This window comes from Microtus oregoni, unplaced genomic scaffold (assembly GCF_018167655.1).
Source record: "Microtus oregoni isolate MIOR12 unplaced genomic scaffold, Mior012 000179F_ref0000403, whole genome shotgun sequence".
Classification (NCBI taxonomy): Eukaryota; Metazoa; Chordata; class Mammalia; order Rodentia; family Cricetidae; genus Microtus; species Microtus oregoni.
In genome coordinates, this window is record NW_024544837.1 from 238,309 (window position 1) to 307,805 (window position 69,497).

Sequence of the window (69,497 nt, forward strand, 5' to 3'; positions counted from 1 at the left end):
AAACCGGACTTGCTGAACATAGCGGACAATGAGGACTACTGAGAACTCAAGAACAATGGCAATGGGTTTTTGATCCTACTGCATGTACTGGCTTTGGGGGAGTCTAGGCAGTTTGGAAGCTCACCTTACTAGACCTGGATGGAGGTGGGTGGTCCTTGGACTTCCCACAGGTCAGGGAACCCTGATTACTCTTTGAGCTGATGAGGGAGGGGGACTTGATGGGGGAGGGGGAGGGAAATGGGAGGTGGTGGCGGGGAGGCAGAAATCTTTAATAAATTAATTAATTAAAAAAATAAAATAAGGGGGCTGGAGAGATGGCTCAGTGGTTAAGAGTATTGCCTGCTATTCCAAAGGTCCTGAGTTCAATTCCCAGCAACCACATGGTGGCTCACAACCATCTGTAATGAGGTCTGATGCCCTCTTCTGGCCTGCAGACATAAAGACAGAATATTGTATGAATAATAAATAAATAAAATAAAAAAAAAAAATAAGGGACTGGAGAGATGGCTCAGAGGTTAAGAGCATTGCCTGCTCTTCCAAAGGTCCTGAGTTCAATTCCCAGCAACCACATGGTGGCTCACAACCATCTATAATTGGGTCTGGTGCCCTCTTCTGGCCTGCAGGTATACACACAGACAGAATATTGTGTACATAATAAATAAATAAATATTTAAAAAAAATAAAAAAATAAAAACTGGTTTTTGAGACAGCGTTTCTCTGTGTAACTCTGGCTGTCCTGTAACTCACAGGTTGGCCTTGAATGCAAGAGATCTGCCTGCCTCTGCCTTCCCAGTGGCTGGGACTAAAATGTGTGCCACCATGCCTGGCTAAAAATAATTTTTTAAAAATGTCTTTGGAAGAAGTCAAGTTGCCATTGCCAAGGTCCTCCCTCATGCCTTTCAGTGTTGGAGGGCGTTCCTCCTCAGAGCTGAGTGGCTTGACAATCTCTCAGTCCAGCTGCCAAGGATCTCAAATTGTCACCTCACCTATCTTCGTGGGTCCTCAGCCCAAACTTTCAGTAAGCCACAGCCCTCCCAAGTCCACCAGAGATATCAGAAACAGTGCTGTCCGAAAATCTTATTTTTATTTAAGCACAAAAATTGAGACATGACATATACATTTGTACATGGAGGAAAATACCAGAAAGTTTACAAAACCCTGGTGGCTGTCATTACCATTCAATGGCTCTAGGGATAAATGGCTGACAGTATGAGGGTAGCCTCAGGAGGGCCCCAGTTCCCAGAGGCAGGAGGCTGGCCATCTTGGTGAACTCCTGCATCACTGACACAAGGTCAGGTTTCAACAGTGATCTAAGTGTCACTGTAGTGACACAGCTGTGGAGTCCCCAGGACAAGTGGAGATCCCTCAGAAGGATGGCTCAGCAGTCCTGCCTGCAGGACATAGTTCTGGGCTAACTTCCTCCAGCAGCCCTAAGAGTTGTAAGAGGTGAGTATTGCTGAAAATGGGGCAGGAATAAGGCTAAGGCAGAGGGGCAGAGTTCCTCAGGAGGTCAGAAGCCAAAACAAACAGGTCAGATGACATCTACCCTCTCAGAAGACTGCCAGAGGCTGGGTAGGACAACTTGAATGACTGTCTTCAGTCCCTCCCAAGTCCCAAGCAACTCCACTCAGAAGTCTGAGAAGAGCTAGTGAGGGCCCCCAGAGGGCACAAGGTGCTATTACACCATGGGACAGCATAGAGGGTCACGACTATTGTGAGGAACACCTGGAGACAATCTGAGGAGCACCTGTGCCCCTGCCCAGACCACAGCTCACCTAAAGTGGAGCCCTGGGCAGGCTTATGAAGCCTAAGCACGAAAGGTGAGACTGTGAAGGCCCCAATATAGGTCAAGCCGGCAGAGGGAAGAAGAGTCCAGGGTGTCTGGGAAATTCCTAGTGCAGTGAGCCCAGGGTTGCCAATGATCCCGTGTGGGGGCATGAACACGCATGCACATGAGTGAATTTGTTTCCAGGGGAAGCAGTCCCACTGCTTCCAGACAAAATCCACCGTCAGAAAAGAGAAGACAGCTTTGTTATTTTTTCTTTTCCCTTGTCCCTGTCCCTTCCTCCCCTTCCCTTATGGGGAAGAGAAAGCTGACTACTGAGGAAGGAACAGGGACAAGACAAAATCCCTGCCAGGTCTGTGCTGGGCAGAACCACTGTGTAAGGCACCCACGGAAAGTGCAGCTCAGAAGGCAGGTGACAGAGAGGCTGGGGTGAGGGAAGGAGAGTGGGGAAGACTAATTCCCCTGGAAGGTTCCTCGGGCAGCAGATGAGGCAGCGCTGCGGAAGGTTCTGTTGCTGAAGATGCCCTGGGAAAACTCTTCCTGAGCCTGCTGGAAGCTGGCTCCTGTTCGGCGGTAGAAGGCATGCACCTAGGAAACAAGGCTGGGGTGAGAAGAGCCCAGAGCAATCCTAGCTGTCAGGGTATTCTCCCAAAGGGGCCCCCAAGTGTTTAACCCTGCCTGCCTGACTGCCCACCCGAGTCTTGGACAAAGGTGTTGGGTTCCTTAGGACTTTAGGGACAAGGAATATTTAGATGTCCACCCAGGAGAGATACCTTTTATTTGTGTTTGCTGTTGGCTCATACCCTACTTACCCGCTGCAGGAGGAAAAGTGAGAGCCCAGCACAGAGGGTAAAGAAGCCAGCCACTACCATCATGATGATGGACACAGGTAAGTGCCCACCTTGCAGGGTAGACAGGGCTGCGAGCCAACCACTATGAAAGGAGAAACCAGGGGTGAGGTAAAACTGAGACTTGGAAGTCCCCAAGAGGAGCACTTCTCCCAAACGGCTGTCTTGGTCACCACCTGGGCATCTCCCTGCAGCACAGGGAGCCTTGTGGTTCAGTGACCTTCCTCTGTGACTGGGATGTGAGCGCTGATAGTGTGAGCCCACACTGCTCCAACATGACCTCTCCTGAAGTCTCAGAGGTGGAGTCACATGGAAATCTTCTGCCCCAGTGAGGTCTAGGAAGGAGATGTGACAACTGCCTTGTCAGGATCAACCAAAGGCTCAATGTGTGCTGCAGACTGAGGGTGGGGACGAAGAAGGCACTGGTTCTGCACAGAGGAATCTGGGACAAGGACACTGACCAGCTGTTTACCTTGTCACCTCAGCTTCCCCCATCAGGACTCTGCTTCTCGTAGTTAGGTCATTCTCACAGCCTCAGGGTCCTTAGCTATAAAGGGCTTATTCTCATGCTGCCTGACTTCAAAACTTACAACATAGCCACCGTAATAAAAACAGCGAGGGAACAGCATGAAGACAGAGCAATGCCATAGGTTTCAGAGTCCAGATACACCTGTTTTTTTAAATTTTATTGAGTTTTATTAAGCTCTACATTTTTCTCTGTTCCCTTCCCTGCCTCTCCCCTCCCCTTCAACCCTCTCCCAAGGTCCCCATGCTCCCAATTTACTCAGGAGATCTTATCTTTTTCTACTTCCCATGTAGATTAGATCTATGTCTGTCTCCCTTAGGGCCCTCATTGTTGTCTAGGTTCTCTGGGAATAGAGAGATTTTTAAAGTTACTTATTTTTATCTTTTCTGTGCATTGTTGTGTCTGTGTGAGGATGTCAGATCCTCTAAAACTGGAGTTACAGACCGTTGTTAGCTGCCACGTGGCTGCTAGGAATTAGCCAGGTCCTCTGGAAGAGCAGTTAGTGCTACTAACCACTGAGCCATCTCTCCAGCCCCAGTCTACTTTTTTTTTCTTTTAAATAAGGGTCCTAAAACCAAAGGGGACAGTGAGATGGTTGGGTGGGCAAAGGTACGTAGTATATTAAAGCTGAGTGCTGTGGCTTATACCTGTAATCTTAGCAATTGGGAGGCAGAGGCAGCAAGATCAGCAGCCTTGTATAGGAGAACTCAGTTGGTAAAGTGCTTACAGCATAAGCATTAAGACTTGAGTTTAGAACCTCAGACCCCATATAAAAAAGCCTATGCTTATCATCCCAGCCAGCACTGGAAAGGCAGAGACAGGCTCAGAATGCTAGTGTGGCCAGCACTTGCCTCACACTCTGGACGTCCTAACTGCTGCAGGGAGGGGATCAAAATAGTGCCACCCTTCCAGGCTCAAGCTCTCAGCCTCATGTCAAGTTGACATTTTTGCAATGTTCCCTGTGCACTGGGGTAGAAAGGAAAACGTCAGCCATCAGCTTTTCTTTTGGAAATTAATTCTGAGCTAAGACGCAGTTAGCCAGGAAACTCAAACCAGCTACATGTTCCAGAATGGCAAGATACCTCTCCAAGGAGGCAGGCCCCATCTCCTGCAGTCACAAGGCCTTGAGAGAAGAAGTAAGATGGGAGCTGAAGATGTTGCTCTACTGGTAGAGGGCCTGCCTAGCATGCACGAGGCCCTGGATTCCATTTTAAGTGCTACATAAGAAACAAAACCAGAAAAAAATGAAACCAAAACCAAACCAAAACACACACACACACAAAAACCAGGTACAGCTTAGAGGCAGAATAATGACCAGAAGTTCATGGTTATTTTGGGATAACACAGTGAGTTTAAGAGAGGTAAGGTGTAACTTTGGCTGCATCAGTCCCTGGAAGCGTGCTGCAGGAGAAAAGTAAGAAGCTGCCATACAGTGCCGGACACAGCCCTAAAGATTTAAGCCTAACTGGCATGGTAGCTCGTACCTGAAATCTCAGCTCTCTGGAGGCAAGCAAGAGGATCACCATGAATTTGAGACCACTCTGGGATATATTATATATAATAAATCCCAGGCTGGAGTGAGACTCATCTACACACCATAGAATGTAGAGAACAAGGAAAGACTGGTAGCTACTGTAGGATAATGGGAAGCTGGCGTATGGCTCAGAGACAGAGGATTGAGTAGCATGCACAAGGTTCTTCTGGGTCTGATCCCTAGAGTCACAAAAAAAGATGACCAGGAAAGAAGGTGTTGTATGGAATTTCCTCAGAAATTGAGACATTCTATCCTATTGGAAGCTCAAGCAGAAAGGTAAAATTCAAAACAGATTTAGGAAGTTCCTGAAACTGACCAGATTCACTAGGGCCCTCCCTGCTAGAGTAAGCAATAAAAGCTGAGAGCCCTCCTTTGCTGAAGGAGCTAAGGTGCAAAGAAGACTCTGAGACCACAGCAGATACCTGGGAATGATGTAGACAGTCACTTAAAAGGACATTCTCCAGCCTGGGGAGCAGCCTGCAGGCTATGCAGTGTGCTCTAGACTCCCAGCTTCATGGACTGTCGCCCAAGCTGGGGTGGGCTTTGGTAATGCAGCTGCCTGAGTTGTTTCTGCTCCAGTCACTATACCTCACCCATATCCTTGTAAGTAACCCTAATAAAACTTATTGGTTCACCAAGCTAGGCTTTGGTGGTATCGGTACTTTGTTGTCATGGATTCCCTATCTGGGGCAAGTAGATGTGTGCTCCGTCTTCCCAGGAGATGTTTCGTCACACAGCAGAGAACCAAGGCAGATCATAGGATACCCTCCACTCTTTCTCCACCATGGTCAAAACAGGCTCTCCAAGAGCCAGAAAATGGCAAGGAAGTTGAATCCTCTATGATACCTCAGATCTTACCTGGTCCCCAAGTTAGGCAAGCCAATCATTTGGATGAAGTAGATCCCTATTTGACAAAAAAATACAAAGAAGAACACGAAGAAGCTGAAAGAGTTGTCAGACCTGTGGAGAGAGAAGAAGTAAATCACAAGCAGGACAGTGAGACGAATCCGTGGGGAAAGGGATTTGCCACCAAGCCTGATGCTCTATGTTCAATCCTGGAACCCAAAGGATGAAAGGAGAGAACTCTCACAAGTTGTCCTATGACATACTTATGTGCACTGTGGCACATACGTATATGTGAATGTACACACACATACCAAAACCACAAACAGATAAACCTAGGGCTCGAGGGATGGTTCAACAGTTTGGAGCACTAGTTGCTCTTCCAGAAGACCTATGATTCCCGGGATCCACATGGTCCCTCACCACTGTCTCTTAATTCCAGTCTCAAGGGATCCAACACCTTCTGGCCTCTGAGGACACTGCATGCATATGGTGCATAGACATTCACACAGGCAAAACACTGACTCATACAGTCTTTAAGGCCTGTGAGTTCAATGCACTAAACTGCCCCCAACACACACACACACACACACACACACACACACACACACACACACCCTGTAGACTTCAGAAGCACGCTGCAAAGACTCCTCAAGAATTAAGGACCTCCCACACTGTGCTGTTTTGTTTTAGGTATAGACAAGGGTCTCCTGAAGCCCCGGCTGGTCTCTTAATTTCCTATGTAATCTTGAACTTCTGACCCTCTTTTCTACACCTCCCAAATGCTGGGAGTATGCCACTAAACCTAGTTTTATGTGGGGCTGTAATAGAACCCAGGCTTTGCACATCCTAGGCAAGCACTCATCAACTGAGCCATATCCTTGGCTTTGACCACTGCATCCTTGAGAATCAGAATACTATGCAAATTCAGGATCTGCCTTGCTGATACTTCCGGCTCTTCATCCCAAGACTTGGAGGACTCCCAGCCTTAAAAGCATCAAGCATGGAAATCCCTAGAGTGTCTTAGAGATACATATATTTATACATATATTTATGCTCACATATTGGCAACAGATCATAATGGTGAGCCACAGCATCTGACATCCAAAGGGCAGCACCTCAAGTCTCAGGAAGGTGCTCCCTCTTCACAGCAACTAAATCCCTGCCTGCCAGTTAGTCGGCCCAGGAACAGTACCACAGCAGGGAGGCTCCCAGTCCCTCTCATTTGCCTGTGTTCATTCATGAACAGGCCTCTAGCTAACCTCACTCACAGGGTAGGCTGAGGTAAATAGCTTTTAATTTGTCTGCTCTGACTCAGTGAGAAAAGGAAAGCAATTTCCCACTACTTTGTTCTGAGCTAGGACTGTGATGAGACCCAGAGCTTGGATCTATCGGCTGCTCCTGGGATGCCAGCCATACCCGCATCTCTTGTACTAGCTCCACTCACCTGAAAGCCTTGTAGATTGGTCGGTACCAACAAAGGAAGGCACAGGGGGTGAAGATCACAAACCAAAGGATGGAGAGGCCAAAGGCCGTTCCATTAGCAGCGTTACTTGTGAACCAGGCCAGGCATGCGAGGAGGTTTAAAAACAGAGTCACTGAATGCACTGAAAGGGGCAAGGAGAGAAAAGAGGTTTGACCCAAGGTGGCCCGAGGCCTGGCTGCCCACAGAGCAAACCACTCCCTAGGAAAGGCCTGCTGTGAAGGAGGCTGCAAATACAGGAAGGGACTTCGGTCTATACTTAGGCAAGATTAGCTTTTAGATCCTGGTTCTCTGGGACCTCACACCAGTGACCAAGCTTTCTTAGGAGGTGACAGTGAGACCTAGGTTTCAGGGATAGATGCGGTAAGGTGCAGACCCAGGGCTCATCCTCGGGGAAGGAAATAACTCTTTCTCAAAGGCCCACAATGAAGGTGCAGAATTTTTCCTCACTGCTGCAATCTAGAGGCCTTTTAATGCGGTGAGCTCTACAGGAACACAGAAGTCTCTGGATAGTCCCTTCTCCCTTTCAAAGAAGTCTAGCTGGCCCTCTTGAGCAGGTTCCCAGACAGGACATAAAGAACCTCCCCATGCCAGCCCAAACACTGGGAAGGACAAAGTCTGTGAGAGGTCTTGACCCCAGGGAGCAAGGCCCAAAGTAAACACAGACATCTCAAGACAATGTCAGTGCACCCCGGAACTCACACATCCAGAGATAGTAAAGCATTTTGCATATCCGCTGGTAGTCAGCAGGGATCTCTGTGGAGAAGTCCTGATAGAAGCAAGGCTTGACGGGGCACCACGACGGCAGGGGCGGCCAGTTGTTGTCTCTCACTGTGTAAAAAGGATTCAGCCTCATCAGTGGCATGGAGGAGAGCACACACTGGCCCAGCTTATAGGCAAAGCAGAGCTTGCAGAAGTGCCCCTACAAGCAGAGTTCAGGAGTCTTGGGGGCTTCATGGACCATGACGTGAGATCAAAGAGGAAGAGAAATACCCAAGACAATGAAGCCCGACTACATCAGAGAGAGCTAAATATCCTAAGTCAGCGATTCTCAACCTTCCTAATGCTGCAAGCATCTGCCTGCTTTTACCTCTTGAATGCTGGGATTAAAAGGGCAAGCTACCACATGCCTTTTAAACTACTTTTATTAGTGACCAGCGCATAAGCAGAACAACCAGGGTTGTCATCATAAGCATGTATAGGGTGACTATACAAGTCAAGCCACCACCATCTTGGGAATTCAGCTGCATCCTGTAGCAAAAGCATTATCCCAGCTGGGCTTGTGCACCATTTACCTCCCCTCATGGAGGGGGACCGGTCAGGAGACCCTCATCTAAGTATCCAGACATTCCCTACCACAGGTCGTTTGCAATTCTGCTTTAACCGCACACGGTCTTCGGGGAGGGGCTAGTCTATAAGGAAGGGGGCTCCATCTACACCGCTACAGGGAAGTCTTCATCCCTGCTGGGTAAGGCTTTCCAGGTGTGGCCTGTTGGAGGAACACCCACACCCCTGGAAGTAACCCCTCACCTATGCTCTGGGAGGAAGCCCAATAAATCTATTGGTTCCACAGAGAGAACTTTGTCATTGGGACCTTGTTTATGTCTCCTTCTGGGAAGTAATTTTAACAACAACATGGAACTCTGGGCCCAGGGAATCAAAGAATTTCAGAGCTGGGAAGGAATGCAAAAATAGCCCATATCTGTCAGGCCTATTCTGCTGGTATCCTAACTTCTGCCTAGACCCAGCACCCACCTTCCCTTCCCTTCCTTCCTTCCTTCCTTTCTTCCTTCTTTCCTTTTTTTGGATGCAGTCTTGCTATATTAGAGCCTTGTCTTGCCTGGAACTTGCAGTGACCCTCTTGCCTCCGCCTCCCACGTGCTAGGGCTACAGATATTGCCACTATGCTAAGCTCCCCAAACCAATATGCTTCCAAAATCAAAAGCTTTGCAAGATCTCCCATGAAGATAGCTCAGTACACTGCCAGGTAGAGGAGGCTAGACCCCAACAGTCTTCTTTACCATGTAAGTTCGCCGCGGTGTTCTGCAACTCTCGCTCCTTGCGTTCCAGCTCAGCAGCTTTCCTGTCTAATTCTTCCTGCTGCCGAAGCAGGCCTGCCTGGGCTGCAGCTGCAACAGCCTAGAGAGGACACGAGCAGGGAACAGCCAGAAATGAGGAAGGAACAGTGTCAGCCCAGGTAGGCCAGCAGAGGCACTTTACCCAGGCAGGAAGAGCTAGCAGGAGGTCTCAGAGGCAGCCCTGTCCAGTAAAGTGTCTCCGGTACTAAGGAATACCATGCAAATGCCTAGGTGATCCACCGCCCACTACCCTTATACCACCTTGACTCCTTGGTCCTTGCCAGGACTCTCCACTTCCTCCCCTTCCCCCATGGCTTGTCTAGTCCCCCATACTGGAGTCCAGGCTAAATTGAATTATATTGTCCTTTGGGTAACACCAAAGGGGAAAGACTTCACAAGAGCCCAACCTGAAGCCAGAAACCCAGAGACCTGAAGCTACAGGGAAGAACCCAAAGCGAGTGTGCAAAGTTGAAACAATGCTAAGCTGCCAGCAGAAAGCAGAGGGAGGATGTGACGCAGGCCACGGACACCAGAGCCCCAGGAATTTACACCAAGGCAACCTTCCTCCCTACTCTGCCCAAGGAGCTGCCTCCTAGGCCCACCTGAACAGTGTCTGGCCATGCCTTGGAGGCAGGCCATGACTATGGCCCTTCTCTGCCTGACTTTCTTGGCAGGCAGGGGCCAAGCTTTATCACCTCTGCAGGCAGAGCAGAGCCTTCTAATGAGGCAGCTCAAGGACGCTCAGGTGAGGCTGAGTAGAACTGGGCCCAGGGTCCTGCTCCTGCTGCTGCCACCACTGTTTGGCCCCATCGTCCTCCTGGAGAATGAGACGGTGGTCCTCCGGAGCAGCCAGTCCACTGGCCATCTCACAGGATGACAATCAGGCATATGTGTACACATTTCACCAAAGCAGTTCTCCAGAGAGTGAAGGCTGCCTCTGGACACTGGGATTAGCACTGACTGTACAGTGTCACAGTGAGGGTTCTAGGCTCATCTCCCTGTGCCGTCACTGGAACAGAGGCAGGGTCTCTGCACCCCTACTGCATCACCCCATGAACATAAATTGACCCTGCAAGTAGGGATTGTCTCACTCCACAGGGTTCTAGGAGCCAGCCTGAAGGCTCCAGGTGCCCAGCCCACCCTCTCGCTCATCTACGCTAGGCCTACCTTTGGAAGCTTTCGCATGTAGCTGTCCCTGGGAATACTATCTCCTCCTAGTAGCATCTGCCTCTCTGAGGGCTCACCCGCTGCCAGGAATCGGGCAGGCAGAAACTTGCTGGCCTGCCTAAGCAGGAGCTGCAATACACAACTCCACTGTGGGCCATGCTCACCAGGGCAGTGAGAAGCCCGGGGTGGGGTTGAGGGTGGGGAGGTGACTGAGGCCAGCATCAGGCACAAGCAGACAAGGTTCAGCAGACCCAGTGACAAGACAAAGGCAAACAGGATGGAAGGCAGGAATAAACGAGATTGAAAAAGAGAGGGGCGAGGGTTGTAGTTTGGTGACAGAGCTATTGTAAGGACCCTGATTCGATTCCCAGTATCACAAACAAAAAAATAAAGAGATTCTGGGACCTAAGAAGGACCTGAAGTGACACAGCAGGGCAAATGCTCTCTGAAGACACCAAAGATGCTAGCCCAGTGAGTAGTGCTTACTTCAGAGGTGGGAGTGGAAGAGTGACGCCATAGGTTGGTTCCAAAGAAATTCACAAGCCACCTCAGGGACAAAGGTCCTTTGCTGCCCCCAACCCTACGGGTTCAACTATGGACCTGGGTGATTCCCACTTGCACAGGAGAAGCCAAAGAACTCTCAACCTGTACCTGGGGTGTTGGCTGTGCAGGCTCCACTGAGGGCTGGAGAACTGCTGGCTGCGAGGGCCCAGGATGTTGTGAGACAGGAACCGTTGTTGCTGCATTTGTCTGTGTGGGGCAAAGGAGGGGAATGAGTGGATTCTACTAGTGGCAAACCACAGTGAGGGACCTGATCTGGGCTCTCTCCTGCAGGTTTTTGGCCAACAAGGCTTAGGCTTAGAGAACAATGACCTCTAACCCATACCCCCTAACCCATACTCTTGGCCTTGCTAGATACAAGGCTTTCCAGCATAGCCCTGTCACAGACTGACAGGAGAACTTCAGTGACTTTCAGTGACGTCTCCATTCTTACCTTACCCCAAGTCCTCATCTGGACTGTCCCTTTGAGGATGTTAACTTCTCCAGAGCTGTTCTTTTTCTGCCATGTTCCTTGCCCCAGACGCCTTGGCACCTCCCACTAGCACACATGCCACTACCTCCCAGAAGACAGCACAACTCAGAGAAAGGACATAGTCACCAACCTCCGAGAAGGGATTAAATTCAGCAAGGCCACCCTGGGGGGCATTGGTCAGCTGGGTCACAGAGGGATCCTGGGAAGGAGAGAAAGAGGCATTAGTTATTGATAGGAGGAAACACCCCTGACCAGAGGCTAGCAGGCAATCCCAAGTCCCAAGTATCCAAGGTTCTGGTCTGCTCTGCAACCAAGTCTCTTCATCTGAATTCTTTACCTTTCTGGAAACAGTCGGCCCCACGTAGGTGTTCTCAGTGCCCAGATCCAGAAGGGGTCACAATATTTAACCCTGGTACTTTCTTCACTTTGGTGGGGAGGGGGTAATGTGGTTGGTGGCAGTAGAGACCTTCCTGTACTGTTTTATTTACTTATTCATTTAAATTAATTTTATTTTATGTATACTGGTTTGAGGTAGTTGGATCCCCTAGAAATGGAGTTACAGACAGTTGTGAGCTGCCCTGTGGGTGCTGGGAACTGAGCCCGGGTTCTCTGGAAGAGCAGCCAGTGCTCTTAACTGTTGAGCCATCTCTCTAGCCCTTTTATTTATTTATTTTTGTTGTTCTTTTTTCTGGCGCTGGAGATGGAACCCAGGGCCTTGTGCTTGTGAGGCAAGAGAACTCAACCACCGAACTAAATACTTTACCCTGTTATTTCTTAGTCTACAGAGAGCATTTTATTCCTCTTGCTTTTTAGAGATGAGCTGAAGGTTCTGGGACGGAAACATGCTGCTGGCTGCCAGCAGTGACTGTTAATCAGGCACACTTGCGAGGAGGGAGAAGATCTCAGATGAAAAGGCCTGGAAAGTGTTTCCTTTTCTTTCTCATTCTTAAAAAAAAAAAAAAAGAAAGAAAGAAAGAAGAAAACAAAATTCCTTATAGTTCAGTATGGCAGTATGTCTGTGATCTCAGCACTCTGGAGGCCGAGGCAGGAGAATTAGGATCCAGAGAGCTCTAGGCCAGCCTGGGCTTACCTACACACCAGCAGGGCTATAGAATGAGAGATCAGGAGATCAGCACAATACTCAAAAAAAAAAAAAAAAAAAAAAAAAAACAAACAAACCAGAAATGGAAATCAGCAGCAGAATACAGACTGCCTGTGTTTCCAGTCTTGCTCCCACCCTCCTCTTTGCTTAGGTGGCAAGACAGTTTGTATTCATCAATCCTGCTCACGAGTATGGGGTTCAGGTCTTGCTCCACAGCCTGCAGGAACTCTGGGAGGAACGCAGGAGAGAGTGTCACTGGCTGGAGTTCGTTCTCAGACCTGCACTTGTTTTGTTTTAGAAGACAAGAGTTTCATATACTCAGGTCAGCCTCAAATTGTAAATGTTGGGGAATATTATTTTAAGGTGTGTTACTTTTGTTTATGTTTCATTTGTTTAACTCTGTGAAGCTGTTTTACTGTGTCTATCTAAAACACCCGATGATCTATAAAGAGCTGAACAGCCAATGGCGAGGCAGGAGAGAGGAATAGGCAGGGCTGGCAGACAGAGAGAAAAAAATGAGAAATTTGGGGGAAAAAAAGAGAACTGGGAAGGAGGACTTCAGGGGCCAGCCCCCCCCCCCCCCCCCAGCCCTGCAGCTAAACAACCAGACACTGAGTAAGTAAGAAAGAAAAGTTAAACAGGAATAGAGAAAGATAAAAGCCCCGGGATAATTTATGTTAAGAAAAGCTGGCAATAAACCAGGCAAGCTAAGGCCAGGCATTTATAACTAAGAATAAGCCTCTGTGTGTGATTTATTTGGGAGCTGGGTGGTGGGCTCCCCCAAAAGTAAAAAAAAAAAAAAAAAAAAAAAAAAAAAAAAATCCAAAAAGTCAGAAGAGTAAAACTTTACCCAACACGTAAAGACCAGGATGGCCTTGCTCTTCTGATCCTCAGATCCTCATGAGCCCACCTCCCAAATGCTGGGATTACAGGTGTGTAGCATCACACTTCGCTCTATAGACCCAATTCTTAAATACTGTGACGGTGTCATAGACACTGAGAGCACGCCCCTCAGCTCACAGGTGTGGAAGACACTGGTCATGGTGAATTGGCAGGAGCTTCCTATTTTGAAACTTAATGGAGCTAAGTGTCAGCACCAAGAATGGCCTCTGGCTTTTCTATACAGGAGATCTATCTTCCCACGGGGACCAGCAGCGCCTAGGATAAAGCTGTGCCTGAGCACCCCAGTGCCACACCCTGAGTGGAGCACCAGCTGGAATCACTGGAATCACAGCTCATCTTAGGGACCCTGTACCTCCTTTCAACATCCTCCACCAGACTGCATCCTGTCTGTTGGACACACACCTCTGCTTTGGTGACTCCTGCAACTCAGTGTGACAAAGTGAGGCTCTAGTGGTCACTAAAGGCCACGGGGACTGGTCCTGAGGTTATTCCTACTAGCCGTCTTCTCTCAGGATCAGTCGGCCTGTGGGAGGCTCTGGCTAGGGTCTACCCTGCTTGCAAAGCCAGAAGATACATACCAGTGCAAGCAAGCCCAAGTCACTGAAATCAGACCCCAGTCAAGGAACTGGCTAGTACAGTCTGTCACAACAGGACACAGGAACCAAGGGGCAGCTCAGGTAGCAGTTTCAGGAGCTGGCGCATACACACCTGGCTAAAGTGTGAATGTTTGATAGGCAGCTTGAAGCTCAAGGCAAGGTTCCATTTCTATCACAGGACAGTCAGGTAGCAGATTCTTTAGGGTGGTGATGAGATGGATGGGACTACCCTGTCCACAGAGTCTCCCCCTCCCCTTTCTCTAATGTCCTCAAGGTATGGCCCTGGGGCCCTAACCAGGCTCACCCTAACTAGTGAGCTGGGAGTGCTCTGCAGCTGGGGCCTCTGGGTCTGGCCCATCCTTCAGGCTCCCTGGGGTTTGCTGAGGGGCCTGTGAGCCACACTGTAGTGTGTCTTTGTTCCCAAGCGCTGCCTCATGCCAGGGAACCTGCAAGACAACAGAGGCCTCTTGCCTGGGACCAGATGAGACTAACACTGTGACATATGGGGACTTCTCCCCTAAGGAAACCTGAGCTGTCCCTGAGAGAAGCTGAGGTTAGATGAGGACAGGGAGGGGGTGAGGACTAAGGGAAGGTGACATTTCCTAAATGTCTACTATGTGCCAGGCTCATCACGTAATGACATTACTGTGAATTCTATTCACCCAGAACCGATCAATGTGTCACATCACTAGGAAGTTATTTGCTATTTATTTTTGAGAAACTTACTCCATATTGCCTTACAGAATTCACTATCTACAGATCCCTTAACTCCACCCCGACACAAGAGTCTCTGTTGCAGCTCAGGCTGTCCTGAAACTCAGTATTGTTTACCAGACTGGCAGCGAACTCGAACCTTCTGCTATGGCCTCTCCAGAGCTGGGATTACAGGTATGTGCAACCACACCTAGCTGGGCAGTGACTCAGCTTCTCTCCTTTGTTTCTATAATGTATTGATGGGCTGACGAGATGGCTCAGTGGGTAAAGGCGATTGTCACTTTGAGTTTAATCCTCGAAACCTACATGGTGGAGAGAATGAACTCTCTACAAGTTGTCCTCTGACCTCCACACATGCAGATATGCAGGTAAAAGGAAGAAAGAGGAGCCAGGTGGTGGGGGTGCACACCTTTAACCCTAGCACTCGGGAGGCAGAGGCAGGCAGATCTCTGTGAGTTCAAGGCCAGCCTGGTCCACAGAGTGAGTTCCAGGACAGCCAAAGATACACAAAGAAACCCTGTCTCAAAAAACAAAAAAAAAAAAAGCCGGGCGATGGTGGCGCACGCCTTTAATCCCAGCACTCAGGAGGCAGAGGCAGGCGGATCTCTGTGAGTTCGAGACCAGCCTGGTCTACAAGAGCTAGTTCCAGGACAGGGTCCAAAACCACAGAGAAACCCTGTCTCGAAAAACCAAAAAAAAAAGAAAGAAAGAAAGAAAGAAAGAAAGAAAGAAGGAAATATTCATTATATTTCATTCTGTAAAGACTTGATATAGATACTCTGGTCATCTTTTGTGTTTATGGCTCTACTGAAAAAGACAACCACAGATTTCCTCATATAACCTCCACCACAGCCATATGAGAGACATAGACGGGACAGCTCAGTGTGGGGCTGGTAGCTCAAGATCCCTGGGGCAGGAGACTGGAGATGGCTGGGAGGTTAGGAGCACTTGATGCTCTTCCAGAGAACCCACATTCAATTCCCAGCACTGACATGGTAGCTCACAGCCACCTGTAACTCCAGTTCCAGGGAATTTGATGCCCTCTTTGACCTCCTCAGGCCTCATACACATGGTACACAGGCCTACACACAGGCAAACACCATGTACATTATGTCTGAGTGTGACTCCGGATCCAGGTCTGACTCTAGCGATAGGACAGTAAGCCTGAGACAGCAATGCTGCAGGACAAACAGAAGATTATCAATTACTATGTGGCTAAAGTAAACGACCCCTGTTCCCAAAAGGCATGAGCAAGGGCTTCCTTCCTAAACTTCAAAGAGCTGGATGTTGGGGCACATCTTCAGTAAGTCACAGGTAGAGCCTTCTCATGTAAGGGTCACACTGACGAGCCCGAGGAGGACCATGAGCTTTCACTCCAAGTCACAGAAATGACATTACCAGCGTCAACTTTTCCCACTCACCAAGCACCAGTTGGCTCTTAAAGGGGTAAGCAGTTATTTAGAAGAATGGCGAGGTCCAAGCACACCTACACGGAAGATGTAACCTCAAGCCCCCAGCTGCTCAGACTGGAACAGCACTTTTACTGATAAGAGGGAGCAAAGCTAAAGTTAGTTCTTTACATTCAGTGGACAGCTACAGTGTGAGTTCACAGTCTGGCGGACTGGTAACTGAGACAAGTAGACACATGCCAAGAGTATACTGGGGTGAGGTACAGAGTGATCGACAGGGAAGGGTTGGGAGGAAGGTGGGTGGGACAGTTAGCTTTAACTGTGAACTTGCTTCAACTTTATAATCATCTGGGGAGTCTCTCAATTAGAGACTCTCCACACTGGGTTGGTTTGTGGGTTTGTCTGCGGGAAGGTTATCTTAAGTTAATGGATATGGGAAGCCCCAAACCACTGTAGGTGGCTCCATTCCCTGGGCAGCCAGGGAACCCCTGAACTATGTAAGAGTAGAGAAATCAAGCTGAGCATAAGCAGTGAGCATCTATGCCTTATATGCTCTTCGTTCTTAACCGCAGGCCTGAAGCCTCTGTTTGAAGTTCCTGTGTTAACTTCCCCATAATGTTGGACTGTAATGGAATTCTAAGTCGAAATAAACCCCATTCCCCCCTAAGTTGCTCCTTGCCAGAGTCTTTTATCACAACAGAAATGAAACTAAAGTAGTGGGGTTCCCAAAAGAAAGGAGGGAGGCAAGCAAAGGCCCAGAAGATCAAGGCCAGCGGCGGGTAAGGAGCATTTCCACTGCAGTAGAGTGTGAGGGCCCTGGGAGAAGCGTGGCTGGGCTGGGGCTTACAAGGCCCCTCTTCCTGGTTTGGAGGGAAATCTCTTTGTGTGTTTCTTATTTCCCGATTAGCTCTGAGCCTCACTGACTTCCCTGCTTTCCCGTTATATGCCGCACCCAAGCTCCTGGTGTGAGACTGTTCCAGACTCCAAAGTAGCACATTAAACCCTCGGGTCTGGCAGGGCAGTGCATACCTGTAATCCCAGCATCATGAGGCTGGCAGGAGGAATACTACAAGCTGAGGCTACGGACATCGTGGGTGTGAAGCCAGTCTAGGCCACACAGCAAGACCCCGTCTCAAAACAAAAGAACAAAACGAAATATCCTGAAGTCATACAAAAAGGTTCCATTCTGTAAGTGTCAAATTAGTTTGGTCAAGTTAGTTTCGTTAGGCCGGCAGGAAAACACACAAAACATAATGCAACAAGACTGTGGGAAGTATGGTGGTCTCTTTTCTGTCTCCCAAAGTTCATAAAATGTGATAATGACACTTTGACCTCAAAATACAAGGGCTAGAGGAGGGACATGTTGAAAAAATAATTGGGATGTAGCTCATTTTGGTAGAATGCTTGCTTAGCAAGTATGAAGCCCTTGGTCTGATCTTCAGCACAGCATACACAGGGCAGGATGGCATATGTCTGATGGGGGAAGAGTCTTCTGTTTTGTGTTAATTTCATTGGTTAAATAAAGAGACTGCCTTGGCCCTTTAATAGGACATAAAATTAGGTAGGCGGAGTAAACAGAACAGAATGCTGGGAGAAAGAAGCTGAGTCAGGGAGTCGCCATTGTTCTCCCACTCCAGACAGATGCAGGTTAAGATCTTTCCTGGTAAGCACACCTCGTGGTGCTACATAGATTATTAGAAATGGGTTAAGAGGCTGAAACTAATGGGCCAGGCAGTGTTTAAAAGAATACAGTTTCTGTGTAATTATTTCTGGGCATAAGCTAGCCGTGTGGGTGGCCGGGTGCCAGGGGACGCAACCTCGCCGCTCCTACTACAACATACGTCTGTAATCTCAGCACAGCATACACGGGGTAGGATGGCATACATCTGTAATCTCAGCACAGCATAAACTCTAGTGGAAGCAGAATGATCAGAAATTCAAGGTGAACACCATTAATCCCAGATGGAGCTCTACAAATTTGAGGACAGCCTGGTTTATCACAGTGAGACCCAGTCTCAAAAAGTAAACAAATACACAGGCCCCCATGATGTCACATGCCTGTAATCCCAGCACTTGGGAGATTGAAGCAGGGAGATCTGCCTTGAATCTGAGGCCAGCTTTGGCTATATGATGGTAACAAGATCCTGTCTCAAAGAAGGTGTGGGGGGAGCAAGCATTTGAGAACCTATCTGAAGGGCAAGGCAACCCTGGGTCATGTTCCCTGCCACTGGTAGTGATGTCCAGAGTGGACTCGAGAAGGACACAGGAACTTCTTGGCCCTGAGACCCCTCCTATGGGCACGGTCTTCTTAACTTATGCTACTTGCCTTCTCCCCCCACTTCCTGCCCATTCCCTACACAAACCAATTCATGAAATGCTGTGGCGGGGCCACCAAGAGAAAGCCTTGTCCATGGCCCTGGAAGAAGCCGTGCAGAGCATCAAACCTGATCACACGGAGCCCATGTGAGAGTAAAGGCAGCAGTGTCACGCGGGAGCTGGGAGCGTCAAGACCGGAGTCGCTCCTTAACTGGTATCAGATCACCTACGCTTTAAAATGAGCGATGGTGGTGCACGCCTTTAATCCCAGCACTCGGGAGGCAGAGGCAGGCGGATCTCTGTGAGTTTGAGGCCAGCCTGGTCTACAGAGCTAGTTCCAGGACAGGCTCCAAAGCCACCACAGAGAAACCCTGTCTCGAAAAACAATAAATAAATAAATAAACAAACAAACAAACAAATAAATAGAGTGTGCTTATGTTCTGCAAGTGAGAAGGCTGTACTCAGGTATTTTGCTTGGCTAGTTTTCTTTTTTAGAGACAGGGTCTCACTGTATAGCCCTGCTGGCCTCCAGATCACAGGATTTACCGGCCTCTGCCTTTTGATTACTGGGGTGGGGTTAAAGGTATGGGCCACCACATTTGTCTCAATTTTCAGTTTTGTATTGTTTACTCATTAATGTCTTTCTCTTTCTTTCTTTCTTTCTTTCTTTCTTTCTTTCTTTGTTTCTAATTTGCGGGTGACCCTGGTCTCCTGATTCTCTTGCCTCTACCATCCAAGTGTTGAATTATGAGCTTGTACTACCACACCCAGCCTGGAAGAAGGTTATGGAGCCTTAGAGGTAAGAGTGTAAAGAGAACAGCCAGGAGTATCAGGAAACCAGCCTGACAAGGGGAAGGCCAGACTGGAGCAGTTAGGACTTGACCTCAGTGGAGGGGGACACAGTCACAGGAGTCTGAGCATTCTGGTCATCATGAGGGACATGCAATGTTCAGGAAGGGCAATGTCAGATCATGACTGCTGGCATGAATGGGTTAAATTAGGGGGCAGCAGTTCTGCATGGAGGAGTCTGAGACTCTACAGACCTGGAGGAGATATCACAGGCTCAGGAACTCAAAGCTGGTTAAAATGGAAAGGCTGCCAGGAGACTGCTTTTTTCAGGCTGTGTGGGAAAGGAGAGGCCCTGTGCAGATTCTGGACCACACTGGAAGTATCTGTGGAGAGATCTGGCTGGCATGTCTAGAAAGGTGTGGATGGAAGCTGGAAGCGTGTCGGAGCCTGAGAGTCAGCTGAGGACCGAGCTACACAGCCAGGATCTTTGGGTGAGGGTGCTATTCTGAGGCTGCTGAAGCGGAGGCAGAGAGTGGAATCAGGTCCAAGACAGTACTCAGAAATACTACATGGAGAAGACAGGAAATAAAAATAGCCTGAGATAAGCCAAAGTTATCAGAGAGATCCTGGAGAGAGTCAAGCCAGGCAAGTGTGTGTCACAGAAGCAGCAGACAGCCCCAGGGGCTCAGAGAGAGATCAGGTACGGTGTGTGGTGGACGGGTACTGGGCATGATCATATTGCCTGCAGTCTCAGTACTCAGGAGGTGGAGGCAGAAGGATCAAAGTTCAGGTTCGTCTTTGGCTCTAAGTTGAGGTCCAGGCCAGACTGGTCAAATTGAGACATTGTCTTATGGGAAAACAAAAACAAGCCAGGCATGGTGGCACATGCATTAGCTCTTGGGAGGCAGGTGAATTTCTATACGTTCTAAGATGACCTGGTCTACACTCAGATCCAGGCCAGCTAGGAATACAAAGAACAATTGCTTTGGAGCCATGGCCATGAAGCTGTCTAATCTGCCCACTTTTCTGAGTCCTCACGCAGAAAATCCTAACTTCCTTCTTCTTTTCTCTCTCTTTCTTTCAAATGCTGGCCAGAACGTAAGCATGTTGTCTTACAGCACAGGGCCAGCTCCAGACAGCTGCCCAGGAGAAGCTGTCCTCCTGCCTTAATGCATTAAGCCCACTTTGGGCTCTCACCACATGGCTGCTTGCCGACCTGCCTTGATAAGCATACCAGTTTAACTAAAAAGGCATGGCTGTCTTCCTCTTCGCCGCGTCCCTCTTGCTGGTGGCTGCCATGGTTTACAGCTCATTTGCCCTGTTATTTCTTTTTAACTCCAATACAATTGTCAGAGAGAGAGAGAATAAGATCTGAGACTGAAGCAGTCCCCTGGGTGACAGAATACAGAGGTGACATCTTAAGAACTGAATTTTGGCTCTTGCTGTCCCTTCATCCAAAATCCCGCATCTTCTCATTTGCCAGACTTTCTGCCTTCCACCCCAGCCCCTTTCTGGCACACGGCTCTGCTCTTCCTCCCGAGATCCCTCACAACTTACTCCCCTGTCCTCATCCTGCCCACAGAATACTGTCCTTGTCCATACGCATTAGCTCTCAGCTTTGCCAACCACAGACTGCGCACTCATTCACCTTGCTCTCTGGCACCAGCAGGTGGAACAGCAGGGCTTCTGGTGCGTGTAAAGGTGTGAGCAACTCAAGGGGGCACCTGATGGCCCTGGGCACGCCTTGCAATGTGGACAGCACCCTTCTCTGAGTGAGTCTGTTCTGGTTAAATATTACCATCCTCTGAACGAATGATAATCCTATGCAGAGTGACTCCAGAGAAAATTTAACAAGTGTAGGGGCCAAGTTCATCCGAGTCTCTAGCCCAGTTCTAACACCCCCCCCCCAGCTCCAGGTGCTAAGCATAAAGGTGGGAATGCCTCCACCTGGGAACCTGTCTGGAATTGGCCTTAAGCTGTGAGACACTTGCCATTTTCAATTTTTCCTTACAATTTTTTAAATATTTCTTTTTATTTCATGTGTACAGGTATTTTGCCTGTATGTAGTCTGGGCACCATGTGCATGCATGATCCCTTTGGCGGTCAGAAGAGGGTGCTGGATTCCCTGGAGCTCAGGTTGCAAACAGATGTGAGTTGTCAACACGGGTGATGGGAATCAAACCAAGGAGGAACAGCCAGGTCTTAACCACTGAGCCGCTGCTCCAGACCCATTTTTAAATCTCTCAAGACAATGCTCCTGTTCTACAGTAAGTAGTGGTGCACACCTGGAATCCCAGCACCTGGAAACGGAGGCAGGAAGATTCAAGGACAGCCTCAGTTCCACAGCAAGTCTGAGGCCAGTCTGGGATATATGACCCCTAACTCAAAAAAGAAAAGAGAGAAAGCAAGAGAAGGAAGGAAAAGAAGCAAGCAAGAAAGAAGAGAAAGAAATGAACGAAAAAGAGAGAGAGGAGAGAAGAGAGAGAGAGAGAGAGAGAGAGAAAGAAAGAAAGAAAGAAAGAGGAAAAATTATATCAGGTCTAGTTGTGATTCTGAGAATTCCCAAAGGCTGGAGGACCCTCTCTGGGAAGTGGCACAGGCCTTAATGTCTATGGACTTAGTGTCCTGTAACTGTTCACACAAATCACATTTCTGCCATCATTTCCCACAGGAGAGAAATATCCTGCATCCCTGAAAAGCAACCACGGCACTGAGATTATCTTTAAACTGCAAGGAGGCAATGTGTAAAAGAGAGATTGTGTGAACTGGCAGCTCCAAGCCCTGAAAGACTGCCTCTGTTCCACACACCACCCCTTCCACACACCCTCCCAGGCCAGCCTCCTCGGCTGTAATCTGACAGAATGCTCGGAGGAAAGCAGCCCTGGCATTTGCTTGGGTGGTCTGATTTCAAGTGGATTGCTGGGGTGGGGGGAAAGACATTACAATGATGCCTCTTTTTAGTTTTCCACCTCTGCATCACTTGACAAGACTGGTGAGAAACATCTGTGAACAGACAGCCTAGAATTGTTCCAGTGCAGGGACCCAACAATCCAGAATTAACAGAGGAACCAGGGTGCGCCGACGGAGGTTGTGAAATCATTAGGCTTGCCTTGCAGCTTCCTGCTTCCTCCTAGGAGTTTGGTAAGCCTCTGCCACACTCCGGGGATTTCACTTTCCACTCAGAACTCCTTTTGGCAGGGCAGTTTTCTAATGATTTCAGTTATACCTATATGCAAGGAAAGGATTCATGGAAGCCTGTGATTACACTTTGAGGTGGAGGAAGTAGGGGCTTCATAAAGAACCTGGATAAAGGGTTGGGGAGATAGTTATCAGTAAATGGATGTCTTTGCAAGTGTAAAAACCTGAGCTGGGTACTTTGTTTTTCAAATATGCATCAGTGTTTTGCCTGCATGAGGATGCCGGGCCCTCTGGAACTGAAGTTCCACACAGCTGTGAGCCGGGTATTGACCCAGGGTCCTCTGGAAGAGCAGTCAGTACTCTCAACCACTGAGCCATCTCTCCAGCCCCACAACTCCCGTTTTAAAACTTTTTTTGAAAGAGGGTCTCACTGAGTATCTCTGGCTGGTCTGACACTCACTCTGTAGACCAGGCTGGCCTCAAACTCACAAAGACTGCTTGCCTCTGCCTCCACAATTCTAGGATTAAAGGTATGGTAACACTCTCAGCCAGAACTCATATTTTTAAAAGACAAAAAGTCAGAAGTAGGGGCTGGAGTGGTGAGGAGTGCTGGCTGTTCTTCCAGTCCCTAGCACCCACATCAGACGGCTCACAACTACCTGTTAACTCTAGCTCCAGGGGATCTAGTGCCTACTTCTGTGCCCTCCTCCCTTGGGCACCAGCATGTATATGGCTCACATGAACACAAGCACACATCACATATTTACTATTTGTAATCCCAGTCCTGAGCAGTACCAAGTCAGGCAGATTCCTGGGCTCACTGGCCCGGCCAGCCAAGTTCTAGACCAGTAAGAGATGGTCTCAAAAAGAAAAAGAAGGTTTTGCTCTGTTTAACTTCCATGGCTATCTAGGACAGCCAGGGCTACATAGAGAAACCTTGTCTCAAAACAAAACTTTATATGAAGGGGTCAAGTATGGAGTCAAAAACCTTTAATCCCAGCACTTAGGAGGTAGAAGCAGGAAGAACCATGTGAGTTGCAAGTCAGCCTGGGCTACATAGGAAGACCCTATCTAACACACACACACACACACACACACACACACACACACACACAAAATCTATAAGGGGCTGCCCCAAGGCGGAGCACATGCTCAAGACCGAGTTTAATCCTCAGCAACAACAAAACCAAACATCAATAAAATCTGTCCTCCGCCATCCCTTCACACAAAGGATGACGAGACAGCTCAGCAGGATGATCGTCACTAAGCCTAACTACCTGAGTCTGAGTCCTGTGACTCATGTGGAAGCAAAGGACTCACTCCTGACCTCTATCCTGCAACACAGCATGAACATGTACAACAAATGTAAAACTTTTGGGGGTGGGGGATTTTGAGACAGGGTTTCTCTGTGTAGCCCTAGCTGTTCTGGAACTCGCTCTATAGACCAAGCTGGGCTCAAGCTCACAAAGATCCACCTGCCTTTGCCTCCCGAGTGCTGGGTGGGAATAAAGGCGTGAGCCACCACTGCCAGGCAATGTTAAACATTTTTAAAAGTGCCAATTGATGACCATTACCAGCATTCTCGTTTCAGGAAAGACAAGGCTGCTCTCTGGCAAGGTGGCCCGTACCTGTTCATCCCAACACTTGGGAGACAGAGGCAAGATTACTGCAATAGCCAGGCCAGCCAGGGCTACATAGTGAGACTCTGTCTAAAGAAAGAAAAGTAAAAAGGTGACAAGCGTGACAATACCACAGCCTTACCTTAGCTGATCTCAAATAACCCCAAGACAAAAATGTATCAGATTCGAAAGTCTTTAAAACTGCACCCCACGGGCAGTGAGACCCAGGTCTAGATTCTCCTGTAATGCTAATTCTGGCACACTGTTGGCTCTAGCACGTCCCAGCCTCACTGGAGTCTTGGCTTCTGTAAAGCTGAGATCTTAGAATCGATGTCTAAGAACATTTACGGTCCCCTGTCAGCCACAGACTCCAAATAGTAAGTATATTTTTGCAGTCCACCATTATATGGTATGACAAAAAAAGTCTGTTCTCCAGACTGACTAGGAGTGACAATCTGAGTCTGTCACCTCTCCACCTGCATGTTCCTGAGCTATGAGCCAACACCCTGAGCAAATGAAACTGGGTTCACACCTAGCTATCCAAGGACTACACCCTCCCAGTGCCCTAGCCCTGGCAATAGGGAAGTGGCGTACACCATCCTAAGTTCTGAGCAGAAGCAGCTCCAGGCATCAGATGCAAGGCTGCTTGCTTCGCCTCACACAGCTTCGTGCCAAGAGTGGAAAGTCATTCCAGAATGAGGGGGAGCATATCAGTTAGCCAGGCTCTTTTCTTCCCACAGGATTCCCCTCCAGATGTTGCTGATTTGCTGGCCAACAGCTGCTTCCTGCCCCACCATATCCTGAGGCTGCCTGGAAAAACTCTTATTTGAATGCAATGCAGAAGTTACTTTCTGTCACTTCTAAAATTACTATCACGCTTTGCCCAATCATTTCCACCAGAGATGCCGAAGAATCCTGCCCAGTGCTGGCCCTGGAGAAGATCCTGCTGCAGTGTTGGACAGCTGACTGCCCCTGATAGCAGCAGAAAATTTATTATTCTGACAGAAGAAAACTGAACAAAGAAACATCATTGCATACCACATTCTCCAAAAGGCTAGTAGATCCTTGCTATATATAACCCAGACTCTAGTGTTACAGAGCCATTCATCATGAAATCAACGGAGTTCACACAAAACATTAGCAGGAAAACTGCAAACATCCTTTCCCTACTCATTAATAGAGGCTACTGCTTGCCTTAAATAAGAAACATTAAGCTAAAAGAGGAATACTCTAAATTCCCCAGTGGAACAAGGAATGAACTACCAAAATCTGCCTGTGAGTTCCTATCAGCTAGGTCACCTTGAGAAAGAAGCAAAAAATTTCCACTCTCAGCCTGGCTGGGTGTGGTGGCACAAGCTAGTTATGGCTCTACTTGGAAGGCAGAGGAAGAACTCCAAGTTCAGGACCAGCGTGTACACATAGCAAGTTCAGAGCCAGTCTGTGATACATAAAGGGCCAGGGATGAAGCTCAGTGCTACCCATTATGCTCAGTGGTAGAGGATTTGCCTAGTATGTGCAAAGTCGTGGTTCAATCCCCATCACTGCAAAACTTCAAAACAACAATAAATTCTATTCTCCTGACTGCATGACTATCTATCCAGGGCACCTCTGCCTTTTCTTTTCCACCTTTGGAAGGATCCATGGTGGGGAAGCTCAAACGACTTCTCCAGCACCTGCAGGAAACTTTGAAGTTGCAGATGACCAAAATAAAATAGCAGCAGGATGAGGCTGTGAGCCTACTGACACAGGAGAAACAGTGGGCTCGGAAATCACCAGTCAGCACAAGCACCCTTCCCTCAAACTGGTTTCGGGCGGACATGAAAGAAGAAGCACAAAGGGCCCCGTTGCTGCTGACGAGAGCTCCCGTCCTTCAGCAAAGACAAGGTGGCATCCCTGTGTTCTCCACTCAAAAGTTTGGCTTTAAGTCCGAAAACTGTTGTATTCTTGAATGTTCCAAAGGTCAAGCCAGCAACCACCCTTGCAGATTTGCCAAACTAGTGTACCTTGTGCTCCAAGGTCCTTCACCAACACCCCACCCCACCCCACCCTGCAACCCTCTCTTAGTGGCCCAAACTCACTCCAAACAAAGCCCTTGGTCAACATGTAGAATTTTTGACCGAGACCACTTTCTGGCTTGGGCTCTCTACCCTCCCTCGGTTTTCTTTCCTTGTAAACACCGGGGACTCTCCTGTACTTTAGACACTTGCTTCTCTAGTGCTGCTGCTGCTGGGGCGTTGGGTTATCTCCACCCCACTAGACTTCTACTTCCTCATTATGTTTCAGTGACCCTTTCTCCTACGATGACTCAAGACAGGTGGATTCCCAAGACTGTAGAAATATCACAGCCACACTCTGCTTCCCTTCCTGTCTCTAGGACACCTCCCTAAGGATAAGACCGTGCCTGCTGGCCTTTCTCCATCAGTGTCCAGTCAGAGCGGCTACATCCCGGGGTGCAGTAAGAGCCCACTTCTTTCCTTGCTGCAGCGCCCCGCCCCCTTGCCGCAGTTCCACCTGTTGCAAACTCCCGCCTCCATACAAACTATGATAGGCCCGGCTTCATATTCCATTCTCCCATTGGGCAGGCCATCCGTCCCTCCTACGCCACGTCTCCCGGCTCTGGCGAAAGAGGCCCAGGCCGCGGCCTTTGGCCCTAAAGCAAGTTGGGGGTTCTACCTGGAAGGGGTTTACATCCACTGGGTCCGCGAAGGGGTTAGTGTCGAAGGCCGACATGGTGATCGGGGGCCGGCGGGCGATCTCCGCGAGCGCTACTGCCTTAGAGCACTCAGACCCAGCAGCACTCAGTGTAGACCCTCCACTTCCGGGAGCGAGGCAGCCGTTCTGGCGCAGGCGTAGGGCTCTCTGCGGGGGCGTGGTCCTGTGTCGTCACAGAGGTCCGCTCCGCCCCCTGCCCAGCCCACTGGAAAGCGATGGATAAGCGTTCTGTTTCCATCTAATTATTTTTTTTCTGCCAAGGTGCGGGAGGTAGATCCCAGCGCCTCACGGATGATAAGTCAAGCGCTGTAGCCCTGAGCTACATTCCTAGTCCTTCAATTCACTTCCTCCTCCTGTGCAGAATGTCTTCTGATACTTTCTTTCCAATTGGTGTTTATTCTGAGCTTCCAAATGAGGGACCAGCAGGAAACTCTATGCATTCCTAGAGAGCAAAATTGGGAAGTTAGGGCAAGTCCTGGAGCAAAATGACAAGGGTGGCATGTCAATCAGAGGAATTACTTGAAGAACTGTGCTCCAGGATAAAGTTGGGGAACCCTTGCATCAGCACCTGCCGTAGATAAATCCCACATCTTTTTAGGCCCCACCCTCCTTGTCCAATTCTGTGGTTTTAGGAATGTCCTGGAGGAGGTTGCAAATCCACTCAACTTATTTATTCGTGTCTTTCGGGGTGCTGTGGAAAGCAGCGCTTATCATTTCTTATCCTGGAACGAAACAATGTTACTAATTGGTCTATTCTTGGTGTTGTCAAAACAGATGTTTTTCCTTTTGTTGGTTTCCAGGGTTGTTGGTTGGTTGGTTTGCTGTTTTGTCGTCGTTTATTGTTGTTTGTATGTTTGAGGCAGGGATTTACTGTACAGTTCAGGATGGCCTTGAACTTGTGATCCTAAGATGGTACTGGTATAGAAACACGGGGAAATTATGGGGATTTGAAAAGGGAAAGGAAGCTCTCACCTCAGAGTCTGATTGATGCCTTCTTCCTCATCAGCTAATAAGTAAATATTATAGCATGATTAACATTTACTGTAAAGGCTGGTAACATAAACATATGCATGTCCTTTCCCAAGGAATCTCCTAAGACTCTCAAGCAAATTATTTACAATGAACACTTGGTCTTCCTGCATCCTGGAGAGCTTATCAATGGTAATTAGACAAGTTCCCCTCAGAACTACCAGAGATCTTATGTAAGACTTTTCTTTTTAAAAAGTAGTAATAGATCCAGAGTGGTGGCATGTGCCTTTAGTTCCACCACTCAGGAGACAGAGGCAGGCAGATCTCTGAGTTCAAGGCCAGCCTAGCCTACAGAGTGAGTCCCAGGACAGCCAGAGCTGTTACACAGAGAAACCCTGTCTTGAGGGGGAAAAAAGCCAAACAAAAGTGGGCTGAAGAGATGGCTCAGAGGTTAAGAGCCCTGGATGCTCTTCCAGAAGACTCACATGGCGGCTCACAACTGTCTACAATTCCAGTTCCAGGGACCGAGCCCCCTCACACAGACACACATATAGGCAAAACACCAATGCACATAAAATAAGAAAATTTTAAAAACAAAAACAAAGCAGTAGTGCTTGTTATGCCCATACGAGGTGTGGCTGGGTGTGAGTACTTGTATCAGAAGGGAACTGCAGTGTTGGTTCTCTTCCACCTTTCTGTGTTTTCAGGGGTTGAACTCGGGGCATTAGGCTTGATGGCAAGCACCCTTACCCTCAGAACCATTCTAATGTGTGGACTCCAAACATTTAGTTTGCCCTCAAGATCTTTTGAAATTTGTCTTCCCCATCTCTTCTCACCCCCTCTTTTGCCCACACCCCTTCATTCCTCTCTCTAGTGACTTTTTGATTCCTGGAACTTCCCTAATCTCTCCTGTCTCAGAGCTTCACACATGCTGTCCCTCTAACTAGCATGCTCTTCTCCCACGCTCCACTGAGTGTACTCTTCAAATCCAGTTTCAGACATTTTCCTCACAAGTGACTTTTCTTCACTAGATTAGATTACCTGGTACTCATATTGTTGCAATTTCCTTCCTAGTGTAGAGATTTTAATTGCACACCTGTTGTCTGTCTCCCCCAGTAGACAGTAGGCTCTACAGAGGCCCACTTTGCTCACTCTCGTGTGTCTGGTACTTATATATCCTGGTACTAGTGCCAAGCACATGATAAGCATTTAGCAAACACTGTTTCCACTGATCAGTTTCCTTTACCTTTCTCCCTCCTCCCCTGTGGATGTCCTAGTTATCCACCCAAGCTGGGCTCAGTGCCACCAGAAAACATCTGAAAGTTGAGACAATGAGAAAGGGACCCATCGGTGCTGCCCTCTGTCCCTCAGCCCCTAGAGATACCCCTCAAAGGGCAGGAATCTTAGTTGTCTGTGTCCTGAGAGGAAACCACACTGCACAGTGTGAAATTGTCTCACTTCCTCTTCCACAGCACCAAGCCTAAGTAGTATGCTGAGCTGGTGAAGAAGGAATGAAACTTGATTATAACCAATGTGGAGACTGCCCACCATTCTGTCCCTGTACCAGTCTGTCCCTGGGAGATACTAGTGTGTGTGTGTGTGTGTGTGTGTGTGTGTGTGTGTGTCTGGGAGCAGGGGCGGTGTATTTGGGAGAGCAGAGAATAACCTGTGGGATTTAGTTCTCTCCTTCTACCATGTGGATCACAGGGATCGAACTCAGATTGTCCAGTGTTTAAACACCTTTACCTACTGAGCAATGTCTCTGGCCCCATTTGTTGTTGTTTGCTTGTTTTTGGACAGCATATCATGTAGTTTAGGCTTAGACTCCTGATCCTCCTGTCCCCACTTCCCAAGCGCTGGGATTATAGACCTCTGACACTTTCTCCAGCTTTTGGTTTGTATGTTTGTTTTTCGAGACAGGGTTTCTCCGTGTAATAGTACTGGCTGTCCTGGAACTCACTTTGTAGACCAGGCTGGCCTCAAACTCACTGAGATCCACTTACTTCTGCTTCCCAAGTACTGGGATTAAAGGCGTGCATTACCACATCCTGGCCCTACCTCCAGCTTTAGAAAAATTGATCACCAACAGATTCCAAGGAGCTATGAGCTAAGAAAGGGAGATATATGTTTTTCAATATTGCTACTGGACTCAGGTTTATTGAGTTGGCAATTAAAAGCCAACATTCCTGGGGCAAGAGAGATGACTTAGGGGGGCTGGAGAGATGGCTCAGTAGTTAAGAGCACTGACTGCTCTTCCAGAGGACCTGAGTTCAATTCCCAGCAACCACGGGGTGGCTCACAACCATTTGTAATAGAATCTAATGACCTCTTCTGGCATGCAGAGCACTCATACAGAAAATATAAATAAATTAAAAAAATTATCCAGGAGGTGGTGGCACAAGTTCCAGGACAGGCTCCAAAACTACAGAGAAACCCTGTCTCGAGAGAAAGAAAAAAAGATGACTTAGTTGCTAAGAGCACTGACTGCTGATTCAGAAGATCTGGATTTCATTCCCAGAACCCACATGGCAGCTCACAAATCTGTAACTCCAGTACTACGGAACGAGCCAATGCCCTCTTCTGGCTTCCTTTGGTACACATGTGGTTCATGGACATACATACAAGCAAAACATCCATACACAGGAAGGAAGATCAGAAGTTCAAGATCATTCTCACCTCTCTATATGGAGTTCAAGGCCAGTCTGGGCTACAGAAGAACCTGTCCCAAAGATAGGAAGACAATTATAAGATAAGGGCGGGGGAGAAGGCCCAGTTCGTAAAGTGCTGTCAACACAAACATGAGTTCAGAGCCTTAGCAGCTGTGTAAAAGACCGGCTATGAAGGTGTATCTGTAGTCCTCGCGCTGGGAAAGCAGAACCAGAAGATCCTGGGAGCTCATTGACCCCTAGCCTAGGCCACTAGGAAGCTATAGGTTCAGTGAGAGACCCTGCCTTGAAAGCTAAAGTGGAGAATGACAGAGGACGACAGCTTATTTTCAACATCAACCTCTGCCCTCCACACCTGTATGAATTAACATGGGCTTCCGCATACACATGTTCTTACAAGCAATAGATTAAAAAATATGATAAAACATGAAAACCTTGGCTTTGCATATGGTGAACAAACCCTCTCCCACCGGTATACCAGTCCTTATGATTCTTAGACAAACGTACCATCTCCTTATAAGTCAAACATTATTCCACTTTTAATTTGATTAAAAAATTTTGAGACAGGGTCTCGCATAGCCCAGCTGGCCTCAAGCTGTTTATGCTGAGGATGCCCTTCAATGCCTGATGTTCCCACCCCTACCTCCTAAGTACTGAAATTACAGGCAGGTGCCGCGCGGTGGTGGCGCACGCCTTTAATCCCAGCACCCGGGAGGCGGAGGCAGGTGGATCTCTGTGAGTTCGAGGCCAGCCTGGTCTACAAGAGCTAGTTCCAGGACAGGAACCAAAAGCTACGGAGAAACCCTGTCTCAAAAAATCCAAAAAAAAAAAAAAAAACCAAAACAGGCAGGTAACATCCCAAATGGCTCTACTTGTAATCAAAGAAGAAGATCAGCAAATCATTGGCCAGTGGTTTAATGTTATGTTAAACCCGTCAGAGGCCCTGTGTTCTAGAAGTAAAAGAGGACTTACTTAACTCTTTTTGTTACTTTTGTTGTTGTTGTTGTTGTTTTTAGAGACAGGATTTCTCTGGGTATCTCTGTCTGTCCTGGAACTCACTCCATAGACCAGGCTGGCCTTGAACTCACAGATATCTGGCTGCTTCTGCCCCCCAAGTGCTGGGATTAAAGACACGTACCACCACCACCCAACTGGCTTACTGAACTCTTAGAAGTCTTCATTTGTCTTCTTTTAATTCCTTTTTTGGGGACTACCTAACCTTGCAGTTTAAGATGGGAAAAGAGAACCGAAAGCAATGTTTGCCAAAGAACATTCTTAACCCATTAGGGGATTTTAGTCAAAGGTGATGGTGACGTTTACAGCAAAGTTGGTGGGAGACTGGTAATACATTGCTCAGCTGCAAGCCTTCCAAACTAATTATATATATTTTTCAGTAGTGGGAATGGGACCCAGGGTCTTGGACATGTTGGACAAATTCTCTGTTATTGAGTTATATTGCTAACTAATTTTTTAAAACTGATTTCATAGGGTATGGTGGCTCACATCTGTAATCCCAGCACTTCATAAACTGAGGCAGAAAAATTACTAGTTCAAGGCCAGCCTGAGTTTCAGGTCTTCCTCAGCTACAAACTCAGACCCTGTTGAAAGAAAAAGAAAAGAAGGAAGGAAGGGGCTGGCAGCGGGGAGAGATAAAAAGAAAATTATTTTGAAACAAGTGTCTCACTAAATTGCCTAGGCTAGCCTTGAATTCATGAGTAGTTAAGGTTCTTTCTTTCTTTCTTTCTTTCTTTCTTTCAGATGAGGCATCATAAAGGCCCAATAATCAGCCTCCAGTAGTATGTAGGCTAAAGATGATCTTGAATACCTGATCTTCTTGCCTCTGTATCAGGGTCCCAGACCTTAGTACAACTAACTCCATGACAGAAGTACCATTCGTGCTATAAAACCCAGCACATAGGTGGCACAACCTGCCCAAAGTAAGACAAACGCTTAATCTACCAAAGCCATCATTCTGAGAAAGTCTCTAAATGTGCTAATATTGCTTTTTGGCTTCTGTGGTTCTGTTTCTAGCTAACTGTTCTTGTTAACTGAAGTGTGTCAACCCAGAACATGGTTTTTGTGCTTAAAAGCTCACCCTGAGAAAGACTTGGGGCTACACTGAGATCCCAAACACCCAGTGTAGTCAGACACCAGCCAACCAGCTACGAAAGACTTTCTGTTGGCTTATTGCCGTGTCTGAGCCGTCTTCTCTGGTGACTACCCCCATACACCTCTACTTCCAGATTTCTACTGTTACAGGTATGTACCATTAAACACAGCTCCAATTAGCTATTTTATTAAATTTCTTGATATACTAGGACATTGTCTAAGACATTAAACTTGCTAGGTAAGTGCTCTGCCACTGAGCTATTGCCCCAGTCCCCACTCCTCTTTCTTTCAAGATAAGGTTTCATTGTAGCCCAGGTTGGTCTAGAACTCAATTTATGTATCTCAGGCTGGCCTTAAACTTTCAATCCTCGTGCATCAGACTCCTGAGTCAAGATTATAGTTTGTGCCAACAAGACTTTCAAATTAGTGATTGTTAAAGTCAATTAAAAGCAAGCGAAGATGCTGAAGAGATGGTTCATTAATTGAAGGCAAGTACTGTTCTTGACGAGAACTCATGTTGGACAACCTATAATGGCCTGCAATTCCAGCTCTATGAAGAGTTGATACCTTTGGTCCCCTGTGGACACCAGCACTAGCTAGGCAGTGGTAGCACACGCCTTTAGTCCCAGTACTCAGGAGGCAGAGGCAGGCAGATCTCTGTGAGTTCGAGGCCAGCCTGGTCTACAAAGCTAGTTGCAGGACAGGCTCCCAAAAGCTACACAGAAAAACCTGTCTCGAAAAACAAAAACAAAACAAAACAAAAGTTTAAAGCAAGTGAAGCTAAAAGATTTATTGGCTACAATATCTCAATCATAAAAGGAGAATTCTTGGAAAGGGTTTAAACAGTATGTAGCTTAACAAGAATGAGAGCAGCTGCTGTCTCAGTTTGAACTCTCAGCAGGTACTGGCAGGAAGCCGAGTGTGGTGGTGCACATCTTTAATCCCAGCACCCAGGAGGCAGATGAAGGTGGTTCTCTGAACTCTAGGCCAGCCAGAGCTACATACGGAGACCCCGTCTCAAAATAAACAACAAAAACTCTACAAAGAGATGGGAAGCCGAGTTAGACATGGTAGTAGGGAGGGAGGGAGGGAGAGAGAAAGAGAGAGAGAGAGAGAGAGAGAGAGAGAGAGGATATCCCTGAATAGCACAGTATACGCTGTCCTTCAAGAGTCAGACCAGCAAGAGGAGTAGTGGTGGGAGACTCTAGGTTCCCCAGGCACTCCGGTTTCCTTTACAGATCATTTTCTTGTGTGTGGGTGGATAGCAGGGATGGGGGCATTCTGTCTCAACAATCACATTTTTTTCTTTCTTCTGCAAATGATGCTCGGTGGAAGTGATTCTGAATCTGGTTTCTCTGGCAGTGACAATGGAAGTGCTTCCTGAACTCCTGCATCTAATTCTTTTTTTAAATTCTATGTGCTACTTACTGTTTTGCCTGCATGTGTGTCTGTGCACCATGTGTGTGTGTGGTCCTGCGGAAGCCAGAAGGTGTCAGAACCCCTGAAACTGGAGTAACAGTCTGTTATGAGCTGCCATGTGGATGCTGAGAACAGAGTCTGGGTTCTCTGCAAGAGCAATGTTATTATTGTGGAACTGTCTCTTTATCCCTGTGTCTAACTCTCTCTCTCTCTGGCTCTTTTGAGACAGTCTCACTATGTAGCCCAAGCTAGCTTGGAAATCATAGAGATCTGCCTGCCTTTGCCTCCTAACTGCTGACCATGTGCCACTCCTGTTCTGATTCTTTTTTTTTTTAAATATTTATTTATTATGTATACAATATTCTTTCTACGTGTATGCCTACAGGCCAGAAGGGGGCACCAGATCTCACTACAGCCACCGCGTGGTTGCTGGGAACTGAACTCAGGACCTCCGGAAGAGCAGTCAATGCTCTTAACCGCTGAGCCATCTCTCCAGCCTCCTGTTCTAATTCTTAGCCCAGCAAGTTAGTATGGCTTGGGGAACAGGGGTGAGGGAAGGAGACCGTACTCCAGTTAGGAGGCATTTGAGCTGCCAAGCACCTGATGTTTGTGCTTTGTATTTTCCTAATTAGTATGTGAGAAAGCTTCCTTTGAAATACAGTTTGATTTATATAAACAAGAGGACTCCAGGAGGAGTTGATAGCCACACCCAGGAAAGAAAGTTTGAGAAATGGCTCCCCTTTCCTTGGATTTATGTGGTAGAAACTATGCAAATCAGCTCCCCCATCCCACGTGTATAAGGGAGAGTCAGGTCTGAGGGGTCTCAGAGCTGGCACAGAACACACCCAGACACCAAACTCTCAGCACAAAGAGATTTATTTATCCTGGAGCAGACAACCAGGGGGCTCCCTCAGTCCAAGAGCAGAAGGTATCTCTGCAGAAGTGGTTTTTAAGGAGAAAAAGGAGAAGTCTGTGCTAATGTAAGTTGGTAAGTCCTGATTGGACATTATAGTCAGTGAAGCCAAATAATGAATTTTGGTTGCTGGACCTCGATTTTTGATAGTTGGGACTCGGTGGTCAGTCTCAGGAATGAGTTAGGGGTAAGGACCTTGGAGGCTTTAAGAATGTCATCTGTTGCCGAGCGGTGGTGGTGCATGCCTTTAATCCCAGCACTCGGGAGGCAGAGGCAGGCAGATCTCTGTGAGTTCGAGGCCAGCCTGGTCTAGAAAAGCTAGTTCCAGGACAGGAACCAAAAGCTACGGAGAAACCCTGTCTCGAAAATTAAAAAAAAAAAAAAAAAGAATGTCATCTGTTGATTTAGCAAGGGAGTGGGAAGGGGAATTGGCAGGACCTGCCTGCCAGTGCTGTGTTTGCAATGTTTGGGGCTGTTCGAGAGCCCTCCCAGGTCTGTAACGACTCTCGCATGTTCCCAGGAGCTTTGACAGCTGTGACTCTGGGTCTCCAGCTGGCTGCTCTCCTGCTAGGCTGCTAAGGAGGTTTGGATGCCAGAGACTTTCTACAGAGGATATGACAAGATGACTTCACAGCAGAAGTCCATCCCCAGCCTCTCCTGTGCAGGGTTCCTGGTGCCTTCCCCTCCCGCCAAAGCTTATGAGCACCTCAGACTTAGGAGGGCTGGGTTCTGGAGACACCTAGGATGGGAGGGTCAGTGGAACACAGAGCACTGACGACTTTACAATCTCCTCTGATAAAGCTGGCAAATCTCTCTTACTATCCTCATTCTACAGAGTAAAAAAATGGAAGTCTGGAGGAGTGAGTGAAGGGGGTGCGAGAGATCTTCATCCCCATCATATTCATAGTTTCATCGCGCCAATAACCTTCTAACTACTGGGTACTCAGAGGAAAACCTGAAGTGCTCATGAGAACATGTGAACTCATCGCCTTTCCATTTTGCTCTCTCTCTCTCTCTCTCTCTCTCTCTCTCTCCCTTTGTCCTGCATGTTGACCCTTTTTGCTATTGTGTAAAATGTAGGCACAAGTTCCAGCATTAGCGGATCTTGCTAGTTCTTTCTTCTGCCAGGAACACTCTTCACTTTTCCTAAAATCTCTCCTTCTTATTGGGGCTTACCCAAATGACCTGTTTCTGATAGGGTCTCAGCATGTACCTCAGGCTGATCCCGAACTCAAGACAATGCTGCCTCGGTTTCCCAAGTACTGGAATTAAAGGAGTGTGCTACTACGTCTGGTTATTTATTGCCTTTAGACACACCGTTAAAATTTATTTAATTACTTCCCTTCTCTAGACTAGAAACCCTGAAAAAGCACAAAAGTGGTGTTATCTTGTTCTCTGGTGTATCCTTGGAACAGCCTGTGATACTTAGCGAGTTCTCAGTACTTTCGTACAGATAAAAGGAGTTGGAAGACAGGAACGTTTGGACCAAGGATTAGGAACAATACTTTTGGGCAACAGGGGATCCTGACTGCAGAAGGAGGTGGTGGACTCTGTGAACTACATTTCCCGTGAAGCTCTGTGCGCAGAGCAGCGGAGGCTGCTGGGAAGGGCTTACATGCCTGGAGCCGGGTCTCCGGCGGCTAGGATGGCGAGTCAGCGAGGTGAGCCGTTGCCCGGTGCTGATTACCTTGTGGGTGGTCGCGTCCTGGGGACTAATCCTGTCAGGACCTTGCAGGTCGCGACCATTCCCGTGGATGCCGGGCAGAGGAGGGGATCTGGAGTGGGGATTTCTACCGGGGGTCGAAGAGACTAGTGCCCCTGGGTGCGTTTGGATCACTCCGGGACTGACTGAGTGCAGAGACGAGTAGTTAGTTCCTTTTCCCTTCTCATCAACTGAACTCAATTCTTCCCCGTGGCAGACAAGATCCGTATCTGCCCGTCTGACAGATGGGAACATCGAGAACTGCAGAAGAGAGGGGTGTCATCCCACAACTCAAAGACTCTTGTGTGACTGCCCTCAGTTAGAATCCCCCTCTCGTTCCTGGTTTCCCAGCACTAGGGTCAGGTCTGAAGAGTAGAGCGGAAGCTGATCTTAGTCTGTGTCCCCAGTGTTCCCACTTTCCTGTGTGGTGCAGCAATATGCCTGGGGGAAGATGGGCTCCAACAGCGAAGTGGCATGCCTGCTGGCTAGCAGCGACCCACTGGCCCAGATCTCAGAGGACAAGCCTTATGCAGAGGTAAGACCCCAGCTGCATGCACATCAGTCCCCTCTACCCTAAGTGAGACCCAAGGGGCTGAGACAAGCCATATGGAGAGTTGGGACGAATCTCTGCAGCCCATAAAAGGTGTTCTCTTGGTTCTCGGACCAGTCAGTGCACAAAGAGAGCTGAGACCACAGTTATCACAGAACTGGGGAGCTGAGGCAGGAGGATCTATCTGCCTGGTCTCTGTATCAAGTCTCAGTCTCAGGAAGATAAGACGACTGTGATTTTTTTTTTTTTTTCTGAGACAGGGTTTCTCTATGTAGTCCTGGCTGTCCTGGAAAGCACTCTGTGGGCTAAGCTGGCCTTGAACTCAGAGATCGCCTGCCTCTGCCTGTCTGCCTCTGCTTTCCTAGTGCTGGGACTAAATAAAGGCGTGCACTATCATGCCCAGCATCTGGGATTTTTTACACCCTAGTGTTACCCTTCTTTCCAGAACAGCTCTCAGCACTTACTGAGTCTTCATTTGTTTTGATTTTTGTTTTTTTTTTTTGAAACTGTCTCAGGGTGCCTAAGCTGGCCTCAAACTTGGTGTGGAGTTGAGAATGACTTCGAACTCCCAATCCCCCTGCCTCTACATCCTAAGTGTCTGGATTACAGACATACAACACCACTCCTAGCCAAAAATAAATGTTTAACTTCGATTAACTTTTCTCTTTAAAATTTATTTTTATAAAAAGTTATTTTTATTATTTTTAATCATGTATAGGTGTGTATGTCTGCATTTGGGTAGGCGCATGTGAGTGCAGGTGCCTGTGGAGGCCAAGAGCATTGGATCTCCTGGAGGTTGTGAGCCCTACTTGATGTGGGTTCTGGAAACCTACGGGTGGATGCTTTGGAAGAGCGGCAAGATCTATTAACCGTTGTGCCATTTCTCCACCTCCCTAATTTTTTTCTTTTTTATTAACCTTAAATTCATTCCTTTATTGAGAAGGGAAGGGGCAAAGCATAGGGGAGTTTTGCCTTTTGAGACTGAAATAAACGAATGTTAACCCTCCACAGAGCTGCCGTTGAGACTCCTGCCTTCAGAGACATTCAGGTGTCACTCTCCCCATTGGACATATGTGAGGCCCCGGGTTTGATCCCCAGAACCTAGAAACCACCATACTGATACATGCCTCATACATACAAGGTGTCAGCTGCTTCCTTCTTTCTCAACTTTCCTATCCTTCTAGCTGTGGATGGGGACGCATCCCCGGGGAGATGCCAGGATCCTTGACAACCGTATTTCCCAGAAGACATTAGGCCAGTGGATTGCCGACAACCAGGACTGCTTAGGCCCAAAGGTCAAAGACACCTTTAATGGCAAGCTGCCCTTCCTCTTCAAAGTGCTCTCCGTGGAAACAGCCTTGTCTATCCAGGCACACCCTAACAAGGTAGAGGAGCAGAGGGTGCAGAGGTCGGGGGAAGACGGTTTTGGTGGGCCTACCCGTAGATTTTACTGCTGCGTTCACCCTGCCCGTACTAGGCTCTAGCTCAGGGCTAAATCCAAGCCTTACTAATCCAGTTTGGCTGCTCAGGGGCAGATGCTGGTGACACATACAGAAGCTGTGTCTAAGCGGACAGCTGACTGGCCTATGCCAAGAGAGCTCCTCCAAGTTCATCCTTGGCTTGCCCTCCCCCAGCCTAGGTCTGTTCATATTTGCCATTTCCCCACCTGGCTGGCTTGGAGAGTTCAATACCTGAATTCCAGGACGGGCAGGCACCCCAGCTGTTGCTTTAGCTACACCCTGCTGTGTAATTTTCTTAAAACAAGACCCAACCTAGTTTGAGCAGTCTGTATAAACTCTTAATACTTATTTATTTTTATTTTATGTGTATGAGTGTTTTGCCTGCATGTAGGCCTGTGTACTACATGAATATAGTGTGCAGGGAGACCAGAAGAGGGCATTGGGTCCTCTGAGATTGAAGTTATAGATATTCATGAGCTACCATGTGGGTACTGGGAATTGAACTGAGGTCTTCTGGAAGAGCAACCAGTACCCTTAACCACTGAGCTATAGCTCCAACACAACCCCCTTTTTTTTTTTTTTTTTTGGTTTTTCGAGACAGGGTTTCTCTGTGGCTTTGGAGCCTGTCCTGGAACTAGCTCTGTAGACCAGGCTGGTCTCGAACTCACGGAGATCCGCCTGCCTCTGCCTCCCGAGTGCTGGGATTAAAGGTGTGCGCCACCACCGCTTGGCTCACAACCCCTTTTTTTTAAAAAACAAAAAACTTTTTTTTGTTTGTTTGTTTGTTTGTGATTTGAAACAGTGTTTTTCTGTGTAGCCCTGGATCTCTCTCAGAGGTCCTCTTGGCTCTGCCTCCCTAGTGCTGGGACTAAAGGTGTGTGCCACCACTGCCTGACTTTTTTTTTTTTAATTTTTAAAGATTATTTGATTTCATGTGTATGAGTGTTTGCCTCCATGTATGTAAGTACACCACATGCATGCTTGGTGCCTTTGGAAGTAAGAGGGCATCAGATTCCTGGAACTGGAGATTCAAATGGTTGTGAGCCACTATGTGGGTGCTAGGGAAGGAACCCCAGTCCTCTGCCAGAGCACCAAGCGCTCTTAACTACTGAGCCATCTCTCCAGTCCCTAATTTTGGAGTTTTTGAAGACGGGTCTTGTGAAGCCCCAGCTGGCTTTAAGCTCAGCATGCAGCTGAGGGTGACCTAACACTCTAGACACTCCTAGCTTTGCCTCTCCAAAAATCATTTACCCAAGTCACACAGTTCATGCCTGTTGTTTGGAGTTCCTGAGCCACAGGCCAGGTCTCGTAAGTCTATCCCAGCTCTCCCCTGGATTTGTTTGGCCCATTTCTGTACCCTGGGTTGACTGAACCCCTAGTTTCTGCATGCTGCCTTGGCTGGGTTCATTGTCATCTGGCAGCTGGGGCAGGTGGGCAGCAGGGGCTGCAGAGACCATAATCCTGCTGGTGAAAGCTGGTTCCCGACCGTCCTCCTCCGCTTGTCACCCACAGGAGCTGGCACAGAAACTGCACCTCCAGGCTCCGCAGCACTACCCGGATAACAACCACAAGCCTGAAATGGCCATCGCCCTCACCTCCTTCCAGGGCTTGTGTGGTTTCCGGCCAGTGGAGGAGATTGTGACCTTCCTGAAGAGTAAGGCTGGGCAGGAATGCTGAGGACATGCGTACCGGCTCTGGGATGAACCTGGACCAAAGGAGAAACAGAGACAGAGAGCACAGGCTTATTATCATAGGAGCTAAATGGATTTTGGCCTCATGAGGCAGTTTTGGGGGGCAGTGGGCTAAATAGTGAAACCAGGGGCTGAGGGCTAGGGGTGGACACACGTTTCCAAGGCGGGGTTTCTGTAGCATCGCCAGGGCTTTGGTTAGGGATGTGGTGGGAGGCCCTCACTTCTCAGTGTTTTGTCTTATCATTTCTCTTACATCCCCTTGCCCTGGCCATCCTGCAGAGGTGCCTGAGTTCCAGTCCCTGATTGGAGAGGAGGCCACAGCACAGCTGAAGCAGAGCGTGAGTGGGGATCCTGGGGCTGTGGCCGCTGCTCTGAGGAATTGCTTCTCCCACCTGATGAAGAGTGAGAAGAAGGTGGTGGTGGAGCAGCTTAACCTGTTGGTGAAGCGCATCTCCCAGCAAGGTGGGTGTGGCGGAGGCCTGGGTGGGTGCAATATCCTACCCCGGACTCCTGAGAGAGGCATAGATGAGGCCATGGATACAGGGTTCCTAGCCCCGTTCCTCAAGTGGAACCTAAAAGGGGCCAAACTTAGATGGGCGCTAAGATCAGCTGCTACCATTCCTTTCCCAGCCTTTGTGGAGTGAGGCCCCGGGTTGAGTGCTACCTTCTAACAGGTTTCTCCAGGTGGCTGAAAGTGCCCTGGCCTAGCGGATTCTACCAATGCCCTACCCAGGCACTTCCAGATTCTTCCCAGCCCTCCAGCTGCTTCCTGGGGGACAGACTAGCATTTGGGGGACTGGGGATCAGGAAAGGACCAAGGAGCTCATTCTGCTCTAGAGGACTTAAGCTTTGTGCTTTTAATGATTAATTCTTCCTTAAAGCCCTCCTTGTGCTAACAGGATTCAGGAAATGACCGTGGTGGGTGTGGTTGTGTTACTGTTGGCCTGAGGAGTCAACAGACACTGAGAAAGCAGCCAGGCTGATAGAGTCAGGAGCGTCCATGGCACTTGTTGAGGTCCTAGCTCCTCTTCTGATAGGCCAGCTCCTTTTCCAGGCCGCCACAGAACCTGCTTCTGGGTCAGTCTTTCCCTAAGTCCCTGCTGTGTTACCTTTGCGCCGCAGCCAGAGCTTCCCTGAGCATAGCCTCTGGTTTTGTGCTGTGGTTCTGAGGGTCTGATCTGCTCACATGCTCTTGGAGAACCCTGACCTGACCTTTCTTCTGACACCCAGGTATGCAGTGACCCCTTAGCGTCATGTGCTCACCTGTTAAAACTGGGTTCTCTAGGCCAGAGACCTTCATGTTTGCCCCAGTGTTCATCAGAACAGCCATTGATCAAGTCTCTGTGTGAAGACGAAGCCAACCTCCCTCTGGGAACCCTGCTTTCTTTATTGTGGGTCCTGCACACCCTGAATACAGTCCTCTCTCCTTTGCATGCTGAGGAAACTCAGCTCACTCTGCCTCTGCACCTGCCCTTCCAAAAACCTCCCTCATGTTTGTAGCCCAGGCTGAGCTCATCTTCCCTTGGTCAGTCTCCAGGGTACATTTTGGCCCACAGTACATTGTGCCTTGTGCTCTCTGCCATCCCAGTTCGCCTAAGATGGGCAGATTTCCTGAGACATGGGACTTTCAGCGCTAACAAAGGGAAAGTCCTTGGCCAATAGGGAGTTTGGCACTCTTCATGAAGGTTCGGGGTTATCCATTGATCTAAAATAGATTTTGTGCTCAAGAGCAGTGAGTGGTCCCTAACCAGGAGACTTTTTGAGGGGGCAATTGTCTGGAGATGTTTTTATCAAAATCTGAACTGGAGATACTAGTGGTATCTGTGTTTTAAGTATTTCTCATACAATTTTATCTCCCACCTCTCTTTGAAACAAGGTTTCTCATAACCAAAGCCAGCCTTAGACTCATTAGATACATTCTGACACTCCTGCTCCTACTTCTCGGGTGGTGCTGGGATTACAGGCACGCGTTGTCATGTTGTGTTCTTGTGAAGCCAGGACCAAGCCTAGGGCTTCATGCATGCTGGGTAAGCAAGCACCCTACCAACTGAGCTGCGTCCCTAGCCTTTACCATGTGAGACAGGGTCAGACTCAGCAGTCCAGGCTGTGTTAGTGAAGGCCCAGACTACCCTTCACTCATGGTGATTCTTCTGCTTTGGTGCTAGGATGATGGCTGTGCACCACAATGCCCACCCAGCTGCTGTAGCCAGGCTAGGCATGCAGATGGTTGAGGCGAGAGATGGCATTTTTGTGAGCAGAAAGGCCAAGGATGACTGAATATCAAAGATGAGGGATGTTTAGGAGAGGCCCGGGGCAGGGAATGTTCCTAAGACTCCCTCATCAGGGTGAAGCCATGACTACCACGTGTGTCTTAGTGGCCTTGGGATGCTCTGTGATCCTCAGTATCTGCCGGAAACAGCATGGACGACATTTGTGGGAAGCTCTTGCTGCAGCTGCACCAGCAGTACCCAGGTGACATCGGATGTTTCGCCATTTACTTCCTGAACCTGCTCAACTTGAAGCCGGGGGAAGCCATGTTTCTGGAGGCCAATGTGCCCCATGCCTACCTGAAGGGAGGTGAGCCCCATTTCAGTCATATGCTCCACTGCCATCCCCTGTGGACCTTGTTTCTTTGTGTGGATGGAAGAGAGGATGGTTGGTGAGGCCTTCTGTAAGCACAGGCCAGCCTCTGACACCAAGGGTGGTTGAGCCAATGTGGATGGTGGCTGCCAGCTTAAAATGTGCTAGCAGCCACAAGTTCTGGTGTTAAGTCCCTTTGATGAGTGTGGAAATCAGCTTGAGCCAAGCCACACTAGACAAAGCTGCTGTTCTCTGTCCTCTCACTCATGTTTGCACACCAACTCTATCTGCCTGGAGATTTTCACACTCACGATGGGTGATGGGTGATGCATCAGAGGATGTCACTTGTGTGGGAGTGCGGGCACCCATGTACCATAGGGCACATGTGGAGGTCAGAGGGCAGCCTGGCGGCTACAGCTGATCTTCATTCTATTTTGTTTGAGGGTCTTTTTTAATTTTTTTTCTGCCACATACTCCAATCCAGCTCGCTTGTGAACTTCAGAGGATTCTCCTATCTCCCCATAGGAATGCTGGGATTACAAGTATTTGTACTACACACCTTTTTGTTTGTTTGTTTTATTTTGTTTTTCAAAACAGGGTTTGCCTGTAACTTTGAAGCCTGTCCTGGAACTAGCTCTTATAGACCAGGCTGGTCTCGAACTCATATAGATTCTCCTGCCTCTGCCTCCTGAGTGCTGGGGTTAAGGGCGTGTGCCACCACTGCCCAGCTCTACCACCGTTTTTTAAAGATTTTATTTACTGGGGCTGGAGAGATGGCTCAGTGGTTAAGAGCATTGCCTGCTCTTCCAAAGGTCCTGAGTTCAATTCCCAGCAACCACATGGTGGCTCACAACCATCTGTAATGAGGTCTGGTGCCCTCTTCTGGCCTGCAGACATATACACGGACAGAATTTGTATACATAATAAATAAATAAATATTTTTTTTAAAAAAAGATTTTATTTATTTATTTTATGTATACAAGTGCTCTATCTAAATGTATGTCTTTATTCCAGAAGAGGGCATTAGATCACACCATAGATGATATGAGCCACCATGCAGTTGCTGGGAATCTAACTCAGGACCTCTAGAAGAACAGCCAGTGCTCTTAAGCACTGAGCCATCTCTTCAGCCCCATACTATACACCAGTTTTAATATGTGGCTTTGGCATTTGAACTCAGGTCCTCATGTTTGAATGGCAAGTGGTTTTACCCACTTTGACCACCCTCTTTGTTGCTCTTCTTATTTTGAGACAGGGTCTCACTCTGTAGCCCAGGCTGGCCTCAAACTCGTGGCAGCCCTTCTACTTCATTCAGCCTTGCGAGTGCTGTGATTATAGGCATAAGCCACCAGGTCTAACTGGTGTCCCATCTGACTGTTGACAGCTTATCCACTCAAAGGATTCTGTTGCAGAAGTGTAAGAGAAGTCATGTTAACATAAGGGTTAACATAATTTTGATGCCTATTACCTTCATCATATTCTCCTACAATTCTCTTCACACATTTTTACCTAATTTATAGGGCATGCATCTCGCCTAAGTTAGGAGGCCCAGCCCTGGAGAGCCCCTCTTAGCACATGACATTTATCTGTCCTCAGACTGTGTGGAGTGCATGGCATGTTCAGACAATACTGTGCGTGCTGGCCTGACGCCCAAATTCATTGATGTGCCAACCCTGTGTGAAATGCTCAACTACACACCTAGCCCCAGCAAGGACAGGCTGTTTGCCCCAACACGGAGTCAAGATGACCCCTATCTCTCTATCTATGACCCCCCTGTGCCGGACTTCACTGTTATGAAGATGGAGGTGAGTACGTGGGCCAGGTGGGTATCCTTTGTGTAGCATGTCAAACCTACAGGGGTATACTTGGGGCTGGATTTCCTATCAAGCCACCTAGTATGGGCAGCCACAGAGGCCATCTACTTCTCTGCCAGGGACCAGATGTGGGTCTCCATGGTGACGAGAGCTGCCCTTGAGGTGCTCTGAAACCCAGGGGCAGAGTGTAAACTCTTGTATCACTTCTCTCTACCAGGTCCCTGGCTCTGTCACTGAATACAAGGTCTTGGCAGTAGACTCTGCCAGCATTCTTCTCATGGTCCAAGGGACAGTGACAGCTACCACACCTACAGTTCAAGCAGAAATCCCTTTGCAGCGTGGTGGAGTGCTCTTCATTGGGGCCAATGAGAGTGTCTCGCTGAAGCTTACCGTGCCCAAGGATCTGCTCATCTTCCGGGCCTGCTGTCTGTTGTAGAGGACAGTCTTCTACCCTCTCTGCCTGTCACCATATCCTGGCCAGCTCCAACCCCGGCCCCTGTTGTGACTCTTTGGTGCATGCTGGAATGGTAGAGTAGTGAGTGTGGCTTTAGTGACTCCAGAGCATGCCCAGGTTGACCATCTCCAGGATTAGGGGTCTGTGTGAAGACTGAGACCTACCACTCCACGGTACTCTTGACACTCCTTACTACCTCTGAGTCAGATGTGTCCATTCAGGAGGCAACAGCTGTGTCCCAGCTAAGGCATTAGGCTAACAAAACATGCATGACTCAGCATTAGGTCAGCATCTGAGTGACAGGTGAGGCGATGTCTTAAGAACAGGCTTCTTGCCCTGGGACTGCCTGCTCTCTCAGCTGCAGAGAGGGAAGGGGCAGGCCAGCAGACTAATGCTCTTACTCCCTCCAGCTCTGTCAAAGTAATTAAAGATCACTTGTGTTGAGGATACAGACTAAAGAGCAGTCAGACTTCGGTATTCCGGCCCCTGATGTGGGCGGAAAGAGTTCTCTGATGTTGTCCAATTTTGGTTTTAATTCTGCTTCATACAACTTCCTGGGGGTGGGCAGGCTGGATTCCAGAACTCTTTTATAGGAAGGGGGAGGAGAGGAAGCCAGCCTCGCCTCAGCTGCACAGCTTGCAGGCAGGCTGTGGCCGTGCTTCTAGTGAACCTGTTTGGAGATTTTCTTGCCATGTTGCAAAGGTAGGTTTTGAAGTCGTGCTTCTGTCTCGGCTGTATTACGGCTTCTGGTGTGTGCACATGCTTATGTATGTGCACGTGTAGCTCAATGTTATTCCTCAAGAGTCAGCCACCTTTTTTCCTTTTTTTTTTTTTTTTTTTGAGACAAAGAGTTTCTCACTGGAACACACTAGTTCAGTTAGGCTGACTAGCTAGAAAGCCTCAGTGAGCCTCGTGGCTCAGCCTCCCCAGAACTGGGATTACAGGTATATGCCACTACCACCGTTGGCTTCTTATTTGGATGCTTGTGGTAGAGAGGTTAGGGATCCAAACTCAGGTTCTCATGTTTGCACAGTAATCTCTTTACCAACTGACCCACCCCTAGTCCCTTTTAGGTATTTTTGAGGTTCTCATTTAGCTCAGGCTAGTGTTATGTATTGGGGGCTAGAGAGATGACTCAGCAGTTAAAAGTATTTACAGAGAACCCAGGTTTGGTTCCCAGCTCCCATGTGAGTTCCAGGATAGCAAGAGCTACACAGACAAGTAAGTCCTCCCCCCACCCCCCCAAAAAACCCCAATGCAACACAATACAGACCAACTGCCATGATTGCATTTATTATAACAGGCTGTAGAAGTATAAGCCAAGAGGTCTGTAGAGCAGTGGTCTGTAAACATCAGATGGATGCACTCCTTCCCAGGACTGCCTCCTGCAGGACACCCAGGCCTCTGAATCTGGGCACCAGTGTGCCTTTATTGGTATTCCTTTCGTCTAGCCCCTAACAACGGACCATTTCTACCTCTCCCAACTGAACATTATCGCCTGCAACACATCCCTGAGCTTCTGCCACAAAGTAATGCTTTGTCATGTAAGACCACCCAGCTCTACACTTCCCTTCCAGGAGCTGGTCCGGCCAAGTATCTCAATGTTGATCACAGCAAGAACTACCCCAGAGGGTGTGGTTTGGGGGTTGCCGAATGTCCAAACTACTCTGTCTTAACCAAATCCCAACAGAAATAGGGCTCCACATCTAAGTTCCACAACCATTTGTAGCCCTCACAGCCATCCCATCAAGTCTTTGTCTCTGCTGCACTACATCTATTCCCTTCCCACAAGTGCTTCATTTCTGCAGTTACAGAAGGCCTCGATACGGTCTGTTCCCTCCCTGCAGGCTTTACATAAGGTGCTCAGAATGTGAGATGCCTGCGTTGGGTTGCAGAGTCCCACTGCAGCACACAAGCAGCCACTATAACCCAGTCCCAAGAGCCAAGCAGATGGCCTCTAGTTTCGCCCCCATCTTCCCTCCTGGGATGCTGCTGGACAGCTGAGTAAAAAGCACCCAGACTTGGTACACTCTTCAGTCTTCAGTGGCCTGAGAAAAGCCTGTCAGGTACTAGCAGGCTTGTGGCCAAGTACAGGGAAGGCCTTCTCTTTTGATCTTATCCTTTATGCTACCACTTGTAGAATGTCTACAAGGGCCCATCATTCCTTATAAACCTCTAGTAGCCACTGGATATGACAGTCACACGTGTGCCCAACTCCTAATTCTGACTGTTGTGCCCTTTGTACTGGGAACCCTGTCCACTCCAAGTCTCACCATACACCTGGGTTAAGGTAAAAGGTAGGGAAGAGGGTCCTGGAAAACTGAGTTTCCAGAAAGGCTTGGTATCACAAGAGAAATTATCCCTGTGTTGGCTATGCTCACCCACAGGTTTGCTGTGCTCCATGCCCTCACCCCCCAGTGTGGGACTTGAACCCAGACATTGCACATGCTAGGCAATCTGCTAGAGCTGTTGCTCCAGCCTGCGAGCCTGTGCTGGGGCAGAGGAATGTGCCGTAGGAATAAACCTTGTTAGAAGAGGGAAGTCCCCCTTGCACTGCAAATTGATCTATCTCAAGTGAGGTCCAGGAGACTTAGGTCTCCTCCCCATCCTGTCTGAACATTTCCATGTAGGCCAAAGCCACATAGCTACGCCAGGACATTATTCTCACTCAAAAGCTTAAAAAGCTAAACCCAGGAAGGCACTTACTGCCCAGCAGCTCCCTCTGCCGGTAATCACAAAACTGCAGGTTTCTGGTGCCAGCCACAGGAGCCAGTCCAACTAATAATTCAAAAAAAACAAAAATAAAACAGAAAAACTAATCAAGGAACTACAGATAAATGAACATACACAATGCAGTTTCCTTTTAACCAGGTTAGGGCTGATCAGTTACTAAACACATTCAGGCAGCAGGACCAGTAGGATGTTTCAAGTTCAGAGGTTCAGAAAGCCACAATCCTGCATCATCATTAAGCTATATTCCTTGCCGTAACTAGACAGATGTAACCTGAAGTAACAACCCACTTAGTGCTTTCTTCAAGGTCAAACCTGTTAACTGACCTTAGAGCAGGAGCAAGAAAAACAGAATTTCCTGACTTGGTCTCAGTTATATTCTTTCAGATGCCTATTGCAAGCCATAAAGTGCTGTTTTCTGCCTCCCACCATACCACCCACCAGAGCCTGGGCAGGGGAGCTCTTTCTTTCCCTTCTCAGAACACCCTGACAAACACCAGTCAGAACGTCTGCAAATGGGTTCTCAGCAATCCTTGTCAGTAGCATAAGAACCACAGAAAGTCTCTACTCCTGCCCTTACTGACATAGTTTCCTGAAACTGTCCAACAGAGAACTGCAGACTTTCACCTGTCGCCTATGACCCAGGCGGGGGCTTCTGACAGGAGAAGCACTAGGTGAGGACTTGCCTGTAGGTCAGCGGCCTACCCAGAAGGTAGGCCCAGTGCACCGAGCTGTGAGAAGCCATTAGGGTTCTGTAGGCCTCATGATAAGCAGGGCCCGTCCTGGAGGGTTATGGCTACTGGAGGGTACAGGAAGAATCCCCAAGGCAGCACCAGCAGCAAGAACATGAGGAAGAGGCAATAGGCTTAGGGGGAATGAGGTCCAGGTCCTCATCATCTGGAATCTCATCCAGGTGATATCCATCCTGCAGCAGCTGCCGGCTCACATCCTGGTTCACCTGCTAAAGGAAGAGGAGAGAACTATAAACCAGGATGCAAAGCATGCAGAGCGGCTGCCCAAAGGCAGGTCCCTGTCACCACTCCTGAGCTTCCTGTCCCTGCTCCACTAGCCCCAGGCCAACTCCACATCCTGGATTACAAAGGAAGCATCACTTATGTCAAGCTGTGCATTTCCAGCAGCAAACTCCCTAGAGGGTTATTGAAAATTATCCAGGCTTCACATTAAAAAATCACTGTACTGAGCCGAGTAGTGGTGGCACCTGCCTTTAATCCCAGCCAGGGAGGCAGAGGCAGCAGGCAGATGGATCTCAGTGAGTTTGATGCCAGCCTGGTCTACAGGGCAAGATCCAGGACAGTCAGGGTTGTTATACAGAGAAACCTTGTCTCAAAGTCTCAAAAAACAAACACCCCAAAACCACTATACGGACTTTTCCCATGGGAAACCCAGATATCCCTGTCAAGATTAAATACTGTGCTGTCCTGTGTGGTGGCTCATGCCTTTGGTTCCAGCTCTTGGGAGACAGAGGCAGGCAGATCTGTGAGTTCAAGGCCTGCCTGTCTACAAGTGAGTTCTAGGACAACCGGGTCACATAGAGAGGAAACTATCTCCAATAAATAAATAAAAAGGAAGGGAAAATAAATATGGGGCTGATAACAGAAAAATGGGCTTGAGTATTAAAGGTATATGCGGTACAGTGGAAAGGGGTAGGGAGCAACTCTGTCTGCACTGCCAGTTCCTATTACCTTCTCTGCTGGCAGAGCTGCTAAGTCCAACAGTCAGCCTGATTTCACCAGGGTACGGCAGGCAAAATGTCAATCAAGCTAGGAAAATTTAAGACTTGGAATTCTTGGTGGAGTTTTCTTAGTTTTTTTTTTTGTTTTTTTTTTTTTTGAGACAAGGTTTTTTTGTGTAGCTCTGGTTATACTGGAACTCACTCTGTAGACCAGGCTGGTCTCGAACTCACAGAGATCCACCTGCCTCTGCCTCTCCAAGTGCTGGGATTAAAGGCGTGCACCACCACCACTTGACAAATTTTCTTTTTTTCTTTTTTTTTTAATATTTATTATTTATTATGTATACAATATTCTGTCTGTGTGTATGCCTGCAGGCCAGAAGAGGGCACCAGACCTCATTACAGATGGTTGTGAGCCACCATGTGGTTGCTGGGAATTGAACTCAGGACCTTTGGAAGAGCAGGCAATGCTCTTAACCGCTGAGCCATCTCTCCAGCCCCGACAAATTTTCTTAATTTTAATAATTTTAGTGTCTAGACATATAAGGAGGGTACGCTGTGTAAACTGCAAAAATTAAGAAATTAGCCAAAGATTCCTTGGAGAATAAGGAAGAAAGACCTAGTACAGTCATGTTCCCACTCCGGCTTCTTTGTGCTTGTACCGGCATATGCTATCCTATGCGCCAGTTATGCACGGCTGAGACTTTCCTGACCCTGTGTTTATCCCTGGGACAATCATTCTTGAGAGATGTCTAAAAGACCAGCCCAGGAGGTGTGCTCAGAACTGCCCAGAGACGAACTAAAGAAAGCAGGCTCAGGCCGGGCGGTGGTGGCGCACGCCTTTAATCCCAGCACTCGGGAGGCAGAGGCAGGCGGATCTCCGTGAGTTCGAGACCAGCCTGGTCTACAGAGCTAGTTCCAGGACAGGCTCCAAAGCCACAGAGAAACCCTGTCTCAAAAAACCAAAAAAAAAAAAAAAAGAAAGCAGGCTCAGTGGAAGATGGGTAAGGGAGGGTTGACTGCTGACCTGGTGATAGGGTGACTTGAGTTACTGTGTGACATTGGAAGGCAGACCTATGACCAGTGGGTCCGGGCTGCAAGAAACAGGAAGACCTACAAGCTAACTAAAGAAGGAGTTGTATGTTTGCTGGGGGAGGGCAGCAAGCAATGCTTTTTGGATGTAATGAGTACCCAATCACAGGAAGCATCCCAGCACACAGAAGCTAGTAAACACTTAGCTGGAATTTATCAAGAGGGTTTCTAGATTATGGACTCTTGAGATCACGTCTAGCCCTGAGGCTATAGAGTCTCCTGAATTTTCAACAGCTCTCCTCTTAAGACACCAGCTATCTCTGCTAAGGGAAGAGGGCATAGTGGAAGATTAGAGAACAGACTAGAACCTAGCACAGCGCTGTGACGCTGCTTGCAGCCTAGCACTGCACAGACAGGCGCTCTGGACTTGCCTCTGCAGAGGAATACCCGGAGGAGTATCTGGATTCCAGCTCCCCATCACTAGGAGAAGAGGAAGACAATCAGTTCAGGGGACATCTATGGAGCACAGCTACAAATGGCAAGGAGGACATGCAAAGGGGCTGAAGGACTTGTGAAGCAAAGACCGCACACCATAGAGCTCAAGCCCAGAGTCTCCAGTGAGTACCGATGGCTCTACTCCCTCAGTTGACTTCAGCAGAAACAGTCATTCTCACTAATGTGCGGGCACCATAAGACAGGGTGACCCTTCCAGCCATGCCATCCCTGGAAGGGACAGCACTCAGAAGAGAAAGCCCGGAATGTGCATGAAGGGCACTGGAGGAGATAGGCAACAGGCAAGGGCACCAAGCAATCTGCAGTGCTATCCAAATCACTCCCCGGCAGTTTCCAAGGAAACTACTCACCTGTCAGAGTCAAGGGACACCAGGTTTTCATCTGGACTCTGGCTAAGAGCAGTATAGCCCTTGTTAAACTTCACTGACCTGGGGAGAGATGGGGAGGGGAAGAAAGCACAGGCATTTCACAGGGAAGACCATTCCAGACTTCCCTCTACCCAGCCACAGCCATCACAGCCTAATGCTCTATGCAGGTGGCTCTGGCTCCTCAATTTATGTGCTAACCCACTCTACTCCACTGATAGCTCCTAAGAAAAATATATCTCCCTCCTTTGAAGAAGGTAAAGCAGTTTTTCTCCACCTTATTTAACCAGAGAAGCTCAGGCAAATCCCTTGACAATTGAGTTTCAACATTCAGCTGCAAACAGCCATACTATGTGAGGTCTTATTAGCTCCGAGAGCGTCCCATTCTATAAAAACAAAACAAGCACAAAACCCAAAACACTGCACAGGTCATTCTCATCTCCGCTCCTGGGACTTCAGCCACCATCTCTTCCCTTAATGAATTATCCTACTTATGCACTGATGGAACTCCCTATTTCAAAGCCTATTGCATGATACTAGCACGGTCTTAAAGAAGAGTAGAGGTAGTTCCAGTCCCCATTCTTAAGGTGAACCTGTCAGCAGACTAGCTAACTCAACCCTAAACTTCAGCGCCCTGTTTCCGGGGCAGGGGGCTTTTAAAGGCCTTCTTTGGAAGCTTCTGTCAAAGAGGATGTGAAGCCCACTGAGACCTTTTTCCTGAAGAATCGGGGCGGTTCGGTAAGGCCCCCAGCATGCCCTTTCTCCGTAGAACGGCCTTGGCCAGGTCCCGGTGCTTCTCTGGAAGTCAAAAGGTCCTGGATCAGCCGGGTCTTCCCTATTCTGCTGCTCCCCGGGGTCTCAGCGGCGGGAGAGGGCTGGACTTTATACCCCTTCCCCTCTGGGGACTAGATCATGGGACTTTGGGGCCCAACCCTTGGCCACAGCAGCCCGCTTCGGCAGAGACCCTCATGCATCCAGGCGCACTCACGAAGCTTAGCCTGAATGGAAGGTGCGCGCGTCACCATGTATGGTCCCCGTTTCTCCATAGCGGCCGGCGGGCGTTCCCCGAGCCGGAGGGCCGCGCCGCCGCTCCGTCCGGAGGACAGTCCTGCAGCTCTTGCCGCGCCGTCTGGGGCCGCGCCAGGCCTGGGTCCCTGGGTGGACATCCGCACAGCGTGCCCCTGGAGCTCTGAGGCCGCCATGGCCCGCCCCGCCCCGCCAGCGGCCAGGCCGGCGTGGGAAGAACGAACTGCGGGGCGTGCACTCCTTTAGTAAGATGGTGGCACACCGGCTCGGGCTTCTCTTGGCGCCTTCCCCCGCGGCCTGCAGTGGGGCGAGCATCAAGGTTCCGCCCCGACTGTCAGGAGCGGGGCAGCCCAGGTCCTGCCTTCCAGGTACTCTGAAACCCGAAGTTTATTTAAGCTTGTTGATGTGGAAGATTTTAATTCAGTCAGTAGTCTAATTAACTGACATTTATATATGGCGGTAGGTGTGTGCCTCGAGTGCCTCTTTCGCCTCTCCTTTAGGGGTAATACAGGAGGGATCGGACTGAAATGAAGGGGCAACAGCACCCTTCTCTAGAAAAGGGGTCAGGGTCCGTTGAGGGATATTTGATCACATTGTGAACCCCGAGTTTGCATTAATTAAATAAAAACCTTGGGTCAAGAGGCAGAACCAGCAACTAGTAGATAGGAAGTAGTTATAGTTAGAGGGAGTCAGGAAAACGAATAGAGAAGCACACAGGAAGTAGAGAGTAACGGTCTATTTTAGCCACAGAGTCTATTTTGCTTGGTCACCAGCTAAGGAGGAAGGCCAGCTGGCAAATTTTTACCCCAGCATCTGACTTCCTAGTCTTTATTGGTAAAATAGAAGGGTAAAGACTTAGTTAAAAACTACATTTGGTTGCAGTGGCAGAGGTGGTTCTGGTGGACCTCGGCCTGAACAGCGAGTCCTGTCAGTAGCTGAAGCAGTAGTAGATTCAGGAGCAGCCGCTGTACCAACGATAAAGTAAGGTTTGGTACAATCACACGACAGAAATCACACCAGGGGCTGAAAAACTGAGAAGTCATCAGATTTGGTGAGACACCTGGGAAGTCCTTAAGGACTTAAACAATTTTTAAAGATACAATCTTTCCCGCATTAATGATGGACAATATAACAATACAGGAAATCAAGACCCTGTATAGTACTACTAAGGATGACTTGAAAATGGAAACAATAAAGAGTTGAAGGATTTAGCTGGGACTGACATAATACCGACTTTAACTACTATCAGTCTGGTAATTCGTATTTTATCCTTAATAGCCACAGTGGTTTTTGTGTGTGTGTGTGTGTGTGTGTGTGTGTGTGCCAAACAGAAAAAAAGGCTTGCTAATTGTGCCAAATATAAAAAGTTGAATGATGCCGGGCGGTGGTGGCGCACGCCTTTAATCCCAGCACTCGGGAGGCAGAGGCAGGCGGATCTCTGTGAGTTCGAGGCCAGCCTGGTCTACAAGAGCTAGTGCCAGGACAGGCTCCAAAGCTACAGAGAAACCCTGTCTCGAAAAACTAAAAAAAAAAAAAAAAAAAAAAAGTTGAATGATAAGATACAAGCCTTAGAAAAACTTACTAGTGAAAATGAGAAAATTTTGACTGGTAAGATATAAGCCTTAGAAAGACTTATTAATGAAAATAAGCAATATCCTCAGACACAGACAGAGGAATTTAGACAAGAGCCTTCTGTGCTGCCACATGATGAAATTGAAGAGGGATGGCCCAAAGGTATTACAAAACCAACCTTATTATGGAAAAGTTAAATGTAATCCCATAGAAATACTAGGTTTGAGGAGACTTAAGGAAGATGTTTCATATAGTATGCATCCACCCTATGTGAGGCTGATTTTAAATTCATGGGCAACTCAGAACAGAATCAGGACTAGAAAGAGTTGGCATCGATAACATTAGAATCTGATCCTCAGTTACAATGGCATATATGGTGGAAAGAGGAAACTAGGGCCATAGAAGAACAAAATAGGGCAAGAGGCATTAATATTTCCTAAAATCAATTGCTAAGTGAAGGCCAGTATGCTGAATTGCAAATGCAATTTGGATTTGATGACCACACCTTGCTGCTATGTCAGTTCGCAGCCTTAAATGCTTGGAACAACGTTAAAGAACTAGAAATGAGTTCTGATCATTAGCTAAAATTATTCAAGGCACAAAAGAAGCCTTCACTGATTTTTTGCAAAGATTGACATCAGCTGTATATAGAATAGCACAGATTCACAAGTCAGACAAATATTAATCGAATCTTTGGCTTTTGAAAATGCCAACTCTGAATGCAAAAAGGTAGTCAGTCCTCTAAAGGCAAGATCGCCACCAATAGACAAATGGATTTGAAATACAGCTGATATTGGATCTTATACTTATGATACAACTTTAACCGAAGTAACCTCTAAAGGTTTTAAGAAAAGACACACTGTCAAATGTCTTGGCTGTGGCAAGCAAGGTCATTTCAGAAGGGATTATAGAAAAGGCATTCCTAGAAACAACTTTTTTTTTTTCTCTAGAGATAATTCAAAAAGAAGGTCCCTGCTCTCTGGGGTGTGCAGAAAATGTGGCAAAGACTGATGTTGGACTAATGAATGCAGATGAACAAGGTGAAATAAAAGTTTTTTGCATTTTACAACATAAAGCATATTACAGGTGTATCACACAATCCTACAGAACAAAGCAGTTACAGAAAGATCTAACCATACTTTAAAAGATATGCTTATTAATCAGAAAGGGGTAACAGAGACCCCCTCAGAGATAGATTACACAGTGCTTTATTAACTTTTTAAATTTTTAAAATGCGGATGAGCAAAACAACAGCTTCTGAGAAACATTAGATTGTGGGGGAAAAAACTTCTAAATTAAACCAGCCTATATATTCTAGGGCTGTCTTAACTTCAGAATGGAAGTCAGGAAATGTGTTGTGTTGGGAGAGATGTTATGCCCTTTTGTTTCCACAGGAAATGAAAAGCTATAAATTCCTTCAAATTTAATAAATATTGGATTTAACTGGGAGAGCCCTCCTGAAAATCTTGGCTTCAGACATGAAGGAAGAAACCAAGAAAAACTACAAGATAGCTGATCCCTCTACATGGGAAGAGCTCTGAGAGTGGATGACAGGATAAATCTTGTTGACTACAGAGTTCTCACGACTTATTATTAGATGCCATCCTTTCACAGGGCATGGATAGATTACATCACAGTTTGATTATGCAGTTCAAACGGACTTAGGAAGTTGACAGATGCCTTTTACCTGCTCAAAGATACAGCAGAGAATCATATTTAGCTAATTTATGTATACCACATAGTCCATACTTGTGTTAATGCAGATATGTATGTTACCTTTAAAAGTTTGTATGTTTTTAGAACAAATGAACCAGAACCAATGAAGACAAGTAGCCCAGGTGATCCAGCCTCTCAGAGTGCTTCCATTGTTGTTTCCTTAAAAATCTGCATCCAGGATAACTTCAAAGCTGCTAGATGAGATGGGTTAGCCTCACAGAGGGCTCCAGCCAGGGCTTCAGTTAAGCTTTACACCTTCCCATCACACAGAGACTGGACAATAAATAATACAGCTATCTCTCCCAGGACTTGAACATTACCTCAGTTTTCTCAGGGACCTCTATGATGCTGTCACCTCCAGATAGCAGGAGGCAATTTTAAGAACACAAAGACCACATTCCTAAGAAATGGGATGGGTGAGTATTGGTCGTTCAGTGGGTTATGGACATTTGTCATCATTTAGGGGGGTTGGTTGCCAATTTGTTACTGGCCATGGTCAGGGAGGAAACTAAGCAAAGGTTAGGTTCAGAGATTTCGTTCTTTTTATTTCCTCTGTCCTTCTTTCCCTCTTATCTAGTGTTGAAAATGGGATGGGGGATAAGGGATGAAAAGAAAAAAGGGGGGATATAGCAACTATAGGATAAAAGGGTAGATTATTGAATCTACTTTTAAACTAAAAAGCAACTCCTAGTCTCAAATATTTTACATTGGTATGAATTTTTGTATATTGATACACATTTAAGGTTATTTTTGTTATAACATACTGTATATATGTTTCTACTCTTGTTTAAGGTATTATACTTCAGCAACTCTTTTAAAAATGTAAAGTTCTCAGAGGTAGGAGGATCTCTGTGAGTTTGAGGCCAGCCTGGTCTACAAGAGCTAGTTCCAAGACAGGCACCAAAAAAGCTACGGAGAAACCCTGTCTTGAAAATCAAAAAAAAAAAAAAAATGTAAATTTCTTTTTAAAATTTTTTTAGTACTTTATTTAGCTTTGTTTTATGTGCATTGGTGTGAGGGTGTAAGATTCCCGGGAACTGGGGTTACAGACAGTTGCCAAGCTGCCATGTGAGTGCTGGGAGTTGAACCCAGGTCCTCTTAACCACTAAGCCATCTTTCCAGCTCTGTAATATAGTAAAGTCCTAATTATTTTTTTAAAATTTATTTATTATGTATATAGGGTTCTGGGCACCAGATCTCATTATAGATGGGTGTGAGCCATCATGTGGTTGCTGGGAATTGAACTCAGGACCTCCAGAACAGTTCTCTTAACCTCTGAGCCATCTCTCCAGCCCTAAAGTCTTAGTTCTTGAAAGCTACTAATACAAACTGTTTAGGATAACTAAAAAATACAGGTTAGTAGTTAGTCACCTGTAACAAACTTGTAGTCAGGTATGTTTTCCAAGTCAAACCGAGATATGTTTTAGGCGGATGATCTTCAAATACTTCAGAGATCTATAGAATATGGCATTTAAGGTGTTTTCATAACATGATAGTGAGATACGTCTGCTCCTTGTAGCACCTAATCTACTTCAAAGAAGATGATGGGTATTGAAGAACCTCCATATGGAGTTTGCTTTAAATATGACAAAGCTAGTCACTGGCAAGAAAGTGCCCTTTCTTCAACTGCTGACAGTATGCTATCCAAATAGGACAAGCAGGACACAAAAGAAAGTGACTGTCAAACTTTGCCAAGACAAGTAGGCCAATCCTTCAAAATTCCACTTCACACTGTAGGCCAAAGATGGATGCCCTAACATTGCAGAGGAACCTTGGGTGACTATCCAGGTAGCCAGCTGTATCTGTCATTTCTCTAATTTTGGAAGTTGCTTGCTCTGCCCTTCCTGTTTACTCAGGTAATATTTTATCCTTCTCAGGTCTCTGAGGGGTTGGAAACTAGATAGTTATAGTTTTACAGTTTTCCTTTTACCAATTTTAAAAAAGAAACAAAAGAGATGTAAAGTTTATAAAGGTTGAGAGGCATAAAAGCTTGTTTATCTAAGAAAATCTTTTAAGGTCTAAAAAGATATTTTTAGCTTGTAATACAAGTTATGATAGAAAGTGATTAAGGTACAAAACTTTGGACTGATCAAGATAGAATAGGTAATAATTCTCCATAGATGCTAAATACAAATGGACTGGTCATTTTAAGTGTAATTTTTATCTGATAGTTGTCCTTAATGTATATAGTTTTACTGAGTTATAGTTAAAATCTTTCCTTTTTATTTAGATAAAAAGGAGACAATATTGCAGAGTATTTGATCACATTGTGAATCCCCCAGTTTTCATTAATTAAATAAAACCTTGGGTCAAGTGGTGGAGGCAGCAGCTATTGACAGGAAGTAGTTATAGAGAGTTACAGGGAGTCAGGAAAACAAGTAGAGATATACACAGGAAGTAGTAGGGAGGGACTTTGAGTGTGGTGGTCTTTTTTTGTTTGGGATGATGGAAAAGAGTACTTCATTCTTGGTCACTAGCTAAGTAGGAAGGTCAGCTGAGTATTGATAAAATAGAAGGATAGAGACTTAGTTAAAATGGTCTGCAGTGGCAGAGATGGTTCTGGTGGGACACAGAAGTCCTGCTAGGCAGGGCAGTGACCATGGAGCTACAGTAGGTAGCTTGAAACTGCAGTAGATTCAAGTGCAGTCGCTGTACCAATGATAAAATGAACAAGGATCTACCATGGCATCCTACCCAAGGCCCACCATTTTTTTGAACACTTTTCTTGCCAGAGACCTTGGCCACAGGTATGTTTCCACACTTAAATACAATCTTAGGGCTGGAAGTAGAGCCGGTGGTAAAGTCCTTGCCTGGAATGTACATGGCATTTGTTTATTTGGGGAGGGGGCTACAGATCTCTAACACAACAAAGATGACGTGAAGCTAGACATGAAGGTACACACGTACAAGCCCAGGACTTGGAGGTGAAGGCCAGAGTTCCAGACAAGTCTGGTCTGTTAGTCCTTGTCTTTTAAAAAGAACAGATTCTGCAGTAACAAAAATAACTCAGACGCTAGAAAGCAGGGTGAAAGTGCACTCTTGAGTCTGTGTGTGGCAGGGTACAAGGCTGTGTCAAGACTTGACTTTTCTAGCCCCCAAGGGATGTGCTTTAGTCTGGCTGGAAATAAGCTCCAGATCCTTGCAGAAATGGCCAAATATGAGACTGTTCCACAACTAGCGTAGCTAACAGGGTGGGCCAGTACTGTGCAAAAAATGATGGGTAGGAAAAAAGAAAGGATTTGCGACTGAAGTTTGAGGAAAAAAAAGTCAAACTCAATGGAGTCTGTTACTTTGGTGAGTTCCACCTTATACTATTTGTTGGACTTGTTTTCTTTTTAGGCAGATTCAAGACTGGCCTTGAACCCAGAATCCTCTATCCTTGGTTTCTCAGGTACTGGAATTACAGGTTTGCACTACCATGCCTAGCTATTGGTATTGTCTACTTCCAGAAACACATAACTCGGTTTAATGTTCAGTTTTCATGTTGAAAAGAAGCTATTAGTTGCTCCTTTTATACAATGGCACAGCTGGATGTGGTGGTACATGCCTTTCAGTCCAGCACTCAGGGGGTAGAGGCCAGAGGACCAGGAGTTCAAGACTAGCTTCGGCTCCATAGTTAAACTGTCCCAAAACAGTAACAACATAAATAAAAGGTGGAGGGCGCACAGCCACCTGTGACTCCAGTTTCAGGAGATCTGGCCCCCACCTTCCTCACCTCCACAGGCAACAGGCACATACACTCAGGAGATTAATCTAAAAAAATGAAAAAACTGGAGTTGGGTGTAGGTACACACCTTTGATCCTAGTATTCAGGAGGCAGAGGCAGCCACATCTCTCAATTCAAGGCCAACCTAGTCTACATAGTGAGACCCTGTCTCAAAAAAAAAAAAAAAAAAAGGCCTGAGAACTAAGTTAATAGAAGGCATAGCTGCACCAGCTCTGACCATTTACAGATTGTCTTAAACTTCAGTGATTGAGGGAGGCTAGACTTGTGCTTAATTACAAATTGTCTTGGGCTGTCTCAGCCTTTACATGGCCATTTATTGCCCACATCTCTATGTGACTTAACATCCATTCCCTTGGAAAGAACAAGACTCCTAAGCTTCAGCCCACCTAAAAACCAAGTCCAAGTGCGCTCATCAGCACCTGGGGTCTACATGCAGATTTCTCCTGCTTTGTCCCAACCAACTGACAGAAGACTGTTGATTTACATCTTTGCCTCCCAAGTGCTGGGATTAAAGGAGTGCAACACCAAGCCCATCTTGACAAACAATTTCAGCAATCAGGAGGCAGAGGCAAGCAGAAACCTGAGTTTGAGGCCAGGATGATCTACAGAGCAAGTTCTATACACAGCCCGGAATACACAGAGAAACTGTTTTGAAAATCAAGACAAAAAGCTAGGATCATCATGTCCCTCCTGAGAGGGAAACAACTAATATATCACATAGCAAAAAGGTTTTTGTAGCTCTGTCCGGCCTGGAACTCACTATATGTGAACTCAGTGATCCACATGTCTCTCTGCATTTCAAGTGTGGGACTAAAGACATGTGCTATCATGTCTGAAATAGCATACCATTTTTACCAAATTGCCTAGCTGAAATTTAATAAGTGAAAGAAAATAGACCATTTAAATAACTCTGAATTCTTCTAATTAAGAGCCTGGATGGGTGTGATGGTACACACCTGTAATTTTATTATTTGGGAAGTAGAGGCAAGAGGATCAGAACTTCCAGGGAAAAAAAATCCTTTCTTCCCACTCCAGTGGTGAAAAGGTCAAATATAAGACAGTTAAGTAAAATTATCTTTGGGGTCTAGGATTAACAACACCCTATCCCAATTCTCAAATGTCATATCCTTAAACGTCTTTTATTACCTCATGGTACCTATATGTATGTTCACATAACTTTTAAATTTGCTATATTAGGGAGTTATTCTAATCTACCTCTGGCCACATCCAAAGGATCCTCAAAGGACAGGCCACTAGCATGAGTCCCTGGGAGGAGTTATGAAACGGAAAGCAATGGGTAGAATCACAGGAAGAGCATCTGGAGGAAACAAAGCAACGATAGCTGTCTGGCTAGGAGACTGGAGCTGTGGAAAAAGCTGGTTCTCACAGCAATTGATTTTGAGAAAAAGGACCACTAGCTGTCCACTAAATAAATGTACTCACTGCTTTGGTTTATTTTACAACTCTACTTCTTGAGAGAAAGGTTTTCAGGTAGGGGTGAAGTTTTATCAAAGGTGGTATCAATACCTTCCAAAGTAGGCTTACTGATTGAACGCATGCATGGACTTAGTGCATATCTTAAAAAACAACAAAAACCAAACTTATTAAAATTAATTTTACCAACAACTCCTGGCATGGCTTTAAACACAAGGCATCTAAATTTCAACTTACTACTTCCCTATTACAGTAATCTGACTGTACCATTGTCACCCAGACCTATAAGCAAAAAGCAGAGAGATACTTTCCAGTATTATGGGGCTTCTGAAGTAAAACAAAATTGTTTTCTTAGTTCTTTCAAGGGCTAAACCATTTTCTAATCTTTTATCACAAGGATTCCAAACCAACCACAGCAAACACAAATACTGATGTCTAAGCTAACAGAGCTGCTTGAGCAGGCAGGGAAGGCACAGGCACTTAGAAGGGCTGGCTGCTACACAGCACATCCTCCAGACTACCTTGATGACTTTGGTTTTGAGATGGGGTTTTCTCTGGCTCCCTGGCTGTCCACAAACCCAGAAATCCTCTGCCTCCTGAATGCTGGGACTAATGGTGTGAGACACCATGCCCAGTTCAGCCTCCACTTCTCAATGCAAAAGATAGCACAATACCTAATTTCAGTTCAAACTCATTTCCCTTTATTAAAGTCCAAGTTACTATTACATGGTTTGATACTCAAAGGAAAATTTGTTCAAATAAAACATTTCCAGGCGACTGTTTTAATCAAGTAGCAATAGCAGTGAGTCCTTGGGAAGCCCATCTGTAGAGATAAAAAAACAAAAACAAAAATCCAAAGAATTAGCAAACAAAGTGCTGAGAGGAAGGTATCTTACCTAAAATCACTTTTGTTACTACAATCCCAGGAGTTCACCACTGGGGCACTTTCTGCTTTTGATACAGTCCTAGTCAACTTACAGGGAGTAGCTCTGCGGCCTCTTCATAATTTTACCACTGGTACTTAGCTTTCCTTTTTGATTAGAAAAGTGCTTAAAACCAGGTAATCCTAGAACTCAGATCAATGTAAACTAAGGGATAGTAATCTGGGGGTTGTTCGAGATGGCTCAGCAGGTAAAGGCATTTGCTGCTGAGCCTGACAACTTGAGATGAATCCCCAGGATCCACGTGGTGGGGGAAAACTGACTCCTGTAAACTGTCCTCTGGATTCCACAGTTGCTCTGGCACAAGCATGCTTCCCTTCCCCACACATATGAATAAACAAATAAACGTAGCAGGGCAGTGCTGTCATCAACCCACCACTCTCTCTCTCTCTGAACTGCCTCTTCTGACTTGGTCAGGGACACACTACTTACAGACGGGAGTTTACACTTTGTCGAGGCCCAGTTCCTCTGGAGTGGAAATTCCCAGTTCATTTAAAGTTGGTCTAAGTTCCTGGATGACATAGGGATAGATTTCCTTATGAGGTCCTGCTTTGTCCTGTTGGCAGTAAGAACAATCTCTATTAACAAATGAGACTAGGGAAGCTTTTAATCACATTGGCAGGGCTAGGGTTATAGTCAGTTGGTAAAATGCCCACTAAGCATTCTACTGAAGCCTTCCAGTTTGGTCCCCAAACCACAAAACCAGGTGTTTACTCCTGTAATCTTAGCACTTAAGAACTAGAGGCAGGAGGATCAGAAGTTCAAGGTGGTGATGACAGAAGAAAAGGTAATTAAACATGCCCATCAGGCATCAGAAAAATTAACACAAGGAAAGTTTTAAAATTTGCTTGGAATTTAAAGGCCTAACAGAATTAACTACCAGTGCTGAATGACTGATAGCTTATAGAACCCTCAATTATCTTACTCATTATGCATAATGGTATTGTCACTTTCCCCTTACAAACCTTAAATCCCTCTCCCCCAAGACAGGATTTCTTTGTGTAGTCCTGGCTGTCTGGAACTAGCTCTATATACCAGGCTGGTCTCGAACTCAAGAGTGCTGGAATCACCACCACACCCAGCTCCTTAAACTTTCTTATAGAATATGTCCTTTCGTGGAGAATTGTACTCAGAGAATATTATGTGCAAGGCTAATTCTGATAAGTGATATGACCCAACTACTCCTGGAACAACTTTAGCATCATTCTCTTACTGACCTTAACAACCTCCAAGATGCGAACAGCACTAGCAAAATCATTTAACCGTCTACATGCACGCAAAGCAGCATCAATGATTTTGGGCTCAGGAACCAAATCATAACCAACAAGTGTGTTCATCCCTGTGAAGTTAAAAAAAGAAGAGTCACATTAACCTGAAATATCCTTCTTAACACTAAAATTTAGTTATCTATCTACTTTCCATGGCATAGCTCTCTATATTCTTACTGAACCATGAACATGTGAACTCATTAGTTTGGATCACTGTTATTTTATCTATAAAATGGGATTCTACCTGTAACAAACTAGTAAGAACACTGTGAATCTTCTACAAAGAATTAGCAGAATTATGCAACAGTATTAAGATTAAAGGAAACACCTTAGAGGTCGTCAATTTATATGCTTAACTGTGAATACAATATAGGGATTTTTAAATCATCTAAAAACCACTAGAATACTTAAAGAGAGATAATGAGACCCAAATCAGGCATTAAGACATTATAGAAAAACATTAGTGTAAAGACTCAAAAAACATTCAACCAGAAAATGACAGGGCATGATTACTTTTGTGTCTGCACAAAACGGCACGTCATGAAAATTGAAGACTTGAGGAGAATGCAGAACTGCTGTTTTTCATAGGTTATTCAGTAAGAACCTCCCAGCTGCATCAAAATGGAGCCATTACATTCCAGCAGAGAGGTTAAAAGCACTTGGCTTTCTTGCTTTTATTATTGTAAAATTTGAAGAAAAAAATACAAGCAAGTAACAACCATGCTTGCATGGTTATATAAGTTATATATAAGTCTGAGATGACTTACATAGTTAGTACACGGACAACTAATGGCTGATACATACATAATACTAATTATGTATGTATAATACAAAATAATAATTTATTTCTGTTTTAAAAAAAATCTGCAACTCATAACTTAAAACTAACAAAAACCAGCCGGGTGACGGTGGCGCATGCCTTTAATCCCAGCACTCGGGAGGCAGAGGCAGGCAGATCTCTGTGAGTTCGAGACCAGCCTGGTCTACAGAGCTAGTTCCAGAACAGGCTCCAAAGCCACAGAGAAACCCTGTCTCGAAAAACAAAACAAAACAAAACAAAAAAACAAAAAAAAAAAACAAACCCCAAACAAACAAACAAAACATTAACAAAAACCTCAGACGGGGTGGGGATCAAATGACTGCTCATGTACATTAGCTGAAGGCACAGAACTAGTAACTCAGCTAGCCTGTATCTGCAGCAGTCATTTTCAGTGAGGGTGGTTTGTCATGTAGGTAATTTCGACACTGGGCAATATCTGGAGATGGTTTTGGTTTTTGTAATTGTGATGTACTTATCACAAATACAGGTAGAGGTCAAAGATGCTATTAAACACCCTCCAGTGCAGAGTTTCAAACTAGTTGCTTTCAATAAAGTAGTGAAAATAGTTCATATTTACACACCCTGACAGACAGATATGTCTATGTTCCAATTACCTTTACGCAATTCCCAGGCATCGATGTCTGGCTTGTTGAAGTATGTCACCCAGCGAGCATCAAACTCCTCATCTGTCTCATGTGATCCATGAGAATAGCAGCGAATGGACTGGACAGCTACAAAGGAAAAGAGCAATGACTTCAAAAGCAATAAGACTATTTTGAAATGTAAATGCTGTATCATGTCCTTAATATAGAAGCTGGCAGAAGAAAGAGTAGAGAACAAGAGAAGAGGACAAAATATATAAAGAATGCTTAACATATATTGTCTAATGCATTAAGTTGTCTTTTTATTTTTGAGGCAGATCTTGCTATGTGGCCTAGGCTAATTTCAAGGCTAGCCTGACCTACAGTGAATTCTAGGCATAGCCTGGGCTACAGAGTCTCAAGAAGCAAGAAAAACAAAATTTAAGTACTAACAAAAGTAAAACTGTCCGTGTGTGGGTATATTCACATGAATGCAGGCACCCTGAGGAGCCAGAGCTATTGGATGCCATGGAGCTGGAGTTACATTGTGAGCCTTCTGATAGTGCTGGGAACTTAATTCCGGTAGTGCTGTGGTAGAGCAGTTAAGTGCTCTTAACCAATGAGTCATTTCTTCAGCTCTTATTACAGCCTTAATATGATAACTGAAAAAATAAAAATAAAAAATATAACTGATAGAAAAGGAGAGAAACAAACAAAATGTATAATAGCCATTTTAGGACTGTGAGATCAAATGAAAGGACTTGCATCTTGAGCAAAATATCTGCTATTAGTCCCAGAAGATCACACAGCCCAAGACCCAATTTCCAGACAAATTTTCTGCACAATCCTGGTCCCAAACAAATTGGAACACATGTATAAATGGGCTGGACATAGATATGTTTTAACTTCTTTGACAAGGAAAAAGGTCTCTAAACCTAAATGTATCTGACATCTAAACATTTAATCAAAACTACACATATATTCAGTATTTTGGAAGACTAATACATTTTATACACCACATTTTATAACCCTCTATCTCATGATTACCTGGAAGTTCTAAGCTACCTTTTCAAAAACTAAAGTTATCCTTACTTAAAGCGGAAGAATAAAATGGTATAACCACTCTCAAAGACTGCTTAGTGATTTCTTATCAAATTAAAGCATAGCTACAGGGGTGGAGAGATGGCTCAGCAGTTAAAAGCACTGACTGTTCTTCCAAGGGACCCAGGTTCAATTCCCAGCACTCACATGGAAGCTAACAACTGTCTCAAACTCCAAGATCTGACACCCTCGCACAGACATACATGCAGGCAAGGCACCAATGTACATTAAAAAATAATAAATTATAGGGGCTGGAGAGATGGCTCAGAGGTTAAGAGCACTGTTCTTCCAGGGGTCCTGAGTTCAATTCCCAGCAATCACATGGTGGCTCACATCCACCTGTGATGAGATCTGGTTCCCTCTTCTGGCATGCATACATGCAGACCACTATATACACAATAAATAAAAATAAATTATAAAAAACAATATAATCCAGTAATTTTCCTCTTAAATATTTACTAAAGAAAAATCCAAGTATATGTACAACCTCCTAGAGTTAAGTTTTTTTTTTTTTTTTGTTTGTTTGATTCCTCTATTCCCCAGTGGTTAGATCCCAGGGCCTTGCCTGACTAGTTTTTTAACTCTGGGTCAACTGTTAGGTTTACCTTCAACCTAGAAAAGCACTTCATGGTAGCCAATTTCTTTTGTTTACTTCTAGGTGTGGATATGAGTGCTAGCTTTGTTTTCTAACTATAAAAACAGACAACCAGCAACTGTAAATTCAAGCCAAGGTGGTCATGCCCTTCAAAGATTTGATTATGCCTTCCTAGAATCCAAATTACAAACTGTTACATGAAGAGGGGGGCCATGCTGGGTATGGTGACTCACGTCTGTAATACTAACACTTTGGAAGTTGAGGCCAGCCTAGATTACAGAGTAAAATCAAATCTCAGAAAACAGAATAAACCCTTATAAAACAATCACTTGAGCCAAGCATGGTGGCACTTTAATTCCACTACTCAGGAGGACGAGGCAAGGTAGACCCCCTTGAGTTCCAGACCCACCAAGGTTATAAGAAAGACCCTGTCTCAAAAACAGTAAGATAAAACCAAAACCAAACACTGGGTATACACACAACCAGACTATCCTATGTCCCACAAAGTTTAAATTTTTCTAAACCCAGTAATGGGTAGAACCTATTCTATTAGCTAAGGACCTGTCCTTAGACACTCCTCCCACAAGTAAGGCAATGTTTTATTTATATATATTGATAGATAGGTTTTATTTTTCTCTTGAGAGAGCATTTCCCTACATATTGAAGGCTAACCTGAAAGTTCCATCCTCTTGCTTCAGCCTCTCAAAAGCTGGAATTAGATCAGGTCCAGTTCTTTCTCGCACACATAGCTAACACTTTGTTTTTAGAGAAATTATACAGGCACCACCCCCTCCACCCCAGCACCAGCATCCCAAACACATTCTCTTTGCCTAAGTGGGTTCTGCGTGGTATTAGCACATGCACACATGTATTTTGAGACAGGGTCTTATGTGGCCTAAGTTGGTTTGAAACTTGCTATGTAGACAAGAATGACCCTGAACTTTTGGTTTTCCTGCCTCTACCTCCAATTACAGGCATGCACTACCATGCTGGCTGGTAATACAAATTTCTGGTAATTATTCAGTGCTTTGATACAACCTAAAGTCCATCAGAGGAGGAAAAGAGAAGTGTGAAAATAAGAATGTTTAAAAAAAATCTACTCTAGGCTGGTAGCTCAGTTGGTTATATGCTTACCTAAAATGCAGAAAGCCCTGGGGTTCAATCTCCAACATCGAGCAGGTGGGGCGTAGTAACTCAAACCTATAACCCGGCACCTGAGAGGCAGAAGCTGATCAGAAATTTACTGTCATGTTCTGCTACCCAGACTACAGGAGTCTCCTTCCACCCAGCTGCCCCAAAAAATATTTCTAACACTGCTTTTGGCATTCAGTTCTACAAGTTTAGAAAAACCCAACACTATATATTAGAAAAATAAAATCCAATAAAGGGCTCTTTAATCCTTTGTGTTCAAATTTAGTTCAATCAGATGGCTTTCTGCTTAAAAATTAAACAGACAAGAAGGCCCCAAGAACAGTCCCTTTTGGTAGTGGTAATTCTAGGAATGAGGGACAGAAGGAAATGATACGCAGGGCACATTAACAAACTGACAGCAGGGTTATTTAGTGCAAAGCTCAAGACCTCAAGGGCTTAAGGGTTAAGCACCTGCAAAGAATACGAAGTGCTGCTTCAGTCCAGCACTTTGTCAAGAGGAAAAACAAAAAACAAAAAACCCCCACCCTTCCAGGGTAAGAATGTAAGAGCCAGGATATCATAATTTCTAGGGCTGACTAGAGTTTGACTTAAAACACTGACTTAGGAGGTGGGGGAAGGAGTATCAGGAGTTTAAGGTTATCCTTAGATTCAAGGCCAGCCTGAGCTACAAGAGACCCTGCCTCTAAATTAAAAAAAAAGAAAAAGAAAAGAAAAAGAAAAACAGGGCTGGAAAAATGGCCCAGTATGTTTGGATCCCAGAACCCATATAAAACACTGGGTGGACATGCTGTCCTAACTGTAATCCCACTCTCAAAAGGTAGAGGACCCTGGAGCAAACTGACTAAGGAGGGAGATTATTCCTATCAGAAAGTTTAAGACCTTATAGAACAGTGGCTCTCAACCTGGAGGTTAAATATCAGATATTCTGCATATCAGACATTTACATTACAATTCATAACAGAAGCAAAATTATAGTTATGAAGTAGAAACTAAACGATTTAATTGTTGGGTCACCAGAACATGAACTGTATTAAAGGTCACAGCAATAGGAAGGTTGAGAACCACTGCTATAAAGAATGTATCCCGGGGCTGGAGAGATGGCTCAGAGGTTAAAAGCATTGCTTGCTCTTTCAGAGGTCCTGAGTTCAAGACCCAGCAACCACATGGTGGCTCACAACCATCTATGAGATCTGGTGCCCTCTTCTGACTTGCAGGTGTACATGCAGACAGAACGCTGCATACATAATAAATAAAATCTTAAAAAAAAAAAAAGAATGCATCCCAACACCAACCAACCAGGGACTCCCACACACCCTTCTTCAATTTATTTTATGGAGATGGGGTCCCAACTCTATCCCAGACTGGTCTGTAACTCTTAATGATCCTCCTGCCTCAGCCTCCCTAGCTCTAAGTCACCATGTCCAGGTTCTTCTTTTTTTTGACAGTGTTTTTCTGTGTAGCCCTAGTTGTTCTGGAACTCTCCGTAGATCAGGTTGGCCTGGAACGCAGAGAATCGCCTGCCTCTGCCTCCTGAGTACTCGAACTAAGGGAGTGTGCACCATCACCACTGGCTACCCAGCTTCTTTTTGACTTTCAGTATAAAACGTATGATCTCATACCAATAACAAATCTCAACCTTAAAATGAAGAGAATCACAACAAACCAAATATGCTTTGCACATTTCTGTCAACCACGAACCAAATATAGGACGAGTAGACTATACTTGGCATGACCATATCAAGCCTTTGTGCCAGTCAAGGTGTCAAGAGCTACATTATCTAATTTAAACCTCACAGACACCAAAACATTATATTTTTGTTTGCTTGTTTGAAGACAGGATTTCTCTGTGTAGTAGCCATGGCTGTCCTGGAACTGGCTCTGTAGACTAAGCTGGCCTTAAACTCAGAGGTCCACCTTCCTCTGGCTCCCCAGTCCTGGGATTAAAGCTGTGCAGCACCCAAAACATCGTCTCAACTGCCAAAAGACAACTAAAGTTTAAGGTCAATTAGTATGTACAAGGTCACACAGCTAAAAAGGAATAGACATCATTTGCAACCAATACTGCCCCCTTGTGGCAGTATTCGGGTATACTATATATATGGTACAATCATCTAAAATGAAGCCTTTGGCTTCTGAATTATACACCAATAGAAAGCCTCAGAGATAAACCTAGAGGAGAACTTTAGTCTATGATTTTTGGTTTTTCTGTTTTGTTTTGTTTTCTTTTGTTTTAATTCTTTGAGACAGGGTTTCTCTGTAGCCTTGTAGCCTATCCTGGAACTAGCTCTTGTAAACCAGGCTGACCTCA

General features: G+C 46.4%; 4 protein-coding genes across 6 annotated transcripts in view; 1 reads left to right on the top strand and 3 right to left on the bottom strand.

Moving 5' to 3' along the window:
• Positions 1-1,065: 1,065 nt before the first annotated feature.
• On the bottom strand, positions 1,066-26,731 carry Scamp2 (secretory carrier membrane protein 2). The gene is made up of 9 exons (XM_041647466.1): positions 26,558-26,731; positions 11,429-11,497; positions 10,917-11,015; positions 9,042-9,159; positions 7,723-7,851; positions 6,985-7,144; positions 5,553-5,654; positions 2,599-2,719; positions 1,066-2,374 (listed from the first exon to the last, which is right to left on the bottom strand). The coding sequence occupies exons 1-9, from the start codon at positions 26,612-26,614 to the stop codon at positions 2,240-2,242; spliced, it is 990 nt and encodes a 329-aa protein (XP_041503400.1). The 5' UTR covers positions 26,615-26,731; the 3' UTR covers positions 1,066-2,239.
• Positions 26,732-36,268: 9,537 nt separating this feature from the next.
• Mpi (mannose phosphate isomerase) lies at positions 36,269-45,393 on the top strand. The gene is made up of 8 exons (XM_041647463.1): positions 36,269-36,333; positions 36,782-36,909; positions 38,109-38,309; positions 39,897-40,038; positions 40,355-40,537; positions 42,479-42,652; positions 44,252-44,460; positions 44,687-45,393. The coding sequence occupies exons 1-8, from the start codon at positions 36,288-36,290 to the stop codon at positions 44,903-44,905; spliced, it is 1,302 nt and encodes a 433-aa protein (XP_041503397.1). The 5' UTR covers positions 36,269-36,287; the 3' UTR covers positions 44,906-45,393.
• An 807-nt stretch (positions 45,394-46,200) lies between these two features.
• Positions 46,201-52,538, bottom strand: Fam219b (family with sequence similarity 219 member B). Of its 3 annotated transcripts, none has more exons than XM_041647470.1 (5): positions 52,245-52,538; positions 51,967-52,054; positions 51,242-51,319; positions 50,810-50,858; positions 46,201-48,611 (listed from the first exon to the last, which is right to left on the bottom strand). In XM_041647470.1, exons 1-5 carry the CDS (start codon positions 52,456-52,458, stop codon positions 48,450-48,452), a joined length of 591 nt encoding a protein of 196 aa, XP_041503404.1. In that variant the 5' UTR covers positions 52,459-52,538; the 3' UTR covers positions 46,201-48,449. The 3 variants fall into 3 exon arrangements, with proteins under 3 accessions (XP_041503404.1, XP_041503403.1, XP_041503405.1); XM_041647469.1 differs by having other exon boundaries at positions 46,201-48,614; XM_041647471.1 differs by lacking the exon at positions 50,810-50,858 and having other exon boundaries at positions 48,482-48,614.
• An 8,871-nt stretch (positions 52,539-61,409) lies between these two features.
• LOC121445365 (cytochrome c oxidase subunit 5A, mitochondrial) overlaps positions 61,410-69,497 on the bottom strand; it is a 10,592-nt gene continuing 2,504 nt past the window's right edge. Inside the window, exons 2-5 of the mRNA XM_041647473.1 lie at positions 64,375-64,491; positions 62,890-63,011; positions 62,105-62,228; positions 61,410-61,554 (exon numbers count right to left, since the gene is read on the bottom strand). Coding sequence (XP_041503407.1) covers positions 62,115-62,228; positions 62,890-63,011; positions 64,375-64,491 — 353 coding nt within the window. The 3' untranslated portion in view covers positions 61,410-61,554; positions 62,105-62,114. The remainder of the gene's footprint in view (positions 61,555-62,104; positions 62,229-62,889; positions 63,012-64,374; positions 64,492-69,497) is intronic.

What these genes read in the sequence shown, in the direction of transcription:
- Scamp2 (XM_041647466.1), bottom strand. Translation starts at nt 26,614, where the DNA reads ATGTCGGCCTTCGACACTAACCCCTTCGCGGACCCAGTGGATGTAAAC. An exon ending in TGGATGTAAACCCCTTCCAG is followed by an intron (nt 11,498 to 26,557) that starts GTAGAACCCCCA and finishes TCTCCTTCCCAG; the next exon opens with GATCCCTCTGTGACCCAGCT. An exon ending in AATTTAATCCCTTCTCGGAG is followed by an intron (nt 11,016 to 11,428) that starts GTTGGTGACTAT and finishes TGCCCCACACAG; the next exon opens with ACAAATGCAGCAACAACGGT.
- Mpi (XM_041647463.1), top strand. Translation starts at nt 36,288, where the DNA reads ATGCCTGGAGCCGGGTCTCCGGCGGCTAGGATGGCGAGTCAGCGAG. An exon ending in TCCAGGCACACCCTAACAAG is followed by an intron (nt 38,310 to 39,896) that starts GTAGAGGAGCAG and finishes TGTCACCCACAG; the next exon opens with GAGCTGGCACAGAAACTGCA. An exon ending in GATTGTGACCTTCCTGAAGA is followed by an intron (nt 40,039 to 40,354) that starts GTAAGGCTGGGC and finishes GCCATCCTGCAG; the next exon opens with AGGTGCCTGAGTTCCAGTCC.
- Fam219b (XM_041647469.1), bottom strand. Translation starts at nt 52,458, where the DNA reads ATGGCGGCCTCAGAGCTCCAGGGGCACGCTGTGCGGATGTCCACCCAG. An exon ending in TTCCATTCAGGCTAAGCTTC is followed by an intron (nt 52,055 to 52,244) that starts GTGAGTGCGCCT and finishes TTTGACTTCCAG; the next exon opens with AGAAGCACCGGGACCTGGCC. An exon ending in GTGTCCCTTGACTCTGACAG is followed by an intron (nt 50,859 to 51,241) that starts GTGAGTAGTTTC and finishes CTCTTCTCCTAG; the next exon opens with TGATGGGGAGCTGGAATCCA.